The sequence below is a fragment of the Trachurus trachurus genome (assembly GCF_905171665.1).
Source record: "Trachurus trachurus genome assembly, chromosome: 1".
Taxonomy (NCBI): domain Eukaryota; kingdom Metazoa; phylum Chordata; class Actinopteri; order Carangiformes; family Carangidae; genus Trachurus; species Trachurus trachurus.
In genome coordinates, this window is record NC_139891.1 from 10,484,872 (window position 1) to 10,537,833 (window position 52,962).

At 43.9% G+C, this 52,962-nt stretch overlaps 2 protein-coding genes across 8 annotated transcripts; one reads left to right on the plus strand and one right to left on the minus strand.

Moving 5' to 3' along the window:
• Window positions 1-8,381: 8,381 nt before the first annotated feature.
• ctnnd1 (catenin (cadherin-associated protein), delta 1) lies at window positions 8,382-41,790 on the minus strand. Of its 7 annotated transcripts, XM_083982313.1 has the most exons (23): window positions 41,706-41,762; window positions 33,720-33,867; window positions 31,644-31,718; window positions 30,921-31,046; window positions 30,434-30,726; window positions 30,215-30,305; window positions 29,508-29,698; window positions 27,154-27,403; window positions 26,215-26,286; window positions 24,940-25,090; window positions 23,284-23,485; window positions 20,735-20,852; window positions 20,331-20,487; window positions 18,448-18,465; window positions 18,085-18,150; window positions 17,848-17,975; window positions 15,790-15,940; window positions 15,497-15,692; window positions 15,159-15,352; window positions 12,005-12,052; window positions 11,840-11,922; window positions 11,005-11,099; window positions 8,382-10,573 (listed from the first exon to the last, which is right to left on the minus strand). In XM_083982313.1, exons 2-22 carry the CDS (start codon window positions 33,858-33,860, stop codon window positions 11,040-11,042), a joined length of 2,811 nt encoding a protein of 936 aa, XP_083838439.1. In that variant the 5' UTR covers window positions 33,861-33,867; window positions 41,706-41,762; the 3' UTR covers window positions 8,382-10,573; window positions 11,005-11,039. The 7 variants fall into 7 exon arrangements, with proteins under 7 accessions (XP_083838439.1, XP_083838442.1, XP_083838440.1 ...); XM_083982316.1 differs by lacking the exon at window positions 33,720-33,867 and having other exon boundaries at window positions 41,706-41,790; XM_083982314.1 differs by lacking the exon at window positions 18,448-18,465.
• Window positions 41,791-48,590: 6,800 nt separating this feature from the next.
• Window positions 48,591-52,244, plus strand: LOC310993990 (ras-related protein Rab-33B-like; the record flags this gene model as incomplete). Its single annotated transcript, XM_083982488.1, has 3 exons — window positions 48,591-48,835; window positions 50,226-50,404; window positions 51,884-52,244. The coding sequence occupies exons 1-3, from the start codon at window positions 48,617-48,619 to the stop codon at window positions 52,242-52,244; spliced, it is 759 nt and encodes a 252-aa protein (XP_083838614.1). The 5' UTR covers window positions 48,591-48,616.
• Window positions 52,245-52,962: the final 718 nt, after the last annotated feature.

Below are 52,962 nucleotides of genomic sequence, written 5' to 3' on the forward strand. Positions count from 1 at the left end.
ACAAGGTTTGGGATTCACCGCCAGGTTGTCCTGCCGTTGTTTTGACCAACGGTACCAGGTTGTCTCTTGTGGTAATGATGCACTTTTATTTTCTTTGCGACTAACGGCACTGAGAGATGAGTCCAATGATCCTGGGTTTTCTGTGAGCCAAGGGGGCCCATGAAGAGATGGCTTTGGCTGAATTTTAATGCCCAGGTTAGCTGGGATGTTTGGAGCCGGCGGATATTTTGTTGAAGTAAACGTCTGTAATGGAGACAGACATCGAGGGAGCCGCAAGTCGTCCAAGCAGGGCAAACGAAGAGGATGTGAGTATGTCTCATTACTCAAGGGTAAAAGCTGAAGGATGTGCTCATTGTCTAGGGAAGTTGCTTCGTGGAGCGCTGGGTAATGTAGTTTCTGCCCGGTGGAGAGGCGAGCTCCGGGTGCGACTGATCTTATTGTGGGCGGTTCAGGATGGAGACCTTCTTGACTTTTAAGCAGTGGTGCGCACTGCTGGCTCATACCATCCATCTGCCACATGGATCTGATGGATGAGTGATTCGGCGGAAAGCACTGTTGCTGTTGGAGTTGTAGCACACCCTCTGGTAGCACGGATGAAAGGCTTGAGCAGCTGAGCTGGTTCTGAGCTGTGAGAAAACTGTTGATACCTGTACAACAGGTGGGAAGACTGCCATGAATCTGTCTTGAAACTGAATAAAAATAAAAATAAAACACACAAACAAAAGGACATAAAATGAACCAGTAAGACACTGAACAAAAGGGAACATCCTGTTTGGCTGGTATCCCACACTACATAATGTCTTGACATAAATAATCATTGTTGTTGTTGTTATGTTATTTAGATTTGTTTTCCAGTAATCATGTTACATTATCAAAAAATCATCTGCTCATCCATACTAGTCCTGATGAACCCGTTTTTTTCATGAATATATCCATTTATAATCATATCATGCCATACCTACACCAAAACATTCTATCAGTGAACTGCAATGTTGCTTGTATATATGGAAACAGTGAAAACATGCTATTTCATTAGCAGGAACTGTGACATTACTAGTACAGACAATACATTTAAATAAAATTAGGGATGCACCAATTGTGAAATTCTTGGCCGATACCGATGTTTAAAATGACAATTTTGCTGATGGCCGATACTGGTACCGAATTCTCTGTAATTTATTCCTGTATTGTAAAGGAAACCAAAAAATCTTCATTACACCCCCACAACTGACAATTTCGGTCACTTGACGTAAAGGGATAGTTCAACATTTTGGGAAATTGGCCCATTGCCATAATCCCTATAGTTTTAGGAGTAGGTCCGTTACCTTTAATTGTTGATGCAAGCTATTTTTAGAACGGCAGAGCAGAGCCGCAAGCTGCTCAGAGCTACACTACGGAGGCTAGTGGAATTTCTTGGTTTTCCTCATGAAACTCATCAAATACACAATCCAACAACTCCAAAACGCTCTCATGGACAAGTTGTGACCTGCACATTCACCACACTATGAGATAATAACAGAACGTTACGAGACAGAGTTGTTTTCGAGGCAAATGCAGAGACTGCTTGCTGAAAAACTGCCCCCGACAGGAACGTATATCAGTGGTTTTGCAAGAATTTACCTCTAAAACAACTCAATGTTTCATTAATATTTCATAGCGTGGTGAATGTGCAGGTCACAACTTGTCCACAAGAGCGTTTCTGAGTTGTTGGATTGTGTATTTGATGAGTTCAAAGGGACGAGGAGGAGTTTTGGAAAGCGAAGTGTTTTCACACTACATTTACCATGAGCCTCCGCACGCATGGTGAAATTCTTGGACTGGCACAAGACGGACGCCTTGCCAAGAATGTTTTCATTCATCAAGAATGAAAATCGGGGGTTTGAAGACGATCAGATACCGTCATAGTTTCATAAACGGCGATTCGGCGGCGTTATTCCCATGACCCGCCGGGCAGCGTCCACGAAACCAAAAGAAAACGCTGGTCGGCTCGCCCAGCATTTCCACCACTAATAATAATAACAAAATAACGATAGAGACAAAACGATGTATTTATCGAAAATGGACCCATTAACAAGTGTGGGTAACGTAGATTCATCCACATTAATATGAGACTTTTTTATAACCAAATAGAAACTCCTCGTTGTCCCTTTAATGAGGGAAACCAAGAAATCCCATCAGCCTCCGTAGCATAGCTCTGAGCAGCCCGCGGCTCTGCTCCACCGTTCTAAAAATAGCTTACACCGACAATTAAAGGTAACAAACCCACTCCAAGACTGTAGGGATTATGGCATGGGCCAATTTGCCAAAATGTTAAACTATCCCTTTAAACAAATTCAAAGTGTACACGCCCTCTAACGTCTCGGCAGAGTCACATCCCCCCCCAAAAAAGAGAGAAAAATAAACAGGCTTCTCCTCCAGACAGCACAATATGCCACTGAACAGACAAACATCGGCCACTGCCATCAGTATTTACAGATGGCCGATGTCAGTCAACGAGGCGAATATCGGCCTTTTCCGATGTTCAGCCGATGCATCAGTACATCCCTAAATATAATACACCTTTATTTTATGGTTCAGCAAAGAAAAACATCTACATACCTTTATCTGCTGATGACTTGTCACTTTGCGTCTCCAAATCCTGGTACAGCACACATCCTGCTGAACCGAGGCCGGCAGGAATCTGACTGTGGCCCGTGTCATTCTGTGGGGCCGGGACCCGGGGAACAGCCGGGACTCTGCTGTGGCTCTGTTGAGGAAATTGAGACTTCTTGCTGTCCAAGGTGGGCAGGATGTTGAGGCCCATCATGATGTCCTCCAGCAGTTTTTCTATCTGCTCGTCAGATTCCTCCACGGGGCCCTGGTGCTGCTGGAGGGGCGGAGCTGCTTCAAGGCCACTGGCTTGGTTTGGGGTGAAGCAGTCGCCAGAGGGTGGCTGGGGGTTAGGAGTGGTGTTGGGGTGGGCTGGTGATTTGGGAGGGTCGGAGGTGGTGTTAGGGTGGGGTAGTGGTGATTTGGGAGGGTCAGAGGTGGTGTTAGGGTGGGGTAGTGGTGATTTGGGAGGGTCGGAGGTGGTGTTGGGGTGGGCTGGTGGTGATTTGGGAGGGTCAGCGGTGGTGTTGGGGTGGGGTAGTGGTGATTTAGGTGGGTCGGAGGTAGCAGGTTGAAGAATGCGACAGGCTGCTTCATGTGTTGAAGGAGGAGGGTGATTGTTTGAGAGGCCCTCCTCTGGCCTTTCGCTGTTGCAGCCATCCTACAGAAAGATGACAAAGATGAGCGACATACAAGTTCAGTATGAACATAAGAACATATCCGGTGCCTTCATTAGATAGACAACAGAGAGAGACTGGGGGAAAGACACAGTAAAGATCGGGAGTTGATCCAGCAATCACTGCTTTAGGCTCAGCCAACATGGGATGTTCTCTAACCACCCAACCACTGAGCGCTCCTGCATGGGGAGTTTTGCTCATTATTTATTTCTATAGATGTAAGGCACTGGCAAAAGAGCACCCTATCAAATTAATTTGTTTCGACTTGTCCAGTCTTAGACCAGTGCTGTTGTGGCAGCTGATACAGGGTCAGCAGGAAGGAGGAGGACGTGGTCAGCTACCAGAGACAGACTCAGACTTACACTACAACACAAACACTACAGTACTGCACTTGACGCTAGTAAGACCCAGCTTTTTACAGTGCATTAAAAGGGTCCTTTAGTTATGTACTTACAATACAGTGACATGCAAACATTTCTGTTTATGTGAACTGTTAAGCAACAGATCTCCAAAAGGTATAAAGTTAAACATGGAACACTCTTTTGCAATATTTTAAGCAACATCAGTGTGTAACATTTTTGTTTTCTACAATTTTAGAGTGAAAAGGGGAAACAAAGCAGCAGCCTGCGAAAGAATGGGAAACCCAGGAGACTGGAGCTCTCAGATAACTTTGACCAAGGTATCAGACAAGATATTTACTATTTACACACTGGGATAGTTTCCAAGGGAGGGGGCTACTAGGTACTAACTATGCAGGGTGGTGGGCTGTGGGCTGCTTTCATTTTCTTTCATTTGGAAAATGTAAAAGATGAAAATAAATGTTTTAATAAAATGTTTAAAATGTAAAGGCAATGTGCCCTCTGTAACTTCATTCCTTTTGGAGATCATTTCATCTTCCACTTGTTTAACTTTTCACATCAACAGAAATTTTGAACAGGGGTGCCCAAACTTTTGCATGCCACTGTTTATAGCCGATGATGATAAAAAACCTCCCCCTCTTATATACTGCGTATATGATATGTGTGTTGCTCTATATTTAATCAATGTCTCCCTGCTGCTGTATCATTTTTGGGGTTATCAACAACTAGTGTGGACTGAAGACTGAATGCGAGCGACACGTGTGCTTTAACGTATGAATTCTTCACCATGCTGATCTACCTGTGTTAGGGAGGCAAGAGCGGACGTTTCATCCGAGTCCTGGATGTTCACCACCTCCCACGTCTTTCCTTCAGTCTTCCTCCTCAGCTTCACCTGCACCGAGAGGAGAAAATGCAGCGATGACGAGAACACAGAGGAGGCTTCCTACACGAGTGACGACAGTCTGAGGACATCACAGGCACATCACAGCTGAGTCATAATCATCCTGTCATGAAACTAAATTTCCTTCTTTCTTTTTTTTCCCCTGCTCTTCTTTGTTTCCTCAGGCGTAGAACTGACAAGCCTGACGTGACCGAGCTTGAGGGGCTGCGAAGATATGAGTCAGAACTTTAGGCAACAGCAGCTGAGAGGTTGACGACACCCTGAAACCATGACTGTTTGGAAATTTTAAAAAACACCGGGACAGGAAGTCACAACGAAACACAATGTGTTCTGAATGTCTCCACTGGTTCAACTGAAGTGTCAGTTCCATTGTGTAAGAACAAAGAACATGTGTAAACAATGATTAAGATCAGTGGGTAATACTACCTAATATACAGCGCTGCTTGAAAGTTGATTGTAGATGCATGTACGTTTATCCCGGATGCTGCCAGAGAGGTCCGTTACTCTCTGGAGGTGATGTGTGGGTTGGCCTGCTGCTTCTTGGTGAAACTTCAGGGCAGAGCTGTCCTCCATGTGTAAATGATTTGTCTTACACATCTTACAAAACCTTTCCTAAGCATGTCTTATTTGATTGATCTGCTTAATAGATCACTTGAGCACCCACATGTGTTTCACTCGAGTCTATACTTGACTTTACCAACGCAGCTGGGGTTCACTTGCCAAATTTTTTTTTTTCCATTGTATTTATTCTTTATTTGTAATGGGACTCTGCATATATGCATGAACATACAAAAAATATGTTTTTGTAAATTATGTCAGATTTAGCTCAAGAGCTAATTTCCATCTGTAGCATGGTCCACAAATACAGGTAATTAAGGATTAATCCAGACTAGAGAATGCATTTCCTGAAGGAAATATGGGTGAATGCTGAAAGCTGGAAGCTGAATAAATTGTTGAAACGATGCTGAGTTAAGTGAAGAATTTGCTGAAGCAATCTTGTAAAGATGAACTAATATCTGAAGAGTTAAACTAAAACATGTAAGAAGGAGACTGTATGAAATGGTTGGAAATTACTTGAATTGTTGAAGATTAGTATGAACGAAGTCTACTCAAATATATTTAAAACTGACAGCTTGAAAACATTGTTGAACCATTACTAATATAGACGAAACATTTCATTCATTCTTTATTTGTAATGGGACTCTGCCTATTCATGAACATACAAAAAATATTGTTTTTGTAAATATGCCAGATTTAGCTCAAGAGCTAATTTCTTACCTTGACAGTACTGTGTGGGGTCTGCATCGCCTGCTGCAGCCGTTTCATCTCAGCCAGGCTCTTCATCACCACTCTCACATCTCCATGCTCCTCTGCAGACTTCTGTCCTTCTGCTTCTGCCATCTCCTCTTCATCAGCCTGGACCAGCTGCTCTCCATCATCTCCGCCGTCTCTCTTTTTATTCTCCAGTTCAGTCCCTTCTTCTGACAAAACCCACATATTGTCTCCAAACTCCAACGTTGAATTCGTTAAACTGCTCGAGTGTTGGTTTGATGTAATCTCTACCTCACTTGATGCTCCACTGTGCGTGATGGTTTGAGCGTCAGAGGGTGTAGACTCTGGGGTCGGAGGTGTAGTTTGGGTAGGGAGAGCAACAGAACTGTCCGCAGACTTCTCCCCTGCTGTGACAGTCTGAGTTCCTGTTGATACACAACTTCTCTCTTCACCTGAAGAATCAGAATCAGTCTCTCTACTTTCAGCCACCTCAGCCTGAACCTGTGCATCCTTCATTTCCTCCTGTTCACCCCTCCCCCCGCTTTCTTCTGCAACGCCATTCTCTCCACCACTGCACTGACTCTTCAGTTTCTGGCCCTCTACGAGGTTTGTAATCCCAAACCGGCGAGCCGCAGCCAGCACATCACGCTGCTCTACGCTTCCTTTCACCTCCAGTTCCCCAGAATAGAGCAGACCCACCAGTTTCAGCAGAGTCTGGGCCTTAACAGCGCGGAGTTGGACCCGATGCCTCTGGCCTGATGGGGGAGACGGGGAGGCGGACAGCTTCTCAGACAGGTACGGGCTGAGGGCCGCAAGGACACAGCTGTGGGTTGGCACTGAGATACCTTGAAAAAAAAGTGTAGATGAGGGGGGGGGGGGATTAGATTTTATGTCCTATTTATTTGAAACTTCAGCTATGCTCAGGGTTCCTACACATTTGAAATTTCCAAATTCCATACTTTTTCCAGATTCTAATTTTCAGACTTCTCTATAAAAAATTCAAATAATTTGTGATATCTGAGTAAATAGATGTGTATCATGTAAATAAATCATGCAATTAATCATTTGTGTTCATTATTCTGAATGTGTATGCCATTACGTAACCAAATAATCTCCAGGAGATTGTAGCTAGGTACAATAGCACATACAAAATAATTAACCCAAATAATTTAAGATTAAGACCATATTTCCATACAATAATTTCCAATTTCCATACTTTTCCAGACCTGGAAATGTATAAAATCAAATTCCATACTTGCGTAGGAACTCTGTATGCTTTCTGTTATCAGCTACACAGTTCGAGCTACTCCTCACCCTCTGTCTGGAGCAGGGTGTCACAGAACTCATTGCTCCTCTGAAGTTTCTGCAGACCTCCCAGGAGCTGCACCTCATGTCCTGGCCAACAGAACCTCGGCATGTTAACATGGACACTGCACAGAGAGCACAGGAGAGGACACCCACCTGGAAAATTACTGATGAAGCTTATTGAAGCACATATGGATACACAACTTTGTTGGCATTGAGTGGTATTCCACAGAACCCACCAGCTCACTTTGTCAATAACATTAGCTTTTACTCCATCAGCTACCAAGACTCCATCAATCATTTAATTCCCACCTGTCTTATTTACTCTGTTGAGCAATTTGTAAATCATTATGAACTTAGCTACTGAGGCTACGTTTAAATACATAAATTACCTTGTGGCACTGACAGTGTGTGACTGGTGAGACGGTTTCCACTTTAACTCCTCTTTGCCGCAACAGAAAAAAGTTTGTAGCTCGTAGCCTGTAATTTGGCCCGGGTAGCTAATGGCAGCCAGGCAGCACGTGGGGAACACAAGTGTGCTCGAGCACCACTAACGAACTTTTGTGAGCAACAACTTGTGTTCTTTTTTTTGTGTTTTTTTTGGTTTGAGGCAGGTTCGGTTTAATGCACAGATATAGTGAAGAACATTAATCACCAAACTCGATTAAAACTCGTGTTTAAAAGCTTCAAATAAGCGCTGAACACAGAGAGCTCGAGACCGAGTTGACTTGAGCCAACATGTCACCTGACAGGTGATGTTTGTAGGCTCAGTTTAATATTTATTACCTCCAATTGTTCTGTTTTCTGTCCTCAATTCGCATGACGTTGCTAAAACTACCGTTATATAGCCACACGTGCTAGCTTCATTGCTTGCAGAAAGTCATTTACGATGAGATTAGGTAAATATGCATCTTTCGTGTCATTCAGTTTGGTGCAGCAGCTCATTAGCAGGTCAGCACCTCGACGTGACAATGTTTTCTAACTGTAAAGTGAGGTTTACTCTCCGCAAATTAAGTTTTACACTTACCAAGGTTTTTCTCCTGCACGAGTAAATATATTTCATCAGTGAAACCTCAATTCCCCCAAAGGCCTTTGCGTTTAAACTTGTGTAGTTATGTGCAGGACCCATTAAAGTCCAGCATGTCTCCCCCTGCTGTCCATGACAGGCAGCTGCACCCTCCTGCTCTTCTCTACCACAGTGACGGTCCTTACAACTTCACCTGCTCCTCAATGACTCTGCATCAAAGTGTGTTCAACAAAAGGCAAGAAAGCAATGGCTCTCAGAAATCATTTTCTTTTTTATTAAAAACAGTATTGCTAGTTACATTATTCATTCATAAATGAGAATGTGCAACTTTAAGAGCCAAGGCAAAGAGATTAAGGTGTGTAGCCCAGAATCTGATTTTCTCCATTAGTGTTCCAGTATCTGTAGTGTTGGAGGATTTTGTTTTAACTAACCCTATTTTGCATTTAATTAAGACACAAACTGAATGTTTTTCAATCAAACATTAAAACTGATTGCATATGCGTTCACCCAGAGCACCCAAAACAATTAAAACCCAAATCAGAATATAAAAAAATACATAAAATCATTAAAATTAACAAATATTCTCTTGTATATATAGTTTTAATGTGCTTTTATTTTTTCCTCCACTTTTTCTAACAGCAAATTCTGGTCTATGCCTCCTTATGCATTTTCTACCACAAACCCTTGCTCTCCCTCTGTTCTTCTTTCATCAGTCCATTCTCGAAGGCAACTCGTTACTTTGACAAAATGAGCTTCCAATGTCATGTTTCAATTGTGTGGAAAGGTTTCCAAAAAAAAAAAAAAAAGGAAGGGAGACAGTGGGGACACATACCACCCCACCCAGTGCTTCTTCTTTAAATCGTCCACTCATTAAGTATCTACATCTCAGTCGGCACTATTGAATAAGCATTCTTCTACAGAAAAAAAGCACACTAAAGAAACATGGGCGAAAAGCAGACGGTACTGTGTCTTCTCCCATGTACTGCTCTGTGGTCTTAAAGCCAGGTTGGCAATGGGTTTGTGAAGTAGTAAATTATACAGAACTGAAGAGTTTTATACCTCATAAAAAAAAAACAATCCCAATGACAAGAATCAATTCTCACATACAAATAAGTTCATATATTCCATTATCTCGCAGAATAGAAAACTGCTGAGTTCCATATACAGTATTCTCAAGCGGTAACCTGCTGAGAAAGACTCCTTAATTGGTTACCAATTTCATGTCAAACACACCCATCTCACCTGTCCTAAATGAGCGAGGCACTCAAGTTAGCCCACTGTTAGAGACCGTCTTGTATGTACACATTCATTAGGTTATAGACCTGTGGGTAAAAAGGAAATGCACCCACTGGAGCCTTTGTTTCTCCCCGAAAGTTACAAATGGGCCGACACTTAACAGACACAGCACTGGCTACACCGTCCGCTCCATAAGGGCGGCCAATGATTTCTCTGCTGTATTCCTGTCCCATTTATATCTATGGATCACAATCAAATAGAGAAAATGCTGCATCCTCATGCATTTCGGTGAAAGTCTGTCACTGACGTACTGCGTACAAAACAGGAAGCAGGTGACAGTTTTCAGTGTAGCTGCTGTCTGAGTGGGTGAAGTTCTTGCATTCAGCATTGGCAGTCGCAGCAGTAGCCATGTCATTTGGCACAAGTACATTACTGTGGTACAGAGCAAAGCAAGAAGAGGAACAACCACTACCAAAAACAGAAGCAGGAAGGCTTACACATATCTGATTAATGGATAAACACTGGTAGGAAATTATATTTTTGTATTATTTAAACCATCAGAGAGAAAACTGACACATTCCCTCAGTTTCTTCAAAACAGAGTGTAATAGCCATTTATGTAAAATTTCACCAAAAAGCGTTGTGTTTTGATCCCAACATCTCCTTTTAATTGGTTTAATAATAGTTCGGTAAGTCTATGATCCCACCTCCAAAAAATTACAAAAGTCCTCAGATGAAGCCAGGGTCTCTGCTTTTTTTTTTTTTTTTTTTTGAAGAGAGAGCGTTAGCGTCGTCCAAGCAAGTCGTAGTGTTGTTGATGTAGTGTTGTTGCCACAGTATCTCATTGAGTAGTTAGTGTTCTCTCTTTTTTCTTCCTTTTTTGGAGTTTAGGGACTCAAAGAGCTTAAAGTGGTCATAGTGTCACATCCGGTTTCCACAGGGAGCGCAGATCCACATCGGGTTTCTGTTGTGGTCTCATTAGTGTGTCAGCTGCAATAGAGGAATGTAACAGAGAGAGAAAGAAAGAAAGAAAGAGAGAGAGAGAGAGAGATGGGAAGCTGCAAAAAGAGTAAGGAGGGACAAAAGGGTCGAGTGTAAAATGATGGAGTTTTAGCTCCATCTGTGGCGTCGTGGTCCCCCATTGTCAGTTCAGCAAGGGCAGTAGGTGGGAGGAGGCTGTCGTCTCGTGATACACACAATCAGTTTTTCTGCAAGAAGAGTGGCACAAGTGTGGTAATCAATCGTTTGCAGCAGCTTATGTGAGACGTTCAAGCCCCAGTGGGAAAAAAATTAAATAAAATCACACGGCTTTCAAAAAGAAAAAAGAAAACAGTACAAACTATTACACTACACAACAATGGCTGCAGGCAACAACGTCACCATGGTAGATAGATAAACACTACAAACTGTGCAGAGAGGAAAACAAAAATCACATCTCAGGAGAACTAAAATTAGACACTTGACACTTTTCACCAGCAGGGGGAGCAAAGACACAGTCCGACTACAGTACAATGGAAGCTCATGGACAAGACTGGTCACTGTCAAACACACAAATAGTCACAGTTCTTAGACATTAGGCCATACAGTGAGTTGAGAGGGGGGGGGGGGGCAGCCGGTGGTGGGGTGGGGGCACACATACCATGCACTGACATGCAGTGTGACAGTGGGTGTAGCCTAACCATCGTAAGAATCCATTAGAGGCAAAGAGGCCTGCCTCTCCCCATACATCCCTCCCTGAGAGAGAGACAAAAAAATAGAGGAGGAGTGTGTGACAGATAAAGAGGCAGAGAGAGAAGGAGAGAGCAGAAGAGGTGGGGGGGTGAGTAAACAAAGAGGGGTTAGGTTTGGAAAGTGATAAAGATAGGAAGAAGAAAAAGTGGAGGGGAAAGATGAAGCATCAGACGAGGAAGGAAAGAAAAAAACAAAGTTCCAAAAGGTTAGTTTGATGTTAGCTCGTGTTTCAGGGGGAGAGAAAAAAAAAACAGAACACAGTGAGAAATTGTGCGCAAGACACCATCAACCAGTGTGCTTTAACAGGACGTGCATCGACATGCTGACCGTGGGTGGGTGTGTGTGAGAGAGAGCACGCTCGTTCACACGGTTACGTTTTTAGCTGCAAGTGAGGACACTGGTTTGTGTGTCGTCATGACACCTGGAAGCCCACAAGGTGCCGCAAGACAGTTCTAGATGAACTGACGGTTAAGTTCACGGGAAGAGTTGATGCGGAGGAAAACTATTTGCTGAACTGATAACAAGTCACATCCTGTGAGGGATACTGCTCTACTGTCTCGATAATGATGATCATGTCTGTTCTGGTTTTCTCCTGTTGTCGACTGTAAGCAAATGAGGTTATATTGGGATTAGGAGGAGGGGGGGTGTTGTTTCTGTTAGAGGTAAGGGGGTTGAGTAATTCTCATTAAGGTGCAGTCATGCAGGGTTATGTGTGTGTGTGTGTGTGTGTGGCCAGTGTTTACCTGTACTGCATCTTTGTCAGCAGGATCGAGTGTGTTATCCAGAGTGTTCCTTCTTCCTCGCTGGTCCAGTGTGGAGTAGGCATCTTGAGGAGGAACAGACGTGAGTGTGTATTTCTGCCCACGTGTTGTGTGCGTGTGTGTGTGTGTTCTGTTTTAAACCCTCACCTGGTCCCATGTCGTTCATTGGAATCATTTCCCGGTCCCCTTTGCCGCCTGTCAATCAAACATAAACACATAGGTACATAATTAGCATGGACGTCACTGTTTGTCTGTGAAGTTAAATGTTCCTGTTCCCTCAAGGAGACCCCTGGAGCAGCTCCTGCCAAACATAGAAGTGTGTAGGTGTGTGAGTGACAGACATGAGCCAGCCTGCATTTGCAAATATAAGGTTTGTGTTACTTTGGTTTGTTAAAGTTCAACATCAGTGCCGAAGAGGTTTTGTTCTAAAAAGGTGGTGATGGGCAACTCTAGTTAGGATTATATGACATGTCTCAGTGTGAAAATCATTATCTGTCTCATGTTTTTTATTAGCACATGAAATATATATATAAAAGCATGATAAAAGGGTAGAACAATAACAAAAAAGAAAAAAACATACAATGTATACAGTAGATACAGCATTGTGCAGGAGAAACAAAAAAAAACTCTAAGAGCTTGTCAAGTGGTCCTCCTAAAGATACACATTCAATATAAAAAATAAGATTTACAGTAATGTGAAGAACATAAAACAGTTAGAAAAGAGAGAGAAAAAATAAATAAAAAGTGATATTGTGTGGTGACGCAGGGGAAACAGGTGGTTTATGCATTGCTCAACTGGCTCAATAGAAAATGAATTATTCATTTCTTAAATGAAGTTATGCTTGTGCAGTTTCTAAGGTGGATTGGTAATGCATTCCAAAAGTGCAGACCTCTAAACCTAATTGAGAACTGAGAGAAAGTACCGGTAGACCTGAAAAAGGTGGGATGAAGATTATTTGCTGACCTAGTGTTGAAATTATGAATCTGGGAATGAGGTTGAGACAAATGTACGAATTAACAGCAAATCTAGGTTAACTGAAGTCCTCAAACAGTCCATTATAGAAACTGAACACAGAGAGACGAGCCTGGAAACTCTGTCAGAAGAGTAAATATTAATATCAATCTCAAATTTATATAGAAATATGTAGCACGCAATGTACATATTCATCCATCCTCTGCCTGCCATGCATATATGTAGTATTTACAATCATTATCTTGCTGCACTACTTCCATTGCTTCTTTGCCAGAACCATCCACCACTCCTTATTAAATTACTTTGTTCTACTCTTTATCTTCCTGTTTAGCTTGTTTTTTGTCTTTGTTTTAAATTACTTTGTTCTTTTCTTAATCTTCCCGTTCAGCTTGTTTTTTTGTCTTCGTTTCTAATTGCATGTCTATTGATAGGTAAGTGCTGAGAACAGTGGAAAAACCAGCATCAAATTATTTGCATGTACAGGTATCCACATATTGATTCTGGTTCAGACTAGAGTAGGGGTGTCACAGGGACAGACAACCGAAGGTCTGTGCTGCAATTCTGGAAGTCTGTCAGTACTTGTATTGATACAGTATTAGTAGAACGGTAGTGGATCCCTCCAGCCGGGATCATCAGACATATCAGAAGTCACAAAGCAAACAGCGCCACAGAGCCTTCAAATTAAACACCTCAAACTTAACTAAACATCTTGATCTGGACACAGAACTCAGGGGGAGTGGATTTCAGTTGTGTAACATGAATCAGTGTCCCTGCTATTGTTTGCGATTTCAACACATGGCGCTCGGAAAAGGCAATCATAGGCAAACAGTAACGGCTCACAGCGTAACCTGGGTGATGATCACACACTCGCAGGACGCCGTCATCACCTTTCAGCGTGCTGTTTGTTGAGTGTGCGTCAGCACAGACTTTGTTTTTTGTGGTGTGGTGTTGCCGAGGAAAAACTATTTTTTATCTGTTCACAGCTGTAAGTGTTTGTGAGGTACGAGAAGTTGGGCACAAACCAAAAATCCTAACATGCATGGGAAAGTTCAATACAACCTCGCAAGTGACTGAATCCAGAAGCTGCTTCACATTGGAAGCAGTCGTTTGCGCGAGGGGCGACGAATAGTCGACGATTCATTGATTCGATTCGGAGAAGGCTGATTCGACTGCTAATCTTGTCGTCAAATTGCCACAAAATATGGTAAATATGAAGAGGAAAAAAAGTACGATTCTGACCGTGTGGAAGAGGATTAGGGCCGCTATGAAAAAAAAGTGAGTTCTGACTACCTGTCTCTGTCTCTCTCTCATTTTCCTCACTTCATGTCATGTCCTTTTAATGGAGGAAGAACTGAATTCGTCTCAAATATTTTTTTTTACAAGATGAAACTGAGTGATGTGTTCTCTGTCTGTCATGGAGAACCTATATACCACACACTACACACTAACAACAGTGTTGCCTATTGAGCTGCGACACTCGACCCCTGACCCGGCTACACAACCACTGATGCACACATCGATGGGACTTGACGTTTTCATTCTCCATACACACTCGTCAATTCACAGCACAGACTCATACTCGTCATCGCTACGCCGTCCCCAAAGGACAGACAGTGATTCATGTCGTGCACGCGAGTGAGATAAGGAAAAGGATGGCGGGAGAATGTCCTGTTATTGTTATCTTATGCCAGCTGAAGAATTAAATGTGTTTATTTTAGATATTTTTTCGGGAAAAAGACAGAATCAATGAGGAAAAAACAACATGATTCACCGATGAGTCGACAAAAGGCAAAATCTGGCCAATCAGATTCAACTATGAAGGTTCTTATTCGGGGACGCCCCTAGTTCGCACTAGTGCTGTGCGATATTATGATATATATATCGTAGTGCGATATAAAAATGTCTACCGTACGATATAGCCCTCCCCCGCTGAGGAGGAACTCAGCTGTTGTGGAAAAGGACCTAAACCAAGTCAAGTAGAGTCGAGTAAAGCCCAGTAGAGCTGGTACTTTGTAGTGTAAAGAGCCATTATTGTGCGTCTGCCCCGACTCTCTGAGGCAGCGCTCTCTCTTCCTCCTTCCCGTCTCTCTCCAGCTGTCCTTTCAAAATAAATGCACAAAAAGCCAGAGAAAAAAAAAAAAAAACACTGACTTGTGAGCTGGTGGCGGTGAGATATTTAGCGTGGCAAATTATCTATGCAGGAAAAACCCTGTACATATATGATTTTAAGAGAAAATACTATATCAGGATATATATCGTTATCGGGATATAAAATGTTGATATCGCACAGCTCTAGTTCGTACACAGCATTACAAACTGTTTCCTCACCTCTGTCTATAAGCGGGAGTGTGCTGTCCTCATATCCTCCGTTGGCTCTGGTATTGTTGCTGGGCGGGTTTAGGTTGACCATGAAGTCCGTCTTCTTCCAGCCGTCCTTCTCCAAAGTGCGCCTCAGCTCCTTGTAGCCCCACACCGTCTGCAGCACCAGGCCGGCGCCACGCACCTCGCGCTCAGAGCGATTCCTGGTCATCCACGGGGACAGGGGAGGCAGAGAGAGGAGGAGGAGGATGAGGGGTAAAAAAGAAGAAGACAGGACTCAATAAAAAGAGCAATTCATACAAAACAGGAAACAGAGACTCATGTGAAAATCATCCATTGGGTCTTACCCGTCCTTGTTGATGAGCACCAGCCTCTCGATGCCCTGCGAGGCCCTGAGGGTCTTGGCTGCGTCCAGACTGGAGCCCAGCACCTCGTGGAGTGTGCTCAGCACCGACACCACCGTCTCTTCTGACAGCCCTCGCACCGGCTGACTCTGGCCGCCGCCGGGCAGGTTGGCCACCAGGTGAGGCACGGCATGTTTACCTGACAACACGGGAGCGGGTGAAACGTTCAGAACGCACAGTCCCGACCGAGGCACTCCGCAGTTATAACTTGGCTTTAAACAACGGTGCCGTCTCACCTAGTAGGTCTCGGTTGCGAGCGTCGATGGCCAGGTTGCGCAGGGCTCCGGACATGGCTCGGACCACGCGGTCGTTGCCGTGGGCCAGCAGCTCGGTCATCATGGGTAGACCCTTCTCCATGCGCAGCAAGGCACGAATGTATCGCCCATACTGAAACAAAGACGGGTTTTTATTCAATTTACTGCCCTAGATGTCAGGTATGATGCATTCTGGGATGCACAAAGTTAATAAAGAAAGCTGATAGATGGTAAGCATAACACTCAACGACAGTGGAAAAACATTACTGCATTTTCATTAAGTGCGTTATTCAGATGCTCTTCACATACTATCTTTTTGATAGTGGTCTATCTACAAAGGGAACTTATGTTTTTGATCCTCTGCCATGTGGATCTACTCAAACATATCCAGAGAAAGAAACGCACAAAGATCCATTTTTGGATAATTTTGCACAAGACGGCCAAGAGTTTATAGATACAGTACATTAACAGCATCTTGTATATACTGAAAGAAACTGGAATTGTTACTCTGTATTCATGTTGAGGGCTGGCAAGTGTAGCATTTGGCATGTTTCCCACGGGCGCTTAGTGGAGGACTGTGCCAGCAAGTACTCAAACTCTCATTTTCCCAGATTATGCCAATCTCCCTCTAATCTCATGCAGTAGATTTGAACCTCAACAGTATCTGTAACTAGATTTGCCTCCTAAAAAAATAACTCAGGGATTCACATTATTATTTTTTCCTTCTAGTAAAGTGTGTTTCTTTAATGTGAAGATGGATGGTAAAAAAAAAGGGTGAATATGAAAGTTCAGCGTTGAAAATTTGAGTAAAACCATGAGCAGTGCTGTGTGCTAATGCTTGGTCCATTGCCAACGCTGCCTTAGATTTGAATGACTTATTTTCTAAGCTCTGTTTGGAGCATGCTGTCAGGAGTGTGCATAGGTCTCTGTTCAGTAGGCTCGGGCACTTCCAGTCATTTTCTAACCAAGTAACCTAACCAGGTCTTACTAGAGTAACCCATTACCTTTAATAAAAATAGAATGACTCATAAATGTCTGTCCGTCAGACAGGGCGCATTACTGACACACAGCGTCGTCAGACATAATATCAGGTGGTTAATAAGAGTAGAGATTGGAGTTTAAAGGGATAGTTCAACATTTTGGCAAATTGGCCCATTGCCATAATCCCTATAGTTTTAGGAGTAGGTTTGTTACCTTTTTTGATTAATTGTCAGTGCAAGCTATTTTTAGAACGGCGAAGCAGAGCCGCGAGCTGCTCAGAGCTACAGAGGCTCATGGGATTTCTTGGTTTCCCTCATCAAACTCATCAAATACACAATCCAACAACTCCAAAACGCTCTCATGGACAAGGTGTGACCTGCACATTCAACACGCTATGAGATAATAACGGAACATTACGAGACAGAGTTGTTTTCGAGGCAAATGCAGAGACTGCTTGTCGAAAAACTGCAGCAGCTCGCGGCTCTGCTCCGCCGTTCTAAAAACAGCTTGCACCGACAATTAAAGGTAACGAACCTACTGCTATGACTATAGGGATTATGGCAATGGGCCAATTTACCAAAATGTTGAACTATCCCTTTAAGATGCACATATGGGGCATATGTGCATCTTTATGCCCCAGCTGCCTCGGAGGTGAAAACAATTTTTTTGTTTTTTCCTCCACTACATTTTGGTGACTACACTCCTCTCTGCCTTGCATCGTCTCAGGAAACAACTGGGAAGGTTTCAGAATGTTTATATTTTCTAACAGACTTGATGACGACAGCTACAGATTCTTGTAAAAGGTTTGAAAGTTTGAGGCTCGATCCAAAAATGCTTTTAAAACACAGAAAAAAACCATGCTGTTTGATCCAAAACTGTTTAACACTACAAAAAACCCGAACCACGGCATGATCCGACACTAGACTGTGCTCTACCATGTCATTTTTTAAATCCTGGGTTAACCGGGTAATAGATTGCCTACCCGGGTAACCGTGCACATTCCCACATTGGTGCTATAAAAAGGGAAAAAAGGGTGATAACGGAGAGAGCGGCTCTTACAGTCCAGCGGCCGGCGCAAAGGTTCTGAACGGCTCCGGCCGAGGCCTCCAGCACGGTGGGGTTCTTGGACTCCTTTAACAGAGAGGTGTAGATGCGGACCACCTCCGGCTGGTACAGCAGCTCATAGCCTGCCGGACAGAGGGAGAGAGTGAGGCGGAGAGCAGGAGAAAGAGAAAGAGTAGGAGCATTTGCATTTTACAACACAAAACAGTAACATGAGAGTGAATCAGTCGTTACCTTTAGCAAGCGTGGTCCTTTTTGGAATGTCTATTATATCTGCAGCAGCATCCTCGTCTTTCCTCCCTGGAGGCCAACATCAACATCACACTTAGAAACTCACAGCATATGATCAAGTCATTCCAGAGAGCTGAATCTACTGCTGGTATTTTTTAAGTTTGGTTAGGTATGCAATGTGTGGCTGAAGACGTTTACTGTCCTCTGAGTATTTCACTACAACTCTTTCACGGTGAGGAGGAGGCGTGCGTGTTAGTACTAAAACAACACTCCAAGCTCTTAGCTCAGCTATACAGCTACCAGCTAACGCTAAGACAACAGCAGGCAGCCAGAAAGCAACGTGCAGTCATAGAGGCAAAAGCTTACCTTTGGAAAACCACTCATCTGTAGCCCAGCGCGGAAAAACAAAGAAGAGAAAAAAAATAGAGGAGAGAAAATGGAGAGGTGGGAGGAGAGAGAGAGAAAAAGGGGTGAAGAGGGAGAGAGCGGCAAAAACAGGAGGAAGAGAGAGCATGTGAGTGAGAGGAAAGCAGCCGTAATCGAGCCACCCCAGTCAACACCTGATTACGTCACAACAGACACGGCCGCGCACCGCCGGGGGTATGACATGCCGAGTATGAAGGCCACATGAAGCCAAACCAAGCACGCCACAGTTCATGTACGTTCAGATTCAGTATCGGTCTAAGAGCGTTGCTGCTGTGGCGTGAGTCCTTAACACATTGTAAAATGATGAACACACAAAGAGCTATTGCAGTAAACTGATGAGATGACGGTGGCAGTGAACCAGGACATTTCTTATGGGCCGACCCAAACCAGTATGTTTGTGACTGCGTGAGGTACGGTGCCATCTTCTCTTTCATACAGTCGCTGCATGAATCTGTTATGTTAATCCATAAAATCTGTTCTGGCTGGCATCATGTTAAAGTCTAATTACAGTTACTCCAAGCCTTTTGTCTGCACTAAAAAAAAAAGTTGATGAAATTCTATTTTGCAGTATTTTAGAGCTGAAAAAATTAGTTTGATCAATTAGTTGATCAGAAGAAAAAGAACTTGCTTCGTTTTAGTCGTTTTACGAAACAAAAAGCACGACTTCTCTCTCTCTGGACTACGCTTTTTTGGGGGGCAAAAATATCAAACTGTTTGATGGTCAGTGACTTAAAGGGATACTTCACCCAAAATCAATAATTCACCATGTGTCTACTCACCGTTATGCCAAGGAAGGGTTTGGAGTTATCGAAAACGCTTTTGGAGTTCCGGGGGGGGTCCGGCTGGCAACAGATTTTCATATAATGGCGGCGGATAGAGTTCACTTTTGAATCGTCCAAAACACACACTATGAAACATCCAGATACCTCCATACTGCTACTGTGAGATGTTCATTCATCGTTGTAAACCATTGGATGTATGATGTAAACACGGAAGAACATCTTGCAGCAAATCTTGCGCAGCCAGGGGGAGCTACTAATACAGCAAGGCTAAAAACAGAGATCACATACATTTTTTCCGAACAATTTTTTCATGTGGCTGCTTCAGGACACTTGGGTCAGTACGGACGAGCAGTATGGAGGTATTTGGATGTTTCATAGTGTGTGTTTTGGACGATTCAAAGGTTAACTCTATCCGCCGCCATTATTATATGAATATCTGTTGCCAGCTGGACGCCCCCTGGAACTCCAAAAGCGTTTTGATAACTCTGAAAGTTCTCCGAACCCTTCCTTGGCATGACGGTGAGTAGACAATTGGTGAATTATTGATTTTGTGTGAAGTATCCCTTTAATGGATATATTAAGTTATTATTTCCACACTGTCACATTGTCACATTATATTCAAGTAAAACGGAAAAAAAAAGCTAGCAGGGAGGAAATGGCATCTGAATTACTTTAGATGTTGACAGATGGTCTTTGCCACTGCAAAATCATTCTAATACAAAACTGGCAAAGGCACAAAACAGTAGAGTGGAGGTTTGTATTTGAGAGAAAAAAAAGCAAAATCAATACTCTCAGTGTAACAAAAACAGAGCAGCAGGAGGGAGCAGGAGCTTCCTCTCAGTTGGAGAAATTGTTAACATTCCTCTGCAAGTGACCGGTTTTGTTTGCGCAAGAGTGTGTGTATGTGTGTGTGTGTGTGTATTTGCATGTGTCTCGGTGTTAGCCTAGTAAGACGCCACTGACAACAGTGACATCACTTGAAATCCTATATCTTACTGACTGAACAAACACATTACATATCTCTCTCTGTCTCTCTCTGACCTTTGCCTTTGCGGGAGCTGAAGCAGCCGCCCTTCTGGCTGGAGGGGGCGGGGCCTTGGTTGATGGGCGCGGCCTCCTGATAGCGCTCAGAGCCAGGGATTTCACGATGCACATGATAGGACAGGTTCCTCAGCAGACACACGCTGTTCTCTATCAGCTGCAAAAACGGAGGGAAAACGCTGAGGTGAGGATCGATGAGTAAAAATGAAGGATGATCACAATAAAAGTTCAACGGTGTTTGGCAGTTTCTCCAGGATCAGTCGGAGGATTTTATACCATTTAGTGTGAAAGACACCATTGTTTTTCTATTTGACTTTTATTATTCTTCAAAAAAATTGACCTTGTTGCTACTGAAAGTCTAACACCACACAGGCAAACGTTTAATGTCAAAGAAAACCACAAACCTTATTGTCGACATCTTTACAGTCAATCTGGGATTGGACAATGTACATGAGCGAATCCACCAATCCTGTGCACTCCCTCAGCTTCCTCCTCGCCTCGCTTCGCTCCGAACTCACATTTCTGTGGACGAATGGAAAGTTGAGAGGATGAGAGGATTATCAGCGTGAACTTCTGGAGAAATAAACAAAGCAGTTAAGGAGAGGGGGGTGGGGGGGGGGGTAAAGGGGAAAAGGAAAGAGTCTCCACAAAAGGATTCCAGCCCACAAATGCCTGAACACCCCGCCCCCCCAATGGTTGTCTGAATAAGACTTTCTCTCAAGACGAGCACTTTACAAAGAGAGTACAGTTTGAGCAGATCCTGTTACGGCCGCGGACTAAGATCTTCAATTGCTCTGAGTGCCACTTAAAGATCTAACAGAACTGGACGGATGGAAAACTGAGACCCAGTGAGTTCTGGAAGAAAGGTCTGGAAGGACATTGAGCCCCCGGTCTGGTGTTGGGTGCAGGCCACGGACACGCCCTCCCACACAATAACAGGACACATTCCCCTCCGCAGCAGGGAGCCCTGCTGATAAGTCCAGGAAGTTTACTCACATGTTGCAGCAGGCCAGCATTTTAAAGACTGAACTTAAAGATCATATTGTTATTGATATATCACAACTATAACTGGGGATGGCTGTTTTTGCATTTCACTTTCATGGCGTGGGGTGTGTTATCCCTCCCTCTCACACTCTCACACTCTCTCCTGTAGGTGTGGAGCATCTGAGCTTCATTAACGACATGAGAAAAGAGAAAAAGGTGGGACCTGATGAGCAGAGACACACACACACTCTCAGCACAGCCTGCTGTGGTGGATTCATCTCTGCAGATTGCTTTGTTTCCCAGTAGAAGAAGACACAGCAGTTTCTGTTGCTTTGGTTCATTACTTCCCAGGATGCCATTTGTTTTGGTTTAGTTTTCTGTAGGTAGTTTAGGGAGGATGAACTGTAGAAGTGCAGAAATACAGCCCATAGTTTGGCTGGCTCCGCATCATCTCCACGTTCTGTTCTGTCGGGTGTGATCTGCACTCCTTGTTTGTTTCTTTATGACTTTTACTTATGTTAAAAGAGATGCCCCTTTTGGTTCTAAAAGATTAATGTGGATGAATCTACGTTACCACTTGTTAATGGATCCAGTTTCGATAAATATATAGTTTTGTCTTTATAGTTATTTTGATATTATTATTTAGTGGTCGACTCGCCCAGCATTTCCTACTTTCGGTTTGGCAGACGCTGCCCGGCGGGTCATGGGAATAACGCAGCTGCATCGCCGTTTATGGTCGGAACAACAACGGTATCTGATCGTCTTCAAACCTCCGACTTTCATTCTTGATCAATGAAAACATTCTTGACAAATGTTTTCACTTTCGTCCGTCTTGCACCGGTCCAATAATTTCACCGTGCACACAGAGGCTCATGGGAAATGTAGTGTGAAAACGCTTCACTTTCGGAAACTCCTCGTTGTCCCTTTAAAAGTGAAGCTGGTTCCTCTTTCCTGGTGTCTTTTATTTGGTCCAGGCTCCAGTTAAGCATTTTGTTTGTTTAGCGAGGCTCTAACAGTGGGGAACAGATTTGGTAGTCAGTATTAAAACCAATGTAATTCTACTATTCTTGATACCAAATCAAGACAGTGTGTGAGCTCCTGTTCACACACTGTCCTCATACACACATCTGACAGATTGACCATTAATACATATCATATGGAGTTAACATCAGAGACTCAGTCTGTCTGTCTGTCTGTCTGTGAGCTGCTGATGATTTACATCAAGCACAACATATAAACATATAACACACCCTGGCACCGACTCAGCAGCAAAGTGTTGGTAGTCGTGGTGATATTCAGGTCTGTAACTACTCCCAGACTGTGTTTTGAACGATACTGTCCTGACGCTTTCTGCCAATACCAAACCTTCCAGATGACCAGATTATATAGTTATTCACACATACTTTTCTACAGCCACTCGGCCGTATCGCTGTAATTAACCGTGCGGTCGAGGGGAATGCATAGATAACGGACCCAGAGGCTGGAACATAGTGTTTACACTGTTTAAGTCAATGCCCCACTGTCCTCTACTCGCTCCCTCCCTCTAAACTCTTCACCCTCTCCTGATCTCTCCTGCTTACTGTCAGGCTTCAGCCCAGACAACTTTATACTTATGAACATTTCACCCCAAAATATTTTAACGTTAGCTTCACAGTGTTACGTGTTAGGACGTCTTGTGCACATGTGCTAGTGATCAGAGGAAAGTGCACAGTCAATCAATTTGAGCATTGTTTTACAGACTTCTGAATATAACAGACTTCATTTAATCAATTTATTTACTTTGATATGTTTTATTGTAATAGGCAGAATGATGACAGAGTCAGAGAAGCTCCCTATTAGTGGTGCAGAAGGCTTCACATCAACAGTTACTCTCCTTCCTCTGTTACAAATCAAACAGCTCTAATCTGTTTTCTGATACGACCTCCTTCCTTTCCTCCTTCCCTCCTTTCCTCCTTTCCGTCCTCCCTACCTCAGGCAGCCTGCTGTGTTGGTGAGGGCCGTCTCCCACTCCAGGTGTCTCGGCTTGCAGTTCTCCTCCCCGCCTCCTGCTCCGTTGCTCCCTTGCTCCCAGCCGGAGTGAGGCACCATCACCTCATCAGACAGGGCGTGCAGTGCATGGTCCACAATTTCCATTTTCACAGAGTCATGAGACGACAGGTTCCACAGCGTCCCTGGGAAAACAGAGAGGAAGACAAGAGGAAAATTATGTTAAAAAAAAACATCAAGTTTAGTTGTGCAGCTAACAACTTACTTGCCAACTGTCCCTAGAGAAAATAACAGCTTGGCAGATAAACAGTTATGTTTCCTGATTTGTGAGAAATGCCATCTGTGTGAGAGGTGTCCACGCACGGCCACGACAAAACTCCAGATAAGAGCGGAAACTTCAATAACCAAGTAACAGCAGAAAGAAAAAAGAAAAACAAACAGAACGCACCAGACTCAAAACAGCAGAATCAGGACAGATCTAGTGCTTTTGGTCAAGCTGTATTCTCTTTCCGTGCATCCCAGACCTGGAACCAAGTACTTGGCCCTATACCTGAACTCCCAACTCTTACTTCTTCTACCAAACTTCTATGGACTATGATTGTTTTATATATGTGTGATGTGTGAATAAGATGACTGCTGCTTTTTCTTATTAATTAATTCTATTTATGTATATGCATTGTGTTTATGCACCACTAGGAGTAGCATCCAATCGTGTTGCAGGGTTTCCTCTACATGCAATTGATCGTGGCGCACCGCCACAGCAAAATAAAAGCCGCCACACCTTCAGAATGATGTTTTTTTTTTTTTTTTTAATGTTAAAACAATGTAAAGCAGGGTTTCCACTAGGGGTTGCTCCACAATGACGTTTTGAGCTTGACGTCGACTAGTCGCTGATCATGTAACAGTAGCTACAAGAGTAGCAGCTTGAAACAACAGCTGAGTGCGCTGAATGAAGAAAAATACGAGCACCGTCAAGCTGGATAGAACGAGATCGTACCAGACAGGAAGTCGGGCACAGAAAAGGCGAGAGAATCCGGTCAATTTTCAAAATAAAATAAATGATGATTAAGTTTGCTTGTCCGTCTATAAATATTTGTCAGTTGCGTCTGCACACAAGACACACATCCATACAGCGCTAGAGACAGACCTGTGTGTGTGGAAAACCAAGTAGCCTACAGACGGGTCGATGTTTGACCGGCGCGGAGAGAGAGAGCAGGAGAAGCTTGTATAGGAGTGTAGGCCTATGTTACAAAAAAACAAACTGATTTACAGCTTGTTGTTTATAAAGCTGCTGTTCTATGGACTCATTTCTGTGCATGAGCTGTCCGTCAGTGAATACAGATTGTTGCAAAGCGTTTCCCTCCTCCTGTGATTTTAGTTATGATGGGAAAAATATGAATGACGTCATCAGCGACTAGTCGACGATCCGGTCTCGCGCGCACCCCCTTTTATGTCTAACATCAACCTGCCAATGGGACTGGGGATGGAAACTAGCCTTTCGGCTGCAATCCCACATATTTACATGACAATGTTAATTAATATGTACTGTTTTTCTTGTCGTTTCATCATTTGCCAGTGGAAACATGACACCATCAGGTTTATATTGAGTATGTGGTGCAGTGCAGTTTGTGCTTCTAACCCGTGATAGTGGCAGTTAGCTCCTGGTCGTGGGTCTTCCTCAGCAGCCTGATCAGAGCCGGCACTCCGTCACAGTTCTTGATGGCGATCTTGTTGTCTGAGTCTTTGCCATACGAAATGTTCTTCAGTGCTCCGCAGGCTGCGTAGTGAACCTATGGAGGAAGACGGAGAAGCTCATTTCACTTGCATGGATTTAGCATAGAAGATTTTCTTTTTTCACAATATACCCACATTAAATCATATACACAGCCACATAATTCACATACATATTAAACCATACATCTTGTAAACATATTGTGGGCAGTGTTAAAAACAAAAGAAAAAAAGAGGAAAAAGGGAAGAAATATAGTAAAAATGTGAGCTGTTGTCCCACCCTTGTCCCACCCATACCTCCCTTACCCCTCTGGATTACCCCCCCCCCCCCCCCCCCCCCGCTGGATTCAGTCATGTCTGAACATAAAGAAGGAAATACATAGCAGATCATTTAGCATAGAAGTAGAAAACTGTGTCACGCCCTCACAGTTGTTAGACAGTGTTATGGAAATTAGGACTACTCGTACAAGTAATCTCCTATGATTAATGTTGAATTTGTTGGTCATGTTACCTTTTCACTGTAGAACAATGTTAATGTCAGCACAAGTTCATCAACACTGTATGATCATCCCAATATACTTATAAATAAATAAAAAAAAGTTTTCAACACACTCTGTCCTATATAGTAGCTTAGCTTTACACACACACAGTTTTTTGAACCCCTTGAAAACGTTAAGAGGATTTCTGTCTGACCCACTTCTGCAGTCAGCGAGTCACACCAGACTTCAAACTTGTCATTGGCCGTAGAGCATGAAATGTGAAGTTAAGATGCTTCTTTGCTTCCAGAGAGGAATGCATGATGTGGTTTGTCTGGTAATGCCCATACAAACATCAGCAAAACTCTGCAACTGCTCGGCCTAAATGAAAGGGAGTCGTTAAAAAAAGCCACAGAATGTTTTGGACCGAACCATATTTAGCACAAGTGTTGACTTCCAGGATTTGACAGGGAGAAGTCAGATACGTAATGCTTATTCCCATTCCTCATCTATTTGATGTTGCAGCTACCGTCTCACGTCCACCTGGTCCTCGTCTCGGGGGCCAATAAATTGTCTCAGGATTACATAAGAAACACACTACATCCCCCCTAAGCCTCGCCGCAACCACACCTAGTCCACTTATAAACACACTTCTGACAAAAGTAAAGCATGGAGCAGAAAGCCACCGAGGACAAAACCAAACTGACCTCTTTGTTTGGGTTGTCGAGCATAGAAACCAGCGCTGGGATGCCTTTCAGACGACGCACATCAGACTTCACCTGGAAAGTGAAAGGAGGGACGTCACATAAGCAGTGGGTGAAGATGAGGTCAGTGTAGACGTGGAGAATGTGCATATGGATATATAAATCTGACAAACTGGCCAACATTTACCACTGAATAGTTTCCCTAAGTTCTTTATAAGTCGATACAAAAGCACCTTTGCTACAGTGAACTTCGTGTAGTTCTTATAAACCTGGAGCAGGTGCAAATTCAGAGTGAATCACTGAATTACCTCACAATATCTGACTTTTCTACTATTTTCTCCACTCTTTTCTACCTGGAAAAAAAAACTGACCCAAGCACTAAAGTTACCAGTCCCAGTTGCTCCTATGTTTAGAACTTTTTTTTTTTTTTTTTTTTGGAAAGGGACAATACACATTAATGAATATCAGTACGTGTATACAAATGTAAATGTGTCGGTAGAGTTAAGAAAAAATAATAAATAGAAAATACACAAAGAGTTAAACAGTGATTCACATCATATAAACATTCATACGTATACATAAAGTGCAGTAATGTCAGCATGAGTTCTATAAAGTGCCAATTTTAAAGTGCAAGTGCAAGTTAAAATAGATAAAGTGCATGAATAAATGGATGGCCCTCTCCTGCTGCTTAGAGTGGACCAAGACATTGGAGACTTAGCAGCGGGTATACAAGTCCCATTCTCAGACACATACATACAAAGACATTGTCCACAGTGCAATATAGAAAAATAAGGCATTCATATAATATCAAAGGCATTGATAAAAGTTCATTTTAAGATGCGTGTCTTTTAGCCTCTCTCCACCCTGATGGCTTACTGCTTCTAATCTAAAACCAAAGCCCACTCTTCTGTACAGTCCACAGGACAGTTGTGCGTGTCTTACTTTGTCATTCTTGAAGGTGAGATGCTGTAGGTAAGCTGCTGCGTTGCTCTTGACGGGGTCGAGCCTGTAGTTGAGCATGGCGATGACTTCCGGCAGCTCCGGCTGACGCCACCCGCTCGGACCGGGTTTCCTCAGTGTGCTGTCCAGCGAGGCCATGCTTCCTCTCTCACCCTGGGCCATGGGGGCTCCTCCCCAGTAGTACATGTCCCCTGGACCGCTCATGTCTCCGTCCAAGGTGCCCTCGTAACTCCTAAGGATGAGGGAGACAACACCTGGTCATGTCGTGTTTTTGCCTTCACCCAGATGGCACATGCTCCACCTGGTGATGGACTGTGCTTCTTTGGCTGTAAAACCCACGCTAGATAGAGGCAGTGATGGTTTATTGTGAACTGAGAGCAAGACAGAGAGCACAGATGGAGGGATCAGATCAACTACACAAGTAAGGGCAGAGGCTTAGCAGCTGCTGTTTCCAGGGGCAGATCAAGAAAAGTTCAATAAATACTGCTCCGGAGAATGAGTTAAACTCATGAACAGATAAAGATAGAAACTTCAAATCACTCCAAGAACAACCCACACAGATAAATGCAATTTGAAAAGGGTAAAAGAAAATCCTTCTCCAGCTTCTATTCATAAAAACAAGGGGGGAAAAAACAAATTATGTTTTTTCTTTTTTTAAATGTATGGGATATAAACCCCCTTTGTAGCTACTGTACAGATAGAAGTCTTTATTGGCTGATTCTGATGATGTGTAGCAGTTGCTGAAAATCTTAAAAATGATAAGTTCATTAGGAAAAACACTAAGTTAGAAAAAAAAACGTGTGATTGTGGGTCTCAGAGGGTTAATGACCGAAGTGAGCAGAGACAAGCAGAAACCTTAGGTCTGCCCACTAATTCATCTGCACCGTTAGCGTTGGCAGCACCTCGGCCTGATATCTGCAGACAGCTGCCCAGCTACTGTCATCTCCTGAGCAGAGAGCGACTGACTAAAGTAGAATCCACACGCTGTTCATTTACCCTCCACAGATAATATCTCTTCAACAAATACAAACCCAGGCCTCAGAACAGGCTGCAGGTTATTATCAGCCTGTGTTGTGGAAGAAATCTCTAGGTTTACTACAGGTTTTGGTCGAATATGTTTACTCCATTCAGCTTCTAATTCAGCTTCTGATTCGGTGGTTGAGGTCAAGTTAGGGGAAACTTAAAAATCGACCTCTTAACATTTTAATTGTGTCCATTTCTGAAAATTCAAAATGCAACATTACACTGCATTTTCCAGCATCTAGTAGTTACTGGTCCAATAACAGACTTGTACAGAATGTAATCTAGAAACATTGATTGTGCAAAACTGAACCTTTCCCAAGTTACTTACACGTCTCAAAAACCTTTTTCATGACAATCAAGCTGCACGATGTAAAAACAGTACAAGTCAGAGTGTAGCTGCAAAGTCCAAATAACTTTCTACTTGTTTACTTGGCCTCGATGGCTCCATGTCTGTGGAGACCACATTCTTCATATCCCCACACATGCAGTGTTTCTCCAAAATTTAAGGGGCAGGCCAATGACCCCCAACCCCCCAATCCCCCCCACCCACAGCAGACTGTTGATATTAATCCAGGCAGCCATCTATTAGCTATGTCACTTTTCCACGCAGCTGACAGAGGGCGAGGGCGGGGTTCACCCTGGACATGTCAACATCAAGACAAACAGCACACATTAACAACTATGGACAATTTAGAGTCATCAATTGACCTAATGTGCGCGCAGGCACGGGGAGAACATGCAAACACCACCTAGATTCATCCCATTCACCCCTATGATGTATTGCAGATCTTTACTGAGAAAAGGGGCACAATATGCAAAGATCAAATTTATAAAATAATCAATACTGGATCATTCAAATAAAAAATTGCAAGTAATCAGAAAATTATTTTTAAAACTAGCCATCCGCCTGCTGGTGTAAAATCTGCTCTTTGTTCTTTCGGTCTCTTTTGCTTGAGACCAAAAGCAGTGAAGGTCAAATGTGTCCTTTCCTTTTCGTGAAGATTTAAGACACTGGTGACTTAAAGACAGTACACACAGTGATCACATAAAGAACATACAGGACAGGTACATCTCAATAAATCAGAAAAAAAATCACAATAAATTAGAATATCATGGAAATGTCAATTTCCATGTATTGAGGGAATATAGATGGATGTACTTTCAGAAGGCCAACATTTCGGTATTAAAAAATGATTTTTTCCCCCGGTTTTGTAATATTCAATTTTTTTAGATACTGAATTTTAGTTGTTTATTAAATACAAGCCAAATTCATTACAACGCAGATGAGTTGCCATAAAACAAACATCACTTACCCTGTTCTGCGTGGGGGCCCGTGAGGAAAAGCGTGGTGGTTGCGCGGCACGGTGCTGTAGTGCATCGGGTGCCCCATTCCATAGTCAGGCTCATCGTAGCCCATGCTGCGCTGATCGTCCTCTAGCCCGTAAGGCTCTGGGACAAACCTTGGGATGGAGGACAGCTCCAAGGCACTCCCCATACGTCCAACCTATACAGGGGGCAGGAGTTAGTATCTAGTAACACAAACCCAATCAAAAAGCTATTTTATTTATTTATTCATTGGTTTATTTAGCAATCTTTGTAAACATTGCTGTAGATGCGCCAGTGCCAGTTAGCCAAAAAGACTATTTTTCATCTGTAGTCCCTGGACAGATTTTACAATGTCACCCTAAAACAGAGTATAAGAATATATAAGAGGAAGAAGGTACATGCAAACAATAAAATGAGATATAAGAATGTTAAAATAAAATATAGACAACGACAACATAGAGTAGACAACGAACATTGTTAAACACTAAACAGTCATGCAGAGCAAAAGCAGACATAAAAAGCATGCACAGCATATAAGATACATAAAACAGACTGACAATAAAAGCAGAGCCACGATAATAGACCTATAGCTACTGAACTCCTAATCAATTTTTAACGTACAGCATGGACACGTGTTACAATGCTGCTGAAAGAAAAGCAGCAACACAGTGTAATGTAATGGCTGTACACACACCTGTGGTTGAGCAGCGTAGGGATCCAGCTGGTTCCTGCTGGGGGCTCTGTAGCTCGGGTCCAGAGTCCTGTACCCATCTGGATGGACCGGTCTAGAGAGGAGAGGGAGGCAGAGGTCAACAAAGAGACTTGATGGAGTGCTAAAAGATTATGCAGATTATGTGAAATTATTGCCCGCGCCATAATGGTATAAATCCTATACTTTCTACAAACATGGTACCTGTAGCGGTCGTCCATGCGAGCGCCTCTGGTGAGGCTGGCGTAGGCCTCAGACGGAGGGCCTGTGCGGTAGTCGTCATAGCCCGCCGGAGGTCCATAGTGGTAGTTTCGGGGCACAGTGTGAGTGGGGTAGTCCATGGGCACGCCTTGGCTGGGTGCCTGCCTGTAAACCCTGTCCATGGCTGCGTTGTACCCCCCCATGCCCGTCACAGAACCCCCACCGTCCAGGGACAGTGTGTCCGACACAGACGGGATCACTGTGCGAGTGGTGGTGGTCTTGACGACCTTCTTTACCTTAGAGGAGCGAGAGACGGGAGGCGGGAGACGAGATGTTAGAGCTCAGGATTTACAAGCACCAAGGTTTGTTTGTTACAGAGAGAAATAAATCACATCAGCTGGAAAATGATGAAGACAAAACTCATGTTGCTCAAATACTCCTGCCTACTGCGCACTCAGCAGTGGGTATATCTATAGGCATCCCATGTTACCGTGGTTTCTGTGCGGCGAGTGGTTCCATCTTCGCTGGTCTCCACGGAGACGACAGGCTGGGACTCCTGGGGATCCTCCTGCACCGTGAACGACTCCTGCATCACCTGACCAGGCTCCATCCTGAACTACACACACACAGATTACAAATGATGCATGTTACTTAAAATAATTAGTTTTAGTTACTAGTTACTTTCCCCCAAAAGTAACTGAGTTAGTAGTTGAATTACTATTATTTTAAAAAGTAGCGCCGTTATTCCCATCACTATTCACAAGGGTTTAAAGGGATAGTTCAACATTTTGGCACAGAGTTGTTTTCGAGGTAAATTCATGCAAATCCGCCGATGCGCGTTCCCGTCAGGGGCAGTTTTTCAGCAAGCAGTCTCTGCATTTACCTCAAAAACAACTCTGTCTCATAACGTTCTGTTATTATCTCATAGCGTGGTGAATGTGCAGGTCACAACTTGTCTACCAGAGTGTTTTGGAGTTGTTGGATTGTGTATTTGAAGAGGGAAAACAAAATCCAATGAGCCACCGTAGTGTAGCTCCGAACAGCTCACGGCTCTGCTCCGCCGTTCTAAAAATAGCTTGCACCGACAATTAAAGGTAACAAACCTACTCCTAAGACTATAGGGATCATGGCAATGGGCCAATTTACAAAAATGTTGAACTATCCCTTTAACTGCTTTAATGGAACAAGAGGAACTGAAGTAGCAGGTGCTTACGTGATGTGTCCCGTTGATGTAACCCTCGTTCAGTGTCAGCCTCTCTATGTCTGCATCACAAGGAATGCGCCCGTTCTGCAGAGGGGAAGAAATAATGCAAGAAGTGAAAGGCTGTGACTTTTCCGGCATTGTGCGTCTCAGCCAGAAACGTTTGCATGAAACTCCAAAGGTATGTAAACAACATGAACACACAAGCACGGCTATTCACCCGTAAACACAAACAAGGCGGTGAAATGGAGTTATTCAACACACATAAATGAACTATGATGATGGAATGAACGGATGAACAAAAACTGGTCCGTAAAGAAATTAATAATGACCCGCACGCAGAGATAAAAAGTGTCACTACCATCAGTGGTGCCTGCCCTGAAGCAGCCATGGGTGTGGTGCACTTCCCATTCCAGCCACAGGGGGAGCTCTGAGTATCTCTACTACCATCTGCAACTTTATCTCCACAACATAAAGGGATAAAGGGGGCACAGCCTGGGGGGGGGAGCTGCTCACCACTGACTCATTGCTGAAATGCATACAACTATGACAAACAGAAATTGTGTTTTTTTTGTTTTCAAATGTAAAATGCAGAGAGTCCGATGAGAACTTAAACTACTATCAAGAGGAGCAATGGCGACAACATGGCTCAGATTAAGTAAAGAAACGCTCAGATTAATCAAATGAATTTGGTGTTGAGTGCAGCTTAGGGCTCAGTCACAGGGAATAAGTAGAAAGTGCTGGGCAGATGTGAGCGTGTGGGAACCTGTCAGAGATGACTGAGGTCGCGTTGCGTTGCCTGGGAGAGTGGCAGAGGCATGCCGAAGCCTCTGGGCTATGTAAACACATACAGAGATAAGAAGCAGCACAGGCTACATTTTCCCCCCCCCCCCCCCCCACCCCCGCTTTCGCTATAGAACACACTACCGCCTATACTTCTGATCCTTATCGGCTGCAGGGATCACCTGGCTGGGGACCGTGGTGGCTGTGATCCGGTGAACGCGAGCCAACATGCAGCAGCGGCGGCAGCAGCAGATGAGAGAAAGTGAGCGACAGGGAGAGCCCGGGCTGTTTATTTTCAAAGGTCGCCTCAGGGCCGAAAGAGTTCCATTGTGTACAAGTGTAAAAGTCAGGTTGCTGATGCACTCTAACGGCCGAGAGTGCCAATAAGGAAGTAGAGGAATGAGCACCAAATGGGTGTGTTCATCTGTGCGACCGTATGTGAGGTAAACTCCAGTGGATGAGGTCACTCCTCGCTCTCTGAACCAGGTACGTGACTCACCCGTGATAAAGAGGGTGTGTAAGCAAACAGCCGGACATTTCAGCTAGGAAACCAACTTGAATATCAAGAGTTTTATTTAGTATTGCAGCTGATGAAGCCGCCTGACTGGACTGTTAATGGACTCATGGTCGCACCGAAAATAGGAGCAGAGATAAATCAGACTCTAAATAATCCAGCCGGTTGATATAATTAATGCAGCTACGAGGGCGATCGCAATAAGACGTCTATGCATGCAAAATGTCAAGTGAGGACAAACATGATGGGTCACACTGTGTTTGGTGGGTGGTGGATGATGGTGGTGATGATGATGATGGAAGAAAGACTTGAAGGAGACGTGGACGGTTTCTGAGAAAAAAGATGCAGGATTTGGAGCTGTGAGGAGCAACAGAGCGTGGAAATTACCTCCTCAGGAAGGCTTCAATAGAAGATGCTTTAGTCGCATTACTTTTATCTCCAAAAAGCTCAAAAGCTCAATTTCAAGTGAGCATTAAAAGGTCCGGCCTGATTAAAACCCACAGGAGGAGGTAGTTTGTGTTTTTTTCCCCCAGGCTTCGTCTGGGTTCTGCTGCCATCAAGCCAGTCCACACTGATGATGAGATGGGAGGGTTGAGATGGGAGGGTGGGGGGGTGACCATGGAGATGACACTGAATGAACTCGGATCGAGTGAGGGGTGAAGAATCCGAGTGGACGTATGATGCGTGTGTGGGGTTTCGGGGATGGATGGGCATGGGCATGGGCATGGGCATGGGCATGGGCATGGGCAGGAGGAGGAGGATGGGGGGAGGGGGTGTTTGTTCCGTGTTACCTGCATGTTGGGGAGGGGGCGGGGCAGGGTGCCGGCACACGACCTCCGCTCCTCCTCCAGAGCTCGGCTCAGCATCTCAAACTGCCTCTCCTGCTCCCGCACGGAGGCCAGCAGGGAGGCCGTACTCGCACACTGCTCCATTCACACGCTGAGAGCAGAGGACAGGACAGGACAGGACAGGACAGGGTCAACACCACAGAGCAGGACCAGATCCAACCAACACCGAGATGTCATCAAAGAACAGACATAAGCGAGACCGGGAAAAAAAAAAAAAAGTACAGAGGTAGAAAGAAGGGCTCAGGCACAGTGCAGATGTAGGAAACCCACACGGGAGAGGAGGAGGAGGAGGTGCTAATTAAGTTGATATGTGGAGTTTAAACAGCAGCGGGGAGTAAAAGCAGGGGAAGATAAATGAGAGAAGAGAGAACAAACTAAAAAAGATAAAGCAGCAGGTACAGAGAGAGACGGACCAAAACTGTCCAACACAGCAAAGGACCAACAGCATGCGTAGAGAGAGCGCACGACTGGAGAATTCACATGACAAAGAGAAAAAAAAAGTGATTATTCAGTTCAAATTCAAGGTGAGAGGAGCATGAGCAGAGACGGGAGTGAGCGCTGTTCTCACACTTTTGCGGTGCTTTTCGTCGCCTTCTGCTGCGCGGGGTTAAAAATAGAGAGGAAAGTGAGATGCAGCATGTCGAGGGACAATTACGGCACGTTTTTCAGCTGCGGCGTGTGGAGCTTGTTAGCACTTCTTCATTCCAAGGATGCAGAGAAAGTGAGGAAGGCATGGAGAAGACGAGTGTCAAGACTGTATCACAGCATCGGGTTACACCAAATGTAAAAACAATCCAGAAGTGTGTTGAACTAATGATGCTTTCTGCAGCAAAGATGAGAAAGGGCAAGTTTAATTTTCTGTACCATTGTGTTTAAAGATGAATAATAGTGAAATGCTGGATTAAAAATCATCTATAAATGCTCTTAATACTTTACTGTAGTTTATGACTGAGAATGTGGATGACATTTCATCTGCCGATCCATTTACTATAACAGGACATCAAATAGGGAGCATTTCTTTATAGCCTGGATGCTATTATTTCATAAAAGTGAAGCTGGTCAGTGACCTTTTCATCAGGCATTTGGCTTTCACTCAGCAATTCAGAGTCAATGAGTGCTACAGCAGCCTTGTGTAGATAGATTTCCTTGATAGTGAGGACAACAAGCAGCCAAAATATGAAGCAGCTGAGGGGACGATAATGTGACATCAAAGCTTAAAAAAAAAACTGAAGAGCTCAGTAATGTGATTAGGAAATAAATGTATTGAATGTAGAGCCATCTGCTCGGTTTTGGGGAGTTAAAACTCGACAGTTTCAGTCTGACAGTGGCCCTTTCCTAAACAACAGTGAAATGTCACCTTCCTCACATGGAGCGATTAATGATTATTCAAATGTGAAAAAAAAAAAAAAAGTGTGGTGTGCTTCACAGAGGAAATTTCAAGGGAGCACAACAACCTGAAACTTGTCTTTAAGATTACATAACCATTTATGGAGGCAATAAATCCCAGTAGACAATACCCATGATTCATTGTGAAGCCATACAGAAAAGTGCCTGCTAACAATCTCCAGCAGGAACAATGAAGCAGAGGAAAAAGTTGGATTTTCAACTTCAAACTGGCCTTGTGAAAAAAGAAAGAAAAAAAACCCACAGCCCCAACAGATGCCACAAATGACCTAAGCCCCAATTACAGAGGTATGATAATAAATGAACGTCACTCCATCCCAAATTAAGACGATGACAAAGTCCTTTGCCCCCAGACTTCCTGGTGAGGGGAGGAAGGAGGAATCTGTGAAGATTACTTCAGCGGTGTCTAATACCGGGATGACATGAGCATGGCTCATCTCCAAACCAGGGCAAAAAACCATTTTCTACTTCAAAGTTCACTGACTCATGTAGATCAAATCTGCTCTCCATCCGCACACACACACAGGACTGGCAGGGTGAACAAAGAGTCCTGTATTAAGTCCTGAGTGTGCATGTGTATGTGGGTCAGAGACTAAATAAAGGTGGTGAATGGTGTGTGGCTCGACGTTGATTATTTTACCCTCCAATACTCAAACAGAGCTGCTGTGGCCCGTTCTGGTGAGGTTGACTGCTGCTGCAGCTCCTTGTTTCTTTTCATTTACGTGGAACATAAAACACACATTGGTGGACGGAGACACACACAAACACATCGCAGCCATTGTCGTACATTCCAGTGTGAGATTTAGCGTGTCATATCCTGTCTCAGCTGTTGGAAAGTGTCCTAATAAGGGAGCCCTTCACTCTTTTCATTGTGCTGCTCTCCTTTATCTCACACATACAAGTATTTTCTTCCCCGACCCAAACACTTCAGTCCTGGAAAAAGGGAGAGTGAGTGCGAGAGATAACTTTCTCTGACCCAATCAGGGCCGCCGACCACAAACCAACAAAGTGCTTCTAGTGGATAATGCACACACACACATTTGAAAGGGGGGTTTTGAATTGATTTCAAGTGGGTATGTGTGGTGTCTCTGTAGAGCTAAGAGTCCATTAAAACTTAAAAGGAAAAACCTCAACCATATCAGCAGTTTTTGTTGAGATGCCAAACACATAAAGAGACAAAGTTGACTCGCATGTAGCAGCAAAAGACAAATAAATGACTGTTGTGTCATGAAAATGCTTATAAAGCCATCAAGTTTTACATTGGGGACCACCAGTGATGGGAATACGGCCGTTATTTTATAATGGCGTTACCAACAGCGCTACTTTTTTCAGTAACAAGTTATCAAAAAGGTTACTGTTTCCCCAGTTATGCTGTTACCGTTATAAACAATAAAATGTGCCATTACTTGACTCACAAAACACCTTTTTTTCAGTCCATCAATTTGTCGGAACAAAGCCGTTTATCTGGAACTAACCAACTCATTCAGTATCCCTGTGCACAGGCAGCTGCGTCGTGAAGCCTGTCTGTGCGGAGGGATACTGAGTGAGTTGGTTAGTTCCAGATAAATGGGAGGTTTGGGTTATGGTTATGGGGGTTAGGGACTCGGAGGCAGGTCCAAGTACTTTGACATATTTGAGCAATTTATTTTTTTTAAGTACCACAATAGTTACTTTTCCTGATAATTAGTTACTTTTATAATGTAGTAATTAAAGGTCCAGTGTGTAAAATGAGGGGAAAACAGTGACATCTAGCATTCCGATTATATTATCTACTAAATAATTCTATCTTTTATTTATGAACGTGAAACTCTTGAAACGTGTTCTCTGGTTGGCTGGATTTTCCATTCCGTACAAACATGGCGCCGCAAGATGGCGACACTCTCTAAGCAAGACCCTTGCTATGAAAGAAGAATTATAAGGCTATGAAAACAAAACAGATTTTATTTTATAATGCTTATACACTATTCATCAGTATTATATTCAGATTTTGCCATTAAACCTTGACAAATATTGCATACTGTCCCTTTAAGTTACTAACTCAGTTACTTTTTGGGGGACGTATTAAGTAGCTCTAACTAATTACTTTTTAAAAGTAACATGCCCAACACTGGGGGGGACCACAAATGATGCAGGACTGACACCTTACATCAGAGTTAGACGTCAAAAGACGACACGTTCCACACCATAGAAGAAGACGGTCCCCTGTGCCTAAACGCAACAGACGGAACGACCCACAGGAAGAAGTCCATCGCTATGCGAGTCTCACCACTGACATTCTTGTGGCAGAGTGCAGTTGCTTGTGAGAGTTTTAAACGGCTTCAGCCACTTAAAGCCCAGGCATTAGTCATTAATCTATTGTAAAGCCATTAGCAGCAACGCTAAACTGTGTCTGCTAATGGGATAGCCCTGGAATTACACTGCTAAGCCACTTAACCGTCCTGAGCCAACACACAACACCACAGACGTACACACATACACTGGTTGTGTGTCCACCGGCGCTCACTGAGGTCCCATCAACAAGTGCCCCCCCCACCCCCCCCCCCCCCCCCCACCCCACCCCCGAGTGCTGTGTCTGTATTGTATCCCCTTGTTATCATATGCTATCAATGCTATTTCAGGGATTTGGTCACTGGTTGGTTGTGGCAGGGCGTCATGATTCCTGTTCCACTCTATAAACACACAAACACAGGCGCACACACACACACACAGCTGAGGTGAAGCTATGGCAAAATGCTGTTGTGGCCTGGCCGAATGCTCTGCTGACTCAGCCTCATTTGAATGGTCACACAGAGATTTGGTGTGTGTGTATGTGTGCGTCTGTGTTAGCCTTGGCCCACGTCCAACGACTACCACCTTTACCATCCTGATGTGAAATAATGAAACAGCCGCCCTCCCTCCCTCCCTCCCATCACCCCTCTCTCTCTCTCCCATGTGGCTTACAGCACGGTCGGGCACAGTGTGGTAACTGTAGAGAGAAAGCACATGCTACTGTATGTGCCCACCCACACACACACACACACCACCACGCAGACTGTTCAGGGACCACTGCAGGGCCAGCCGTCTAATCTACCGGACAGAAACGTACTATTCTTAGTGAGGAAGGAAACATGCAGGCAGCTGTGAGAGAGAGAGAAAGCAGAGAAGAGGGAAAAACTGGACCAGTGAGTTCAAGTATATTCACATTTAACAGCAGCACGGCCGCACTTGGACCCAATATTGTATGAGCGTGATATTCTCCCACACAGTATTATCACCTACCACTGGTTTGTATCAAAGCGTTCCAATACTTAAAGGGATAGTTCAACATTTTTGAAACTGGCCCATTGCCATGATCCCTATAGTCTTAGGAGTAGGTTTGTTACCTTTAATTGTCGGTGCAAGCTATTTTTAGAACAGCAGAGCAGAGCCGTGAGCTGCTCAGAGCTACGCTACGGATGCTAATGGGATTTCTTGGTTTCCCTCATCAAACTCATCAAATACACAATCCAACAACTCCAAAACGCTCTCGGCAATGGGCCAATTGGCCAAAATGTTGAACTATCCCTTTAATTATTGATCACCCTGTATGTGAATTAATTGTTTAGTTTATCACATGTCATGACACGAGAGGAAAGAAAGCCACAAATTCCCATAAGCAACCTAAGTCGCATCTTCAAATAACTTTTTTTTACCCAACCAATGGGCAAATTCACAATTATACAGATGAAAGATGCAAACTCCGACATTTGCAAACCAAGTTAAATTTCAGAACATTTGCACTGTCTGCTTAGCCAGCACACTCCATACATAAGTGACCATCCAACTCAATGACACACACACACCTATGTCATGCAACAAATGCCACATGTGTAATGACTGTGCCTACTGATTCAAGGTAATAAGCTACTAACTAGTTGATCACAGGACAAGACTCATTAGCACCTGGGGAACTTTGAGCAAAGTACACTCCAAATAATTATAAACTGTAAAACTGAAGAGTGAGACCTGTTCAATAAACTGGTTTTCATTGGATTAGGTCTATTAGATCACACAAACCTCCGAACAACTCATTTCTTTGGGTCGCCACATGAATTTGTTCATAATTGCTAACTATGACAACCGAATTTTGTAAAACAGTAACACATCACATCTTGTCACAAGGCCAATGAGAGCAAGCGGACAAGAATACTGCACAGTCACCACCATGCTGTAAAACATTATCATCATATCTGATTTAGTCAATCTAGATCAGCGCCAAGTCCCTCGCTGTGGCGTTCACTTCCAAACTCATTCAAAAATAAACAACAACAACAAATAACAAACATCCCTGGTCAATCACAAAAATGGAAAACGGTGAGAAACAGACTGACTACTATCTACTGTCCAGCAGTCAGAGAAGATTGATCCTTGTGAACTGCAAACAGTGTGACTGCCACTTTACAAGGAAGTTTGGTTTATTTGCTGCAGTAAAATAATGCAAACTGGCGCTCGACCTTTCCAAGAAGTTAACCAGCAGCCAGCGCGGAGCGAGGAGGGTAGCCTCCTGTACGGCAGCCTAGCTCCACGGCTTCAGAAGAAGTCTGTGCACTTTGATTGTTACTCCGCATGTTATCACACACCTCACATGTCCTCCCATGAATGGGCAGTGTACCGACGACATGCTCACTATTCAAATAAAAACATGACTGCAGGTGTAGCCGTTTGTGTGGGGGGTGGGGAGAAGCCAACAGAGAATGAAAGAGACGGGGAGGAGGAGCAAATATAAGAAAACCCCAGCTTCTGTGTGTCAGAGGGACACACCCATGGTGTACTCTGAAAGCCCGTCATTACAGAGACTCACAAATGATAGCCCTGGTTTAAAGAACTGGCTGAAAGGCAAGACTTCAGCCCCCACAGACAAAATGGCTAGGAACAAATTCTAGACACCACAAGAAAATGTCCAACTTTTGACTCTTTTTTTTTTTTATCCCTCCTTTATACATCTTTCAGAAAGGGGGCATTACTGGGCAAACGGCTTGTCCAAACTTGCTCACAATCTCTTCCATCTCTGTCCCGGCAGGTCAAAGCAGACATGCCCGCAGGGCGTTTAGAGGAATATGCCAGGCATGTCCATGCTGTACTGAAACTCGCCAAACAGCTGACTATATCATCACAAATCGACCATTTGAAAAAAGTTACTTCAAGACAAGTTGTCAGACATGTCCACAGGTTTGTCTTGTGCAAGCTCGTCTCAACGTCACACACAGACACACACTCACACTGAAACTGGAGCAGATCATGACTACCAACTGAAACCGGTGGGCTCAATCCAGGCGTGATACATTCACACATATCCAGCCAAGTCTGCTTCAAGTGGCTCACACTGAAACACCCGTAAGGTGAGAGGGCGTCTGCTTGCAGGCCTCTTCACAAGGGACTGGAATAATGAAACAACAAACAGGCCTGCCACCTTACCACACCCACACACACACAGACCTACACAACAGGTTCTTGCTTTTTGTCCCTCCACCACAGATCACCACTCTCTCTTTCTCTCTCTGCTCCTCCACCTAGCAGACCACAACAAAAGACCACAGACAGTGCGTTTTCACAGCAGACGTGCAACAAAATGAACAGAGTGCCAACAAAAAAAAACCTACAGACCTTGAAAGCACCGAGCAGCACACCTCTGTCCGCCGAGAGTGGGCGATTCAGGTACACAGCACATAGTAGGAAATTGATAAGTAAACCGAGACTGGACTTTGACTCCTGACGGTGTGTGACGCGACGAGCCGCTCGGTCACTTCCGTGTACTCTCACCTGTCCGGTAGGCTACACCTCACAGGTCGGAGGAAACCGGCGGAAACCCCCGGGGGAATGTCGGTGCACCACCGTTTCAAGGCAGCAAAGCGAAAACACGCAGTGTGAACTGTTATCATGATATTTGTATATACATACCCCCAAACCACACCATTCATGTGTCATTAACGATATCTTAGCAAGGTGGTGTTGCGTTCAATGGCCAATTGACAGTTCTAACTATTATAACATAGAAACCACTTCTAATTGCGTGTTGAAGTTTCGATGAACTCACTCCCAGCCCCGCTCCAGATGAGTTATTCATCGGGCTAACCAATTGAAAACACTGGTGCTAGCTGCATTAGCCTGTGCTAGGAGGGCTAGCCTGCTAGCGCTGCACTGAACAATCAAGTTGGGCCAAATTAAAAGTCTCTCTTCTTTACACCTACAACCGGCCACAACCGGCTGCACCGAGCACAAAACACCAAGAGGCCGTCCGTTACCGAGTCTGGACGCTGTTAGCCTTGTTTCCCAAAGTCCATAAGTGTTTGCGAGGTGGATTCAGGCCTAGCCGAGCCGAGCCGAGCCGAGCTGCTGCCGCCGCTGAGCTGACACCAGCTAGACGGACGTGGAGCCGCAGCCTCGGAGCAGGAGGAGAGTCGGGATGAGACAACAGAAACACCTCGGCGCGGTCCAGCAGACGGCGTGGAGCGGAACTGGACCAACTCCGCGCTCACAACAATGAAGAGAAGAGGAGAAAACACCCACCTCTGCAGTTTCCTATGCTCCGTGGCTGCTGGGCTTGTTGATCACTTGTCTCTGCTCTTCCTCTCCGCTGGGGGGGGAGGTGGGGAGAGAGGTGGGGGCGGGTGACTGAGGACAGAGCGGAGCGGGGTGAAGAGGAGAGTGGACCAGAGGCGCGGGGCTGGTTCACAGTCTGTGGTTTACAGCCAGTACACGGCTCCAGAAGCTTATCTGTCTGGTGGCAGCTCATGGACTACTGCACCTGAACTAAGAGGAGCCCAAGTGTGCAAAGAGACAACGCTTAAGGCGCTGAATATTAATATCATTAAATATTTGTTTAATATTTGAAATGAATTTTTTAATTTGATTTAATCGACCTTTCTTCACTATCAAGAAAAAAGAGAAAGATAAGTTTTACTGCTGTTTTCACAGGTTAACTATTAATAGGTTAATTATTCATTCAAATTTAGCCTCATATTTTTTCCCCCTAATTACACACAAAACGGGAAAAAAAACATTGCATTATGATAAAATAAAAACTAAATGTCCTCTAAAAATGTAAGATGTAAATTCTTTGTGAAGCTCTGACATTGCCCTCATGTGGTTATAAAATGTAAGTGCTATTAAAGAGCAGAGTGAAAGCCACAAATCACAACTGCTAGGAATTTCACAATGAAATCAGAGAACACTAGAAATACTGATCCTTAATGTGACTGTGATACTACTAAGAAATGTTGTTTATTGTTTGTTTGATTGGGGTTTTTCCAGCTTAAAAAGGTCATAGCATGTCACATAACACTACACAAAAAATTACAATACTGCAGCACCAACTAGTCCATACTTGGCACAGATGTCCATGCTGGCCGCTTGGTTACAGCATCTTACAGTCTGATACTGTGGATCATCTTAGGGGTAGCTGGTGTGGTAGACCTCAACCTTTATTGATCCTGCACCCAGAGGCTGCTCCTGTGCTGCCACGATCAGTGCCTCTGTGTTATCCTTCAGTCCAGCCTTTTCCAGCCACTGAGTAGGATTTTTCAATATCAAACCACTCCTTCTATCTGCCGGTGTTGCACGCTGTGCTTTGCCCTCCCATGATGGTCCCATCTGTTCTTCTTCCTCATCGGGCTTCACCAAGCAACTCATCACTTCTGGGCAATGATGTATACTCATGGATCTCTGTTGTTCCATGGATGGTTGCTCTGATGCTCACTAGTCCTCTGCCTCCTTCTTTCCACCCACCCTGGTTCCCCATCACTTGATGCAGGACCTTGGTGACCCAGTCGACATCTGACATGGTGTGACTCTTTATATTCTGAATGCGGAGCTCCATTCCAAACAGAATGTTGCCCAACAATGACCACAGAACGGCCGAAACAGACTCTGACAATAAACAGAGACGCTTCACTCAACTTCTTTTCATTAGACTACTGCTGTTTTTGGTTCAAAAACGTCCACGCCATTGAGCAGAATGTCAGGTAAGCTGATTGAGTTAATAAAAAAAAAAAAAAAAATACAAGTGTGATATTATAATGTCACATTAGTTATGGTCGTGAACAGATTCCTGATGTGGTTATGAAATAAGTAAAGGGTTCTTATGAATTGACAATACTTTCGCTTTTTATAAATGAAACAAAACAAATAAACATGATAGGTGTGTAGGCTGTTGAGTCATACCTGTATTGTATACAGGCTATGTTACTTGGACTGTGGACTGTGTGATGCTCTGTGCATAATGTCTTCATGTCTTTATATCTCCTGCTCCATCGTCCTCCACAGTCAACATTGCCATACATGAAGGAACCCTGCTGGCCTGCCGCTACGAGGTGCAGGCCTTCCTCGGTGAAGGGAGCTTTGGAATAGTCACCAGGTGTGCAGACAACCTAACCAACACAGAGATGGCCATCAAAGTAACAAAAGATGATCCCTTTTTCACTCGCCGAGCACTGGAAGAGGTAGGCCACGAGCTGAGATGTGCATAAAAAAAAATTATGTGGTTATATCCAACGCCTTCTTATTGAGAACCATGTAGTGTGTCTGTTAGTTGACAGTAAACAGTACAAATCCCATCTTCCATATTCACACAGATACATATTCTCAAGCAGCTGCAGGCCCTGGATCCGGATCAGTGTCATATTGTGAGATGGCTCGGCTCCTTCCTCCATGAAAAACTCATTTGTCTGCAGTTTGAGCTCCTGGACCTGAGCCTGCATGACTACATGGAGCAGAGATGTTTCCAGCCCCTGTCGATGGGTGAGATCCGCCCACTTCTACATCAGGTATGTTGGAGTTCCCTCTCTCTGCACTTCTCAGAGTGAAAAATGTCATTTCAATACCTGTTGTTTCATCAGCTGACCACAGCACTGTTCCACCTGGAGGCCCTGGAAATCATGCATGCAGATTTAAAGCCAGAAAATGTCATGGTGGTGGACCGCTGGCAGCAGCCTCTGCAGGTCAAGCTCATTGACTTTGGTCTTGCTCTCTATGTGTCCGTTCCTGTTCCAGGGTTATGCGTGCAGAGTCTGTGGTACAGGTAAGTGCAGACAACACACGTGGCAGAGATGCTTCTCGGGGTTTACATAACAGCATTACAGAGGTGAGATTTCAGCCTTCATACGAGTTTAATATTGTCTGTGTCGTCTTGGCTCAGAGCCCCGGAGGTCATTCTGGGTCTGGTCTTCACGCAGCCCATAGACATGTGGTCTCTGGGTCTAGTTGCAGCAGAAATCGCTCTGGGATTCTCACTTTTTCCAGCGATCCACGAATTTGACATGGTAAGTGTCTTCTTCTCAGATGATGCAGCGAGAACAGATGGAAATATTTCTAAGATAAACAAATGTGGCCTTGTGTCTGTCTCAAGATGAAGTTTATCGTGGACTCTCTGGGTCAACCACCAGATTATCTGCTCAACTATGGACAAAGAAGCAGCTACTTCTTTGATATTCAGAACAGCTACAACCAGCAGACCTGGAAACTGAGGGTATCTATCTATCTACCGGTATCTATCTATCTATCTATCTAGATCTGTCTATCTGTCTGTCTGTCTGTCTATCTGTCTGTCCATCCATCCATCCATCCATCCATCCATCCATCCATCCATCCATCCATCCATCCATGTCTTTGTAGACTCCAGAGGAGTTTGCTGCATCAACTGGGCACCATTTCAGAGACACCAGAAGTTTTCACTCTCTGGATGCTTTAGAGAAGGTAGCTAGTCTTTTTTTGACCGTCCAGCTGTTAATGTAATCTATAATGTTATTACATAATTATCTTCACCGGAAGCCCTGGAGTATCATTTATTGACTGCCATAATCCTAGAAAGGTAAATTAGACATATTCTGAACTTTTATTTGTTGCTTCTTGTTCAAGATGATGTATTATAAAAACAAGGCAGAGATGCAGGCCGTGCAACACTTCATGGATCTGTTAAAAAAAATGCTGATGGTGGATAATAACTGGCGCATAACACCCCTCGAAGTGCTGCAGCATCCATTTTTCTCTGTGGAGCCGCACACTGACAGCAGCCTCGACATGACCGTCAACAACCTGACAGTTGGCATGACAGAGCTGGATGTCATTCAGACGCCTTTCTTACAGAACGGTGTTGCGTTCAAGGCCATAACTCCTGGTGAGGAAACGTTTTTTACTCCTCTGGAGGATGAAGCAGCACTCATCCAGCCTGGTTGGTCACATGTCTGAAGTCCTCACAGTCTGCCGGGGTTTACTGTGTTGATGATGTCGTGTTATGTGTGGTTTCAGAGGTCGTCGTGAAGCTGCACACAGGAGGAGCCGTCTCCGCTGCTCCTCTGTGTTAATGAAAACTATGAGTCAGCAAAAATGACTTGAGTGGGGTTTTTTTCCCACTTTTTATGGTTATTTGTCAATAAACCCATAAACATCAATATGTGCTCATGGCATGTGGAGATGACAGAAACACTGAGCATACTGACTGTAAAAAGCACCTGCAGTTCATCAGCAACCAAACACAGCAATATACTTTACTGATGATGAGGACCCTGTGATGTACAATGGTGGCCAAAGTTATTAAAACACTTGACATATTTAAGAGGTTTCAGTTATTTTTGTTGAATTAGCCATTAATCATCATTATGGTCTATAAACCATAGAATGGGGCCATCATAGGAAGATTTAGGTCATTTTCCTTACAAAAAAAAAAAAGCTGTTAATGTCACACAATCATGTTCAGTAGTAGAAGCCATGGGATAACTTTAGTGTTGAAGTTCTCAGGAAATGTATTGACACTATTCCAGAGAGACGTTATTGCTGCAAAAGGTGGACATACCAAATATTAAAGTTATAAGTGGATAAAAACAGTATAGGACTCACTTCACCTGATTGTGCTCAGAGCAACCACCTGCATATTTCATGAACATTATGAAGTGAAAAAATGTTTTGGATGCAAAGTATTTTCAGATCTGTCAGCTGTTCTAATAATAATAATTTTGGGAAAGGGAAAGGGAAGGAGGTAATTAGGGTGTTAGGTGTTGATATTAATCAAAGATCACAGGTTGGATGAGCCAGGAAGGACTGAGAACAGGCTGAACAGATTTGTGCCTTAAGTATCAATACACAAAACAGAAACACAACAGCACGAACATGTTAAAAATGTGTTTGTCTGAATCTTTTATGAACCTCAGTGTTACAGTTTTTCTCAGTTGATGCAAATTCACATGATAAATCAGAAACATCATTCCCACAGAGCTCCATGCAGAACAGTTTGTGTAATTATCATAACACTAAATCATCTGTGCAAAAGTCTCTACAACAGGCACCGCCTCTGGCAGTCAGGGATGAAATAGAACTGCTGTGTTCCAGAAGAGTTGCGGAAGGCTAAAAGAGAACACCTGGTGGATGATCTCAGGTAATCAGTTTTAGTGGCAACAGGTTAGTGATGATGAGTGGCTCTAAAAAAAAAAAAGCATCATACTGAGAATCTGTCTGAGGTGAGAAGAAGAAACACCAGAAATATCATTCTCACAGTTCATGCATTTCTCATAACACACTGACAGATACATACATACATACTCCACAATTATTGCCTGTATCTCAGCAGACATCTTCTGGTACCTCTGAACTGCCTCCTCCTCCCCTTACCAAACATATTATAGACCAGGGATTCTCAACTAGTCTCACTCTGGGATCCACATGTTCCCATGGTCATTAAGTCGCAACCCACTTTTATAGAATTCAAACCAAGATTTTTTTTTTTTAAAGCCTTTAAAAACTCAGTTTGCTCTTTATTGAGCAAAATGCATTTCAGAGCACATGAATGAAACTGAAGAGGACCATGACCATGTACGGAAGTGAATAAAAAAAAATCAAACTGCACAAAACGGAGACCAACAAAACGATATATTTGACTTCTAATGCATCTCTGCATTCAGAGCATATTCACAAAAGTAAATAAATATAAAATTGCACAAAATAAAGACCCACAAAACAAAACAAGATTCACTGCATTCAGGCCAAATAGAAAAAAAAAGAAACTGATATCTTTGCATTCAGAGCAAATAATAACAAACTGAGGACCATTACAACTGCATGTGTTCACGTGAAGCATGCCTTTCAATATAAGTTATTTTTCAAAATAAAAGACATGTCCAACATCAGATGTGCATTAAATATCATTTACTTTTTTGACCAGCTGTCCGCGACACATCCAGAACAGGTCCGCGACCCACTTTTGGGTCCCGACCCACCAGTTGAGAACCACTGTTATAGACTGTGTAGCCTACAACTTACTGTTAAATATTAAGCCATTTAAGATAAGTGTTTGACTGTCTTTTGTGGGGGCAGACTACACCCTTGACAGGTCACCAGTCAGTCACAGGGCCTTCACACCTATTTTGAGTCACCATAACATAAATGTGCATGTCTTTGAACTGTGGGACAACCAATGTAGCCACAGGGAGAGCATGAACTTGTGACAGTGTGGTCTGTGAGACCAGCAGTGCCTGTATGTTGAGAGCCAACAGAGGCTTCAAACTGCAGGAGAAAGCCTGATAAATCACTGTCACACTCTAAGAACCTGTGGGAATCTAATCTTTCATATCAGAGCCACTGGTGGTTCAGTGTTGAAGAAGCACCTAATTGACCTTTTTCATGGCAGTCAGTTGAGATAGTAGGACAAATTACAGGTGTTACCAATGTTACTAATTAAGGTTCTGTTCCATAGCAGAGCTTTTCTAATGAGCCAACATGCACAATAGCAGACAACACCTACAGGTGTTACCAATGATACTAATTAAGTTGGTAACACCTGTTGGCCCATTTGTCCTACTATCTCATGTGAAAATGGCTGCCTTGAAAAAAAGTCTATGCGTTTTTGAACTTATGAGACAAATTACTGTATTTTGAAAATCCTTATTTGACATCACGTTAAATATGTCTGTTCTCTAGGAGGGGTGTGGTTCAGTTTGTGAAGCTACTGATTTAGGAAGAGGGGTGTGTTTAGGTTTGACACCAGCCTTTGGGTTTTCTCTCATCTTTTGAAATGAACCCACAGCCTATCCCTTAGTGTGAGACATAACCGAATTTATCATTATCTCTAACCATCTTTTACTTTGAAAACGGTATGAGAGACGTCACATGAATTCACTGTTCAGTTAATTAGCCTACATAGAAAGACAATGTGACAGCTATCTATAACACGCTGTGGTGATAGTCGTCATAAAGTCACACAGTTCCAACGCCTCATTCATAGCGATTACCGTAAACCCCATACTGATGGCGCACTCCAAAAAAAACAAAAAAACACGGGGATAGCTCTGCTGGTGAGACCACGGGAACGTGACGGCTGCTGGCTCCGCCGTGCGCACCGTGAAAACTCTGGAAACCCTCTGAGCTGCAGCTACACACCAGGGGAGGCTCACACTTTGCGTCCGGCAGGGTTCCGCGAACAGCTCGTAGACACTATGGAGTCTTCCCTTGAGTTGTCCAACTCTCTGGGCAGCGTGTCCTCCCTGCTGACCCGTTGTCGGACCTTTAAGGTACTGGTGATCGGAGACTCCGGTGTGGGGAAGACCTGCCTCACACACCGACTGTGCGCAGGACAGTTCCCCGACAGAGTGGAGGCCACCATTGGGGTGGATTTCCGTGAGAGGCTTCTGGACATTGGTGGAGAAAAAATTAAGGTGACGAATTATGTTTCTGTATCAACTTTTAGAAAATGAACGAAAACAGAAACAGGCTATAGCCTAGTGTCTGTGCGCCGTCTGGAGGAAACAAGCCGTTTTGACGCACAAACAGCTCTTTTATTCTGAAAAGTTCGGACTGATGGCTGATAAAAACGTGCCACTGTTGAATTTAATTATTGGTGATTTTTTCCACTAGTGAATTGCTCGTCATTAGCCTCAGTTTATCAAGGGAATCAGTGCACATACGAAACAGAAACCAATAGTTAAACCATCACAAAGAGTTCAAACAGTGACTCATCATGTTTTATCTCATTAATACTCAATGTAGGTCCTAGAGAAAACTGTCCCACACTGCAGTGAAGCTCTGCTGAAATAACAGACTTATTTGTCTAAAACCAAGCCTGAGAATTCTCTGGATGGCAGAAAATTAGCAGAGCTGCCTGTGTTTGCAGAACTAACACAGCCTGGAAATCACGGAGAGAGCTGTGACTCAACATGAACAGTTTAAAACAGTTGCCTCTAATTCAAGATGATATTCCTATGCAACATGTGTAAACACAATAAAATACTCTGTTTCCTGTTTTGTAGGCTTTAAAATCTGTGGGTGCAACTTAATGGAAGTGTGTTTTGAAACAATCACATGACAGAGGAAGTGTCTGTGACTGGTGATCTGAGATTTGTTTATAACTTCATCTTAGTTGGAGGAGTATTTTTAAAGCTTTTCCTCCAGTCCAGTAGTCCAGTTTTTATTACAGCTGCACTCAGTGACAATTGCCACATCCTTTGGGGTCAGTGAAGACAAACATTCGAATCAGTTTCTTTCAAAGCAGGTGTTCCTTATGTTTATACAAATCTGAGACCCGGGGGGGTCACAGTCTAGACCTAAAGATCAAATATTTGAGCTGTGTGGGTTGCACAAGATCTCTTATTCTAAAAGCCAAAGGACTGCTGTGTAGAAACTGTTTCAGTCAAGACTTGAGACTTGAGTCCCAACACGAGGGTGAATGTGGAACATGGATTCGTCATGTTATGCGATGTGTTAATGTGTGAAAGGCATCAGTTATGTCAGAGTCACATTGTTTTGTACTGCTGAAGCCCCACAGAGAGATCAGACTTTAACAATCAGATGAACATGGTCATATTGCTTTACTTTGTTCCGTCTCAGTGATGACTCATGGTATGTGTCCGTGCATGTTGTTGTGTGGGCATGTGTGTGTGGTTTGGGGCTGCTCAAACACATGATTTCTTTTCCTCTCAGTTTCTTCTCATCTGTTTCCTCTTTCTCTTGTTTTTGCCTCCACCACCACCACCTCCTCCTCCTCAGTGAGAGGTACCAAAATGTCAGTGTCTCACTTTTCCTCTCCCATTTTCACTCCTACTCCATCAGCTCCAGTTGTGGGACACGGCAGGACAGGAGCGCTTCCGGAAGTCCATGGTGCAGCACTACTATCGAAATGCCCATGCCGTGCTCTTTGTTTATGATGTGACCTGCCCTGCCAGCTTTCGTGGACTGGTTTCCTGGATAGAAGAGTGCAGGCAGAACTCCCTTGGACAGGAAATCCCCAGGTAACTACATCAGCTCTCTGTACTGTATGTAGCCTACTGCTGTGATGGGGGATTGTTTTTGATTTAAAGCAACACCATGTGACTATTTTACCTTTAAAGGGATAGTTCAACATTTTGGCAAATTGGCCCATTGCCATGATCCCTATAGTCTTAGGAGTAGGTTTGTTACCTTTAATTGTCGGTGCAAGCTAATTTTAGAATGGCGGAGCAGAGCCGCGAGCTGCTCGGAGCTACGCTACAGAGGCTAATGGGATTTCTTGGTTTCCCTCATCAAACTCATAAAATACACAATCCAACTCCAAAACGCTCTCGTGGACATGTTGTGACCTGCACATTCACCACGCTACGAGATAATAACAGAACGTTATGAGACAGAGTTGTTTCTGTCGGGGGCAGTCGTCTCTGCGTTTACCTCAAACTCCGTCTCGTAATGTTCCGTTATTATCTCATAGCGTGGTGAATGTGCAGGTCACAACTTGTCCACCAGAGCGTTTTAGAGTTGTTGGATTGTGTATTTGATGAGGGAAACCAAGAAATCCCATTAGCCTCCGTAGCGTAGCTCTGAGCAGCTCGCGGCTCTGCTCCGCTGTTCTAAAAATAGCTTGCACCGACAATTAAAGGTAACAAACCTACTCCTAAAATCATAGGGATTATGGCAATGGGCCAATTTGCCAAAATGTTGAACTATCCCTTTAAATGACTCAAAATCAATTTGACATTTCATTGACTTCTCACAGAGAGAATGGCCCCTGGCCTGGTATTACATGTAAGTTTGATTGCCTGCCCGTAACCCACTCATAATAATATATATTCACATACACCAACATCAATACCTCTGGCCTAGTTATAAGAAAGCAGCTAGTTCGTCATGGCAGAGGTGCTGAAGACACTTGAGAAGATGTCAGAGGAAGAGAAGAATAAGAGTAGCTGAGCATGAGACCAAATAAAGATAAATCTTGGACTGACTTTTACTTGTTGGAGAAAAGACAGGATGCAAGGCCAGCACCAGACTCGTCTTCTAGTTTCTAGACCAGTAAGTAAGGTGTTTATTGTTTACATAGGCTTCAGCTTGTCAACAAATGCACATATACTGCTGTCTGTGTGAGTGGGGCTCAATGGGCTCTTTGCACAGCTCCACTACTTCCTGAACTTAATGCTGCTCCTTCATTTCCTGTCTTACATTATTGGACAACCTGATTAATCCAGGTGTGTCTGACCATTGTGACTACTCAGACACACCTGGATTAATCAGTTTGTCCAATAATAAGTAGCCTAGTGGAGCTGTGCAAAGAGCCCATTCGCAACTCGTGTTTACAACAAAATGGAATTACACTCCACAACTGCAGGGGGAGCCCAAGAGAACTCCCACAATATGGCTTTAACCATATTTTAGGTTTTTTCATCCTATTATGGTTACTTGCTTTAATGCCATCTTCCATTGTAAGTCCAATTCCACTGTCTATTCCCCCTGACTCACAGGTTCCTGGTGGGTAACAAGAGTGACCTCCGTGACCCCACGAGGACTGCAGGCCAGGTGAGTCAGGAGCAGGCTATGAACTTCGCCAAAGTCCACAGCATGATGCTTTTTGAGACGTCTGCTAAGAACCTGCCAACGAAAGGCGTGAATGGACAACAAGGTATCCGGGGAGTTTCATATCGGCGAGATAAGGTGGAGGACGTAGTCATGGCTCTCGGTTCCACACTGAAGCGACAGAAGAAACCTTCATCAGCGAATGCTCTCACATACAGTGGCTCCTTTAACCCTTTAAGACCTGCGGGAGCGCATGCGATCCCATTTGCATATCTATTTTTAGATGCTGACAGAATTGCAACCAAATAAGATAGAGAAATAAATCTTGTTTTATTTAAAACCGGAGGAGTTACTCTTCTACATTATATATCCAGTTTGTTTCAGATGTATTTTTTTCTTTTTGTGATTACGTTTGTTAAAACCCAGTAAAAAAGTACACACAAACGTAAACATTCTAATCATTCTAACCCAAAGCGCCGGTGTCGGCCGGTGCCGGCCGGTGTTCACAGCACTTCCTACACTGGGAAACAGGTCATCACGTGATTGTCAAGTGATTTCACATCTCGCGAGACTAGTACTACTCCCTTCTCTGCTACCACAGACCGTATCCTCGCGACAACAAAGTGACGTATTTTTCCCGCGACTTGTAGTTTTTCCAGTGGTAAACAGCGGTCTCGGAGTTGCAGTTGGTTTTGCTAGTTTTTCTCTCGCCTTTCCTCGCTTTGCTCACTTCGACAGACACACACAGACACAGACACACACACACACAGACACACGACACTTGCCACACATTCATCATGGATCAGCGGCCGGCCGGCCGCCGGAGTCGGCTTTTTAGCGCCCGCGAAGCGTTCGAGCTGATTACCGGCGCGTCGGACGAGGAGTCCGCCCAGTCGTCGGGTCCGGATTCGGGCGACAGTGGAGAAGAAGCGGATTTCATTGAAGGGATCGATCGCTGTCATGATATGTAAGTATATTCATGGAATTGTTTTTGTTTTAGGGAAAACTCGAAATAATTACACATAAT

What these genes read in the sequence shown, in the direction of transcription:
- ctnnd1 (XM_083982313.1), bottom strand. Translation starts at nt 33,860, where the DNA reads ATGGAGCAGTGTGCGAGTACGGCCTCCCTGCTGGCCTCCGTGCGGGAG. An exon ending in CTCGCCGCACAGAAACCACG is followed by an intron (nt 30,727 to 30,920) that starts GTAACATGGGAT and finishes CGCTCCTCTAAG; the next exon opens with GTAAAGAAGGTCGTCAAGAC. An exon ending in AATGAACGACATGGGACCAG is followed by an intron (nt 11,923 to 12,004) that starts GTGAGGGTTTAA and finishes TTCCTCCTCAAG; the next exon opens with ATGCCTACTCCACACTGGAC.